At 39.0% G+C, this 72,089-nt stretch overlaps 1 non-coding gene across 1 annotated transcript; it reads left to right on the plus strand.

The window, feature by feature from the left end:
- Positions 1 to 29,005: 29,005 nt before the first annotated feature.
- LOC145521868 (small nucleolar RNA U2-30) lies at positions 29,006 to 29,075 on the plus strand. The gene has a single exon (XR_014065751.1). It is a non-coding gene; the product is annotated as a small nucleolar RNA U2-30 (small nucleolar RNA).
- The last annotated feature ends 43,014 nt before the right edge of the window (positions 29,076 to 72,089 follow it).

Here is a 72,089-nt window from a genome sequence, read left to right on the forward strand (position 1 = left end):
GATGAGGGTCTCCATATAAAATAGTTTTGATGTGTGCCATCTTTTCCAAAGTAGTGACACATATCAAACTTAATTTAGCACCATACTTTCCTTCTTTCTGAAACTTTGCTGCCAGTCTTAAGGAAAACGACACCTCTCATAAAATATAAAGACTCAGCAGTCCTATTTTCATTACTCTGAAACAGCATATTCCTTTACTTGAGTGAATAGGTGCTTTTATTCAAATGTATTGCAAATATCTGTGCTTCCTTTGGAATGGAGTGTCATGAAAGAAAACACATGTTGGCCAATTATAGAGCAAATATTAAGAACTGTCAGATGACTTGTCATAAAGTTTTTAAGCTTAGTGTCACATTATTTTTACAACTCAGGGTTTTGACAACTCAGAAGCTTTCTATGTATTCATTAGCCATAAATCTATAACTTAAAGGTACAAATTCTCCTGTTTAATAATCTAATACATAATTTCCATTAAGTATTTTCAAGTTCTTCCTGCTGTCAATACTCCAAATAGAGTCAAACTATTCCAAACTCTTATAGCACTTTTCACATATTAAAAAGTTTGCAGTTTTGCTGAATAAAACAAAATAAAATAAAATTCAGCACTGGACAGCACTCCCCAAAGCTGCTTGAATAAGGTGAAATGTATTCTGTTTCCACATTGGCCTGTAGCATGTATTTACGTAAATTTTCTGAAAATAAGGACTTGACAAAATTGTGTGATTTTTTTTTTAGGTCTTTACATTGGGGCTAGAGATATATCTCCTAATAATGATAAACATTACCAAAATAAATATGACTTACAAGAGTAGCAATCAACTAAAAAAAAAACCAAACTAGGACGTTGTCTTTAAATTTTTAGAGTGATTTTAAATTAGCATTTTCACCTAGAGTGCGTGAACATTTAAAATCAACATCTAAACTGATATTTATAAGTCAAAATATATATTTAAATAATTTTGCAGTTACCTCTGGATAGTTATAGTGTAGCCATTCTCCAGCTATGAAAATCCTTCACTTTTTACCAAATATATGATATTGAAAATCTTAAAACCTCAAAAAAAGTCCGTATTACAAGAAATACTTTTCAAAGGACACATAAGAAATATACCTCCAGCTACAGATGTTATATTGACTGTATCAGTGTTAAAGATATTGTTAGCTGAAGACAATCTTAAAATGAATACAAACTGTTGAAACATTACTGTATAAATAAAGCACACATAAACCTACTTCAGTCACTATAGACAAGTGGAAAAAATTTAATGGGCCACAATAAGATGAAACTGTTATTATTCAGTTCAGCTCAGTCGCTCACTCATGTCGGACTCTTTGCAACGCCATGGACTGCATCATGCACGGCTTCCTTGTCCTGTCCATCACCAGCTCCCAGAGCTTAGTCAAACTCATGTCCATCGAGTCGGTGATGCCATCCAACCTTCTCATCCTCTCTTGTCCCCTTCTCCTCCTGCCCTCAATCTTTCCCAGCATCAGGATCTTTTCCAATGAGTCATCTCTTCGCATCAGGTGGCCAAAGTATTGGAGTTTCAGCATCAGTCCTTCCAATGAATATTCAGGACTGATTTTCTTTAGGATGGGCTGGTTGGATCTCCTTGCTGTCCAAGGAACTCTCAAGAGTCTTCTCCAACACCACAGTTCAAAAGCATCAATTCTTTAGTGCTCAGCTTTCTCTATGGTTCAACTCTCACATCCATACATGACTACTGGAAAAACCATAGCCTTGACTAGATGGACCTTTGTTGGCAAAGTAATGTCTCTGCTTTTTAATATGCTGTCTAGGTTTGTCATAGCTTTTCTTCCAAGGTGCAAGAGTCTTTTAATTTCATGGCTGCAGTCACCATCTGCAGTGATTTTGGAGCTCAAGAAAAGAAAGTCTGTTACTATTTCCATTGTTTCCCCATCTATTTGCCATAAAGTGATGGGACCAAATGCCATGATCTTCATTTTTTGATGTTGATTTTTAAGCCAGCTTTTTCACTCTGCTCTTCCACTTTCATCAAGAGGCTCCAACTTGTCTTGGTTATATTAATGAATACAATGACATCTTCACCATTATTTCAAGCATTAGCTTTTAAGGTTCATCTTTATTTTTCTTAGTTTTTATAAATATATATAAAAATATATTTTTTAATTTTGTTGTTATAAAGACTGTATTCAAAGGTATTATTAGGAATGTGTATAGAGTAGTCATAGCCAAGATTAATTAGAAACTTTGAGCTGTTTTTGCTAAAGTTTATTATGATAGCTTTAAAGTGAAGCCTCCAGTACTCTTGCCTGGAAAATCCCATGGATGGAGGAGCCTGGTAGGCTACAGTCCATGGGGTCACTAAGAGTCGGATACTACTGAGCGACTTCACTTTCACTTTTCCCTTTCATGCACTGGAGAAGGAAATGGCAACCCACTCCGGTATTCTTGCCTGGAGAATCCCAGGGACGGCGGAGCCTGGTGGGCTGCCGTCGATGGGGTCGCACAGAGTTGGACACGACTGAAGCGACTTAGCAGCAGCAGCAGCAGCAGCAGTAAAGTGAAGCCAATTCAAGAGTGATTATTGCATAGGAAAAAAGGTAATAGTTATTTATATTATACTTTATGGTGTCTGGGCATAAGATTATTTCACAAATTTGATGTGTTGCATTGAGATAGCATGGAAAGACCAGTCACCACAGATACTTGACCTCAGTGGTAAATGTGTGCTGTTTTTGAGAGCTCCCACTCATTCTTGAAACAACCAGAAGATCTCAAAAATGATGTACAAAATTAAGACTTTTTGATTATAAATAAATTTTAAATACCTCAGGGAACAAATGAAAAAGAAAACTATATACAACATTTTTCGTAAGTATGGGTCTTTGACAACCAGAATACAAATGCAAATTTCTTTTTTTTTTTTTTTTGGCTAGATATAAATAAAGCCAAACATCCAATATATTTGATCAAAAATTCAACTATATGTCCTCTCTGCCAAATATTTGGAAACATTTGAAATTTGTATTCCTTTCTCAGATCTCATTAAAGTATTTGATTATCTTTTTTTATTCTCCCTCCAACTCCCACACAACTTAAAAGGTAACAGCATATACATTCCAATGATATAAAACTTCAGTTGATAATTTTTTAGCTAATAAAACTATATCAATCTTATACACTAAAATCCTTTCTTCCTCAGAATATATTTTGGTAATGACATAGCGAATAACCAACAAAATAAATATAATCCATTAGAAATTAGAGTTATTTCTAATAAAAAGAATTTCTACCTAAGCTTTTGTCAAATAGCTTTGTTCCAATCTTTCTCGCTTTCTAATGTGTCATTACATGCCATTATTTGTTAAATTAATAGAATTCTGCATACAGGCATATATGTGTTGAATGTGGAAATGAATATGAATTTGTCATCTTTAATGTATTTGAATTTGGCTGATGGGCCCATAAAAAAGCCTCCAGCATATTTGCATAATTAATCATAATATTATGATAAGCCATTTCAAGGGAAAAGTTGATCTTACCATCACAATATGTTTATTTTTTTAAACTTGTATATTCAGAATACATTTGTGAAAAAGAATTGGAGGTAGAAAAGACTGGCTATGTCTTCATGAAGAGAGGTGAACTTTATTTTAATTTAACCTGGTGTTATCTAAAAAGAGGATTTATGTATTAAACATTAAGTATGACTGGTACAATTTTGAGGGGTAAGAGTAGTCTTTCCTTTCTAGTTTTCATGTAAGAACAGATTTATAGAAAGCAGTATTAATTAGGTCTGTAGTATACTGTACATAGCCCACGTATTCTGTATGTGTGTATGGCTGTGTTATAAACATGCTTATTTCTATAACTCAACAAATTGTTTATAAATAAATAGTATTCAGTACATAGTCTTTGACTAACTCTTTCCATTAACTCTTTGACTCTTTCTAATTCTCTCTTTGAATTATATCACCGTAACATATGTGAAGATTAATAAGTAAATGGATCTTTTGAAAGAGGATATTTTAAAAGTTTTACAATATTTAAAAAGTAAACTTAGAAATGTATACATGCTAGGAATCATACATGTATAAAAGAATAATAAATAATAATAATAAATTAATATTAACTTTTTAGATTGATGGATAGAAAGAAAATTCTAAGAAAACAGAAAATAATTTAACCTATAGGGAAATGCATGCATTCAAGTTCTTCCCCAAGGCTATAAGTCCGTACTGTAGTTATTGGTGACATCGTGTGGTTGATGTTGGTATCGACAGCAAAGTCAGAGTTTCCTAAAAACAGGAATTCTTAATTAATTCTTAATTAATTCTTTAATTCTTAACAGGAATTAAATTACTCTCTTAGCAAATTTCAGTTATGCAATAGTGTTATCAACTATGGTCCTCATGTTATACATTAGATAATCATATCTTATTCATCCTATGACTGAAATTCATCTTTTACCAACATTTCCTTATTTCTCCCACACTCGGTCCCTGGCAAACACTTTTCTACTCTGGTTCTGTGCTTTAACTATTGTCACCAAAAAAAAGACCAACCCGATAAATATGTGAGGTGATGGATTAAATTAAGGGAATCTTTTCACATTGTATATCAAATCATCATGTTCTACACTTTAATCTTATAATTGTATTCATCAGTTAAATTTCAATAGACCTGGAAAATAAACACTCTTCGGCAAAATAGAAGACATTTAATATATCTGGTCTAAATTAGGGGCTTCCCTGGTGACTCTGTTGGTAAAGAATCTGCCTGCAATGCAAGAGATCCAGGTTTGATCCCTAGGTCATGACAAATAATTAGTCCCTCAGGTTATACACTTCCTTTAGAGTAATGTGGTGTGCAAATACTTGTGAGAATGGTGAGAATTGTGACTACCATGTGCAGAGTACATTGGGGCAGTATTTTTGCTACAGCATTTGCTCCTTTCCATTATAAAAAAAAACCCTGAATTTTTAATTACTAGAGTTGAAGAATAGTTGTTCTCCTCAAAAAGAAGGGTAGAATTCTCTGTTCACTATCTCAAAATTTTACTTGAAAAATTCCACTACTATTAAAAACAGAAAACCAAATTTTCTCTCTTTTTTTGCTAAAATTACCTATGACATTTTAATCAAATATTTCTGTAAGGAAGATCCCCTGGAGTAGGAAATGGCAACCCGCTGCAGTATTCCTGCCTGGAAAATTCCATAGACAGAGGAGCCTGGTAGGCTACAGTTCATGGTGTCGCAAAAGAGTTGGACGTGACTGAGCACAGTACACAGCTACACTACACAGAGCACATAACGTCACCCAAGGTTTAGAAATGTTTTGTCATAATTCCCTTTTCAGTTCATAATATAAAGTGATTTTTGTTTAAACCTTGAAATTGAAAATTCCCTAAATGAGAGTGCCGGTTACCAGCTTTCAGTGTCATGCTCCTGTAGTTCCGCAATGGAAGGTTGCAGACTGGAGTATTGCCCTCTGTTTTTTTCGAGGAAAGACAAGGCTGCACGTGTGGTAAGTGCTCACTGAACCAGCTTCCTCCAGCAGAGCTCAGAGGTGATGACTCCTTCGGTTGCCACTGGCAGCCATCCCCATCTCTACCTCTCCCTCCCTCCAGTGGCTCTTACCCGGTTCCCACCTCCCATTATGCTGCACAACGCAGATCTCTCTCAGGAGCCTTCTCGCCCTACTTGGGGAAGGATCTCGAAGTTCTACTGTACCTCCACCAGAGATATCAATTTGCGACTTTTGCTAGGGTTCAGTGAAAGCGAGTTCCCTGGAGGAATTCTCATTGTGCCATAGGATTGTAAGTGAAAAAAATCTCTCTCTCTCTTTAAAATTCAAGCGCTAAGTTCAACGGGATGGGGAAGCACAGAAAACATTTTATTTACAAAGGCGATTGTCACTGGTTTAAAAGGAAAATAGGAGTGATGGGCTTGGTATTAAAGAAAATACTGCCAGTTGTGTCTCAAGACCAGAGTCCCGGGAAACGCAATCTTTAGTTGACTAAGAAAGTGTCTTGAAGCAAGCACACGGATGGAGAGTCATTTTCCTGAGCCTGGATGACTGGGGAAATCTGGGATGTGCCAGGGACTGCAGTGCAAGCTATTTTTGGAGAGAGCTGAGACATCTTGCTGCTGTGCATTGAGAAAGATGCCCCACGGTGATAGCTGGTTATTGCACTGGTGGCATTGGCAATTGATGAGGCGATGGTATCATCCTCTAAGTGCAGGTCACAGGAGGAAAAAAGGGTGATCTTGAGGGCAACGAGATACAAAACCAGTGGAATCACACTGCCATTACCCAGAGCTAAATTAAAACCAGTAAGGAAAAACCCCTTGGAATATTTTCCCTTCTACACTTGGGGCTAGTCTTAGGACTAATTAGCTAAATTCAGCTGAAATCCTCTTTTTTTTCTCAGTAGGTTTCACTTAATTACCTCATATATTTTCTCATCCAGGTGTGACATAACAAGGTTAAATTCAAGCAAGTTCCAGAGCCACTTTCTAAACTACATTCTCAATTTTCCCCTCATGTATGTGACACACAGGACAAAAACTTCTAGAACGTGAGGAAATGGCTTATAAGTGACTATTTAAAAATTAGCAAATTGTAGCTGAATTTGAAGAAGTAATTTTCACCCTTCAGAATTTTTTGATTGTAGATTACCAAGATCTCACCTCTTTCATATTAAATTCTTTTGGTAATTCAGTCAGGAGCACCACCTTTCCCAATCTCTGAAACATATAAATTGAGATAAAAATAACGAAAGTTTCTTATGTACTTCGATTACTATAAAAATTGGCAAGTTTTTAAATGCGCTTTTTCCACATCTTAACTCTATTGGCCTGACTTTTTGTGAAGAGAGTTTGAGGTGCTATTTTGGACATTTAATTAGCTGGTACATCTTGTAAAGAATTCAAGTGTGATCTGTGTAACTGTTTTAAAGGGGACTACACATCCCACACTGATGAGGGGCCAATCATCCACTTGTGAGTGTCATTGGTACAAGTGGATTTTCCCATTCAATTTTGGTTCCACTCTAAATGATGACTTGGGTGCTTGAATGTATTCCGTCCATGGAAGGCCAGGAAAGCATTGTATTCCTAGAGCTTCATGCAACAACCTTCAAAGGTTGAGTTTTTTGTGAGAAAAACGGGGTCTAATGATTACAGCAAACAGGGTTGGGATTTTGTTGGTGTGCTTTATGTGAAGGTGACAGTGTTGACATCAAATCAAATTCAATTAGCATGGGCTTGCTAATGACCCACACTGCCTCAGACAGTAGCAAGGACAAAGCATTTGGCAAAAAATTTCCTGGTTACCATCTAGTTTCCAACTCCTTTGTGGCTTTCTAGCGCCACAGCAAACTGCCAGCTTGTCTCCATAGATGAACATCAGAGAACTTCACTAATGAAACCCCTGACACTATCTGTGTGTGATGAGAGGGAAGGGGTGAGGAAGGCAGGGGGACTTCTGTCCTCAGGTGCTCTCAATGCCATTTCGAATACCACTGTGGAATGCAGCGAAAGAAACAGCAGTTGCGTCCCTCGAGGATAACTTGGCTGGGCAGAGTATCAAAGCTGCAAGGGGAAATAAGGTCTGTGGTCAGGATAGGGTTTCAGTAAAGCTAGAGGCACCCTCTCAGAATGTGTGGGAGGCCAGGCCATTACCTGAGCAGCATTTTAAAGGAACAGAGGCTCCATTATGATACCTGCACCACCCCAGCAAGACGAAGACGATGTCCATTCTAGATAGCCATGGTTTTGATTGACTGCCCTCCCATTGTTTCTTCCGTCTGGCAAGCTCATTTCATACGGACCCTCCACCCCCAAGAGGGGGGAAGACAACACACACCTCCCATTTTGCTATCAGCAAACAGTCCCATCCCTGAGCCAGTTTCAGGAATCCTCTGTAAACACAATATTGAATAAATAAAATATGATCTTAATTTAGAGAATGAGTTTATGAGAGAAAAAGCCAATATCCTGGCATATTGTTATCTCACTTTAATACTTCCAGCTTGAATGTTTATACTCAAATTATCTTCTCCCTTTCATCTCATAGACATTTTCCCCTACTATCTTTTTTCTATTCATTTAAATATACTGTTAATAACGACTGCATAAAGTAGCATTAAAGAGCTCCGAAAAGGAAATAAAATAAAGCAGTTTCTGGTGAGAGCATCTGTATTTGTTTAGTCTTTCGGCATAAAACATTGTCCACATTATAGTGCAACCGGATTATTATTAAAAACAAAAAACCAAAGCCTTCCGAAGTCAGAATTGGGCAAAAGCATCAGCCGTCCTGGGTTACATGTCCTGATAGATTACTTTATCATGTGAAATTGGAACTTGGAAACACTACGCAAAAAAAGCCCCGAAGTAGCCGTACAGTTGAGAAACAAGGCCTATAGTGAGGTGATTTTGATATTATGAAGAAAGGAAGGAATCTCCCAATTCTAGTGACTTTTGAGGTTATGAACAAAGAGAAAAGATAGGAAGCAACGTTCCAGAAAGGAGTTTTCCAGTGCCAGTCACGCTTAGCACTAAACTCATCAGGGACTGAAGCCTGGCATTAGTTAGGGGCAAAGGAGTATTTGTGCAAGAGGAATACAAAGTAAAGAATGAAAACAAATTCAAATTCCTCTAAGTGTGTCGTGATCCCTGCAAAAGTTGATTGAGCCCTGTGGAAAATGGTCTGGAAACCTCAAATACCTGGACTGGAACAGAAAGGCCTCTGTCTTAATGACAATTGCAAGATGACCTTCATTATGCCTCTACTTGAAACAATCAGCTTGTTAACTCTTTAAAACTACTTTGTAAAATAGATATTATTCCTCTCATTTTACAAACAAGGATGCTGAGGCTCAGTGGCAGTTCTAGGATTTCTCAGTGGACACGTCCCCCTGGAAGAGGCAGCTGAAGGACCTGTCGGGCTGTGTTTCCTTAGTAGGCACACTGCTTTACCTTAGATTATTTATTCACATGGCACTTGCTTAGCACTGCTGCTCCACTGACCAGAGAAGGTGAGAAACTTTTTCAAAATCCATCAGGTAGTATCGGAAGTAGAACAAGGATGATTTGAATCTATCTGCCTGACATCAAAGTCTGCTCTAATAGAAGGCTTACAGAATGTGCCACCCATAATAACTTTATGCACTGTTGCAGGCTTCCAAAACTATGTACATGTCTGGACATTCATCCAGGAATAGGCTAACTGTTTCGAAAGGCTCAATTTTTAAAAGATCTGACTGCTCCAGCTGACAGGGCAGTTAACACAGGAAAAAAGTTACACAGTTTCCTCTCTACAAATTAGGGATTTGCCGCCTCAAGTTTTGCATACGTTAGAAGTCAGAAGGGGGAGGGATAAAGAGCAGTCTCCCTATGGAGTGGAATAGAGAATATTATATTCCACAGAGTAGGAAAGACAAATTGGACACAGACTTCTGTGAGAATCACATGAGATAATGTATGTGAATGCATTTTGTAAATGAAAAGGCACTGAGAAATGTAAGCTTGTGTTAGTAATAGCATTATGATTTCTCTGCCTCCATTCTTAATGAAATAATGGTCTCCTTCAACGTCCTTAGAAGCCAATCCAATGAGTGTGTTTCCAGAGAAACAAAATGTAAAGGTAATTGTGGTGTTCAATAAATATTAAAGAGCCTTGCTATTTGTGGGAAGCTTCAAGTACATGATTAAGTTGCAGGTGATGGTAAAGGAAACCAGCATGATCTTTAATTATAAAATACTTGTTAAGTTTGATTCCAGTAAAATGCAATTACCTTGAGGCTTTTGGTTATATCTCACTAGAGGTTATGTTCTGAAGATGAAAGCTTTTGTGGCTAGATGTTAGACTCCATTGTTTGGGAATATCTACACCAGTCTGGGCCCCTGTCTGCAGCAGCTATGCCAGCCATTCTGTGGCCCGCCTTGAAGTATGGAAACATCACAGAAGTGGGGATAAGGGCAACAGTGGCAGACCAGAACATTAGCTAGGATTAAGGAGAAAGGGACTTAAAGGGAATTCAAGATTTCATGGTGGACAAAAGAAAACTCAGTAGGAAGGAGAAAATGCAATTGTCCTTGTACATGTCACCATGATTATAATACAAACATATATATAAGACTAGCAAGGAAACCTCTGAATTTCAGTTTAGAAAACTATCCATTAGTTCGTATAGCTTCATTTTAAATTGAAAATTTTAATCAGTGCCTGTTTTTTTGACCTTGTCTGTGGAAGCAATTGATAGGCTAAGGAAATGCTATTTTGAAAGTCTTTTTTTTTTTTTTGGTTTCAGACTGGTAGGTTTCCAAAAACCTTTTATTAAGAACATTCTTATGTAGTAATGATAACTAACATTTAAGCAGTGCTAAATAAGTGTGTGTTTATTCGGTACTCATGGTGAACCCCTGGAGAAACTGAGACCCACTAAATCTGTGTGATTAGTCTCACTAATGTGACTGTCTCTGGTCACACAGCCTATAATGAGAGGAGTCAGTTTCCGTGACCAGGTGGTCTGGATACAGAGTCTGTGCTCTTATCAATGACACTCACCACCTCCCAGGTTAGTGCCATAGATGCGTCCAATGTATACAGGTTATAAGACACTTGTGTCTACATGATCTGTGTATCTTATGCACTGAAACAATTGAATTTTGCTGGCTTGTTTCTATGTTCATCAGTTTCATCCTGTACAACTGGATTTAGTTTCTTCTCTAATGTCAAAATTGTTCTGTAGAAGAGTCCCATCTCCTTTATAAGAATGTTGAGTTCAGTTCAGTTGTTCAGTCATGTCCGACTCTTTGAGACCCCGTGAATGGCAGCATGCCAGACTTCCCTGTCCATCACCAATTCCTGGAGCTTGCTCAAACCCATGTCCATTGAGTCAGTGATGCCACCCAACCATCTCATCCTCTGTTATCCCCTCTTCCTCCTGCCTTTAATCTTTCCCAGCATCAGGATCTTTTCCAATGAGTCAGTTCTTTGAATCAGGTGGCCAAAATGATGGAGCTTCAGCTTCAGCATCAGTCCTTTCAATGAATATTCAGGATTGATTTCCTTTGGGGCTGACTGGTTTGATCTCCTTGCAGTCCAAGGGATTCTCAAGATTCTCCAGCGCCTCTGTTCAAAAAAAGTACTTGGCATCTTTTCTTTTGCCTTCAAAATTATCTCTACCTTAAATTAGAATTGGAAGCTTAAATGCAGAGTGACCATCAATCTACTTTTAGGGATCCTCCTTTTTTTCACCTCATCCTACATTTGTCTTAGGGAGTAATGGGAGGCTTCAAAGTCAACGAATCTTAGAAATCCTAAAATATTATCTGGCCTGGCTACTACTGCTGCTGCTAAGTCAAGTCAGTCATGTCCGACTCTGTGCGACCCCATAGACGGCAGCCCACCAGGCTCCGCCATCCCTGGGATTCTCCAGGCAAGAACACTGGAGTGGGTTGCCATTTCCTTCTGCAATGCATGAAAGTGAAAAGCAAAAGTGAAGTCGCTCAGTCGTGTCTGACTCTTAGTGACCCCATGGACTGCAGCCTACCAGGCTTCTCCGTTTGGCCAGGCTAAAGAAGCTATTAATCCATACACACTCTCCCATTATACAGATAAGGAAATTAAGGACCTGGGAGGGTACATTGCTTTGTGCAAGATCATACAGCTAGCAAGTGATAAATATAAAATTGGAACCAAATATTTTGCCTCCTTCAGGGGCATTTTTTAAATTACAGTCGTTGCCTTTCTCCGTACTGAAAGTTATTAGGCCAGTAGGGGTCAGCCAAGAGCAATTCCCTTTCTAAATGTTTAGCCTTGATTCCAGGGACCACTAAGATCATAAGATAAAAATAGGGTTCTAGGAAGAATAGGGGCTTCCTAGGTGGCTCAGTGGTAAAGAATCTACCTGCCAAACAGAAGATGCAGGAGACACAGGTTTAGTCTCTAGGTAGGGAAGATCCCCTGGGAGAGGAAATGACAACTCACTCCAGTAATCTTGCCTGGAAAATTCCATGGACAGAAGAGCCTAAAGGGCTACAGTCCACACAGTTGCAAGAGTCGGATATGACTGAGCACGCAAGAGATGAGGAAGAACAGGAAAAGTTTAGATTATATTAGGCCATCAAATGTTCACATAAGAAAGAGAACGGTAGCAGTTTACAGAGAGCACGATTAAGACCCAAGCTGAATGTATTCTTTGGGGACAGTCCTTTCAGCATATTATGTGGTTTGGGCTTCCCAAGTGGTTCAGTGGTAAAGAATCCGCCTGCCAGTGCAGGTGCCATAGAAGACACGGGTTCTATCCCTGCATCAGGAAAATCCCCTGGAAAAGGAAATGGCAACTCACTCTAGTATTCTTGCTGGGATAATCCCATGGTCAGAGGAGCCTAGTGGTCTACAGTCCATGGGGTTGCAGAGTCAGACATGACTGAGCATGCATACATGAAGTGTGTTCAGGTCCAGGGCATGAAAGATGCTAGGAAGTAAGTAGGTTATGAGAGCCAGGTGATACAGGGGTCTCATGAATCAATTCTTAAAATTGTTTGTGCCATAAAGTACAGTAAAAAGATTTTATTTTGATGATTAAAAGTTTACTTAAAGTAAGAGACTCTTTTAAAGATACTTTCAGTTCAGTTCAGTTGCTCAGTCTTGTCTGACTCTGCAACCCCGTGGACTGCAGCACATCAAGCTTCTCTGTCCATCACCAACTCCCCGAATTTACTCAAACTCATGTCCACTGAGTCGGTGATGTCAGCCAACCATCTCATCCTCGGTCATCCCCTTTGCCTCCCACCTTCAATCTTTCCCAGCATCAGGGTCTTTTCAAATGAGTCAGCTCTTTGCATCAGGTAGCCAAAGTATTGGAGTTTCAGCTTCAGCATCAGTCCTTCCAATGAATATTCAGGACTGATTTCCTTGAGGATGGACTGGTTGGATCTCCTTGATGTCCAAGGGACTCTCAAGAGTCTTCTTTAACACCACAGTTCAAAAGCATCAATTCTTCGGTGCTCAGCTTTCTTTATAGTCCAACCCTCATATCCATACAGGACTACTGGAAAAACCACAGATTTGACTAGACAGACCTTTGTTGGCAAAGTAATGTCTCTGCTTTTTAATGAACTGTCTAGGTTGTTCATAGCTTTTCTTCCAAGGAGCAAGCATCTTTTAATTTCATGGTGGCAGTCACCATCTACAGTGATTTTGGAGCCCCCCAAAATAAAGTCTCTCATTGTTTCCCCGTCTATTTGCCATGAAGTGATGGGTCCAGATGCCATCATCTTAGTTTTCTGAATATTGAGCTTTAAGCCAACTTTTTCACTCTCCTCTTTTCATTTTCATCAAGAGGCTCTTCAGTTCTTCTTCACTTTCTGCCATAAGGGTGATATCATCTGCATATCTGAGGTTATTGATATTTCTCCCAGCAATCTTGATTCCAGCTTGTGCTTCATCCAGCCCAGCGTTTCTCATGATGTACTCTGCATATAAGTTAAATAAGCAGGGTGACAATATACAGCCTTGACATACCCCTTTCCCAATTTGGAATCAGTCTGTTGTTTCATGTCCAGTTCTAACTGTTGCTTCTTGACCTGCATAGAGATTTCTCAGGAGGCAGGTCAGATGGTCTGGTATTCCCATCTCTTGAAGAATTTTCCACAGGTTATTGTGATCCAGACAGTCAAAGGCTTTGAAAAAAGCAGAAGTAGATGTTTTCTGGAGGTCTCTTGCTTTTTTGATGATCCATTGGAGGTTGGCAATTTGATCTCTGGTTCCTCTGCCATTTCTAAATCCAGCTTTAACATCTGGAAGTTCACGGTTCACGTACTATTGAAGCCTGATTTGGAGAATTTTGAGCATTACTTTGCTAACGTGTGAGATGAGTGCAATTGTGCAGTAGTTTGAGCATTCTTTGGCATTGCCTTTCTTTGGGATTGGAATGAAAACTGACCTTTTCCAGTCCTGTGGCCACTGCTGAGTTTTCCAAATTTCCTGGCATATTGAGTACAGCACTTTCACAGCATCATCTTTCAGGATTTGAAATAGCTCAACTGGAATTCCATCACCTCCACTAGCTTTGTTCATAGTGATGCGTCCTAAGGCCCCCTTGACTTTGCATTCCAGGATGCCTGGCTCTAGGTGCCTGGCTCTAGGTGAGTGATCACACCATCATGGTTATCTGGGTCATGAAGATCTATTTTGTATAGTTTTTCTGTATATTCTTGCCACCTCTTCTTAATACCTTCTGCTTCTGTTAGGTCCATACCATTTCTGTCCTTTGTTGTGCTCATTTTTGCACAAAAAGTTCCCTTGGTATCTCTAATTTTCTTGAAGAGGTCTCTAGTCTTTCCCATTCTATTGTTTTCCTCTATTTCTTTGCACTGATTGCTGAGGAAGGCTTTCTTACCTCTCCTTGCTATTCTTTGGAACTCTGCATTCAAATGGGTATATCTTTCCTTTTCTCCTTTGCCTTTCACCTCTCTTCTTTTCATAGCTATTTGTAAGGCCTCCTCAGACAAGCATTTTGCCTTTTTGCATTTCTTTTTCTTGGGGATGGTCTTGATCACTGCCTCCTCTACAATGTCACGAACTTCCATGCATGGTTCTTCAGGCACTCTGATACCTTATTACAGCAATATACATCATTGACTTAGATGAAATGGGACAAGCCCTTAGTCTTTCTACTTTATTTCCTTGTGAAATCTGTTACAGGGCTTCCCAGTTGGCGCTAGTGGTGAAGACCTGCCTGCCTGCGCAGGAGACATAAAAACATGCAGGTTACATCCCTGGGTAGGGAAGATCCCTTGGAGGAGGGAATGGCAACCCATTCCCGTATTCTTGCCTGGAGAATCCCATGGACAGAGGAGCCTGGTGGTCTGCAGTCCATAGGATTACACAGAGTGGGACATGACTGAAGAGACTTAGCACGCATGCATGCACGAAGTCTGTTATGGTTAAAATCACCACTAGGGTTCTACCTTTCTTCTGAAGTCCACCTAACTCGTTTGCATAAGTCCCCATCACCAATTAAGTCCTCTATCAGTTGACGTTGTGTTTTAGCATGTCCTTCTCGTTTCCTTCTGCCTGTGCTGCCTGACTTCAGCTCAGTAGTCAGCGATCGTCTGCATGAGAAAAGAGAGCACTCCTTGACCTTGATTTTATATATATGAGTAGATGAAAACCTCTTCCCAACAAGCCAGTTTATAAACTATATTCATTTTCTATTAATATATATATATACATGCATAGAATATAAATATTTTTAGCTGATCAAGTTATGTTTTGTGATTTTTCTAAAACTTACTCCACTGTTTCCTCACATAGACTAACAAATAATAATTTACATTTAGTACATAATACTTTTGATTTTAACTTTTAGCAAATCTAGCATGGAACTTAAAACTAGACAGACGTAAATTGCTGAGCAATAGGAAAACTACTGTTTATTTACTGATACATTAATGATGATTTACACATTGCAAAGCATACTTTACCTTTTCCCTTTTTAAGTGTCTTTCTTTCTTGCGTTTGTCTGTTTTAGATTGCTGGCAGCATCTTTTAGCATTGTTAAAGGGCTGAATTCCCAAAGGCTTTCCTCTGTAATCATAGCATGGCTACCTGAACTCTGAGGTTTGGGCCTTTCTCTTCTTATTAAAAGCTATAAGGTGACCAAGCACAAGAGTTGAATTGAGACACCAATTAAAATGTTGATGGTAAATACTTTTCCATAGGAGATGGAAAAGTAGTTGTGTTTGCTTGAGAACATAAATTGCAATCATGAACTTGGAAAGTATTTTTCCTATCATGTCACATTCACTGCAGTGGAAGAGAGTATTTTATAAAACATCGACTCTTAAGAATTTGAAAATACTAGATTTTTATTTCAACTTGTGTTGGTCAGCCTTGGTTCACTTCTCTCAGTGGAGTCTGTGTTCCATTTGGGCAGACTTATTTGTCCAAGAACATTGGAAAGCATTTCAGAATCACCTAATAAGGCTTTTATTTAGAAAGTGAAACTTGGAAATGGCACAATTGTAGTAAGCCTCAATAAGAATGCAACCAAAAGGATAAGGAAATCATCAATTTGAGATAAACCTTCCTGTTACACCAAAGAGTCTCCAAAAAATGCATGAAATACATATGAATTTTTCTATGCTAATTCACTGAGCCAGTGTTACCTGTTGCCAAGATTTGCATGAGTACTCAAAAAAAAATGAAATTATTCTGGTATTTTGCCCCTTTGTTCTCCTAGTTTTGAGATATAAGTGACACATGTCATTGTGCAAGTTTAGTGTTCAGCTCAGTCGCTCAGTCATGTCCAACTCTTTGCAACCCCATGGACTGCAGCATGTCAGGCTTTCCTGTCCATCACCAACTCCCAGAGCTTAGTCAAACTCATGTTCATAGAGTCAGTGATGCCATTCAACCATCTCATCCTCTGTTGTCCCCTTCTCCTCCAGCCTTCAACCTTTCCCAGCATCAGGGTCTTTTCAAATGAGTCAGCTCTTTGCATCAGGTGGCCAAAGTATTGGAGTTTCAGCTTCAGCATCAGTCCTTCCAATGAATATTCAGGACTGATTTCCTTGAGGATGGACTGGTTGGATCTCCTTGATGTCCAAGGGACTCTCAAGAGTCTTCTCCAACACCACAGTTCAAAAGCATCAATTCTTTGGCACTCAGGTTTCTTTATAGTCCAACTCTCACATCCATACATGACTACTGGAAAAACCACAGCTTTGACTAGACGGACCTTTGTTGGCAAGGTAATGTCTCTGCTTTTTAGTATGCTGTCTATGTTGTTCATAGCTTTTCTTCCAAGGAGCAAGCATCTTTTAATTTCATGGTGGCAGTCACCATCTACAGTGATTTTGGAGCCCCCCAAAAAATAAAGTCTCTCACTGTTTCCACTGTTTCCCCGTCTATTTGCCATGACGTGATGGGTCCAGATGCCATGATCTTAGTATTCTGAATGTTGATCTTTAAGCCAACGTTTTCACTCTCCTGTTTCACTTTCATCAAGAGGCTCTTCAGTTCTTTGCTTTCTGCAGTAAGTGTGGTGTCATCTGCATATCTGAAGTTATTGATATTTCTCCTGGCAATCCTGATTTCAGCTTGTGCTTCACCCAGTCCAGGATTTCTCATGATGTACTCTGCATATAAGTTAAAAAAGCAGGGTGGCAATATACAGCCTTGACACACTCTTTTCCCAATTTGGAACCAGTCTTTTTTTCCATGTCCAGTTCTAACTGTTGCTTCTTGACCTGCATACAGATTTCTCAGGAGGCAGGTCAGGTGGCCAGGCATTCCTGTTTCTTTAAGAGTGTACAATGTGATGATTTATACACATATGCATTGCAAAATTATTACTATAATAAAGTTATTTAACATATTGCATAATTATTATTATTACATAGCAATTATTATTTACATAATAAATTATATAATTATTATTTTGTTGTTATGGTGAGAATGTTTAAGATCTACTCTGTTAGCAACTTTCAATTATACAATACAGTTTTACTAACTATCAGGCTAGGCATTAGATCCCCAGAACTTATTCATCTTATAACTGGAAGTCTATACCCTTTGAGAAACACCTTCTGCACATCTGTAACTCCCCAGCTCCTGCAGCCACCATTTCAGTCTGCTTCTATGAGCTTGGCTTTTTTAGATTCCATATATAAGTGAGATTATTTAGTATTTGTCTTTCTCTGACTTATTTCACAGATCTTTCCCCTTGATTGGTACCCAGAATCATCTTCCCAAAATTATTACCTAGAAAACAGTGTAAAACCAACACTGAAGTCCATTTAGTATACTAATTCCTTGTGGCTATGGGCTTCCCTAGTGGCTCAGACAGTAAAGAATCTGCCTTCAATGCAGAAGAATAGAGGATTCAACCCCTGGGTCAGGTAGATCCCCTGGAGAAGGGGATGGCTACCCACTCTAGCATTCCTGCCTGGAGAATTTCATGGACAGAGGAGCCTGATGGGCTACAGTCCACGGGGTGGCAATGAGTTGGACACACCTGAGCAACTTCTACTACTTTCACTATGGGAAAATTAAAATGAGAATGTTACTGTCTTCCTGTTACTGCTAATCCTCCAAAAGAATTCTATAATAACTTTTAAGGAATCTACTATTCTTCCAAGAAAGGAATTAAGACCACCAAAGTTTATTCATCAGGGATGGTAAATCAAGCAGCTGTTTGTATCCTCTTCTGGGGACTGGAGGAAACTCCTGCTCCTAAACATTTCTCAGAATCAGCTTAGGAAAGTAGCAAGAACACTCAAAATACCAGTGATTTACAAGGATATTACACTCCCTTGGGAAAGTCCCTGAAATAAATCATGCCTCAGTTACTTTGTGCAAAACGAATTTTTATAACAGCAAAAATAGAAGAGAGGAAAATTTCTCTAATAAGTCTGGAAATAAGTAAGGGAATGTTATGGCCTTTTTAGAATCAAATACTCCACTGAATCTCTAGAAGTGAATGAAGTTCTGTTCTATCCAGCTGTGGAAAAGGAGCCAGAAGTTCTGTTGTGCAAACAGCTTGACTCCTTCCCTCTACCCTAGAGACTCAAGTCTCTGACCTTGGTAGCACAGAATCCCAAAGAACCTGAATATCTCCTCTGGGTTCCTAAGTGGAAGTAAGGATGTAGTACTAGCTTCTATCTTGCCTTATGAAAATTAACCAGCATCTTAAGAACTTCAGCTCATTCCTTCCAAAAGATCTACACAGTAAAGTTTCATGCAGTCTCAGGCATTAAAATTTTACCACGCCTTATAAATCAACTATACTTCAATTTAAAAAAAATGATTGTTGTCAAAGGTGGGGGCAGTGAAATAGGATCCAGAAGGTCTACTCTTTCTTGAGCTGTAAACAAGCATTTTCTATGAGCTCCACTCCTACATCAGGTGATTAATAAAACTAAGACCAGTTTCAGAATAGAGATGGGAAGAGATCATTTACTAAGGAAACCAGATTTGTTTTTTTTAATCTCTTATCCCAGGAACTTAAGATCAAAGGAAGGCTATTAACAAGTGAGGTTTGCCAGCAATAAATTGATTGCCTTTACAACCACACCAGAATGACAAGAAATAGCTCCATGGGCTTGAGAGGGAAAAGTTTGCAGACCTCAACCCAAAATGCAAAAGAGCAAGAGGCGTTAACAATAAAACATGAGCCCACATGCTCCTCTTCAAATATTCCACTCTCCCTACAACTGTATCTGTGTCAGTCTATTCAAAGGCTCCAGTCTGTGTAACTCTCAGTGAAATTCTCTGTTAATGAAGTGATGCCCCTGAGAACCAAACATTATTTGATATTGAATTCATGACTACTGTTAGGCATTAGAACACAGGGCATCCCTCTGATGGATTATTTGATTGTATATTTTATGCCACTCTTTCTCTAGAGCTTTAGAAACTCAAAGACACCTGCGATACACTTTATGCATGTGTAGATTGTTATTTTACTTCTTAAAAATAGCATTGTTATTTTATTTCTTAAAGCCTGTACTCTGAAGCAAAATAAAAAATTCTCACCCATAGCAATCAGTTGAAAAAAATAAAATTCCTTGGATTTGTAGTGACAATATAAATATTCTATCATCTATTCAGTGTCTATTTATATCTCCTCTTGAACTTCCCAGCATGGATGAAATATTGCATTCTGTCAGAAGAAGTAACACCCAAAATAGGATTACATTTTAAGTAGAATGGGAAAAGTTTATGACTAGTTTGCTTAAGTTGTTAGGCTATGATATTAATATGACCAGGATTTCACGTTCAAAGTATGAACCTGTTAGCCATCTGGGTTAATTTACCTCCTACTTATTCTCTAAAATCAGTTTCCAGATGGCTTTTGTTATGTGTACAAAAAATAACTCGGCCAAGAGGGTAAATGGACCAATGGAAATCGTCACTGATATTAGAAAAATGGCTCAGAGCCCATGCCCTACTAATGGCAGGTAACGAATTCCAGTGCCACTTAAAAATGTGAGCAAATTATTAAATTGAAGAGAACCCTACAAAGGTTTCAAATTGGCAGACTGCCTGCCAAATACTCCCAACAATATTGTTTTGCCCCTATAGTGTTTTTAAAACACTCGAGTCAGTTACCAACGTTCAACAATTGGAAGATATCATGCAAAATCCTGGGTTGCTTCTATGTCTACAGTCCTACTTAGCAACTTCAGCTGGATCTGAGCAGCAGCTGCTCCTTTGGACAGAGTGTGTGCTTACTAGTTCAGCACAGTCCCCACCACACTCCACTCTCTTGTGCTTATCTCCCTTCTACTATATATGTTACCTCCCCAAGCCTCAGACAGTACTGATACTTGAGCTTGTGATCTCCTGAGTGTCTCCTGCGTGCATGTGTGCTAAGTTGCTTCAGTCGTGTCCAATTCTGTGAGACCCTATGGACTGCAGCCCACCAGGCTCCTTGTCCATGGGATTCTCCAGGCAAGAATACTGGAGTGGGTTGCCATGTCTTCCTCCAAGGGATCTTCCCGACCCAGGGATCAAACCTTCGTCTCTTATGTCTTCTGCATTGGACGGCGGGTTCTTTACCAATAGCACCACCTGGGAAGCCCGTGATCTCCTGAGGTTCTTATATATACAATATGAACAGTTGTAGGATCTGAGTCTGGAGGAGGGCATGGCAACCCACTCTGGTATTCTTACCTGGAGAATCCCCATGGATAGAGTAACCTGGCAGGCTAGAGTCCTTGGGGTTGCCAAGTTGGACAAGACTGAGTGACAAAGCACAGGATCTGAGTAGCTTATTTTTGAGGGGAAAAAATTCATTCATTTAGTTGATGTGAATATTTGCTTTGAAATTATAGAAAAGTGAGAGGTGCTGTATCTTCATGGAAAGACTCAAGAACTTGAACTACTGTGGCTCACTTGCTCATATCTCTGCCTGGGATTGTTTGTCCTAAGGTCTCTATGCTTGCATTAGTAGCTGTGTGTCACACAGCCCGTGTGCAAATGAATGGTGGAGAATGTACCTCTACCTCCCTCTACCCATCCTCTTTCCCTAAAAATCTACAAGGCTTACCACTTCCAGATCAGACGCAAACCTCCTTTCCAACCCATAGATGTTCATCTAGGGCTCAGGCCAGTGTTTCTGTATAGAAATTTGCTGTGGCCTCAGTAGATGGCTAATAAAGCAGCCTACAGACTAAAGATCCAGCTTGCACCACGCAGACAATTTCCAAAGCTGCACACGTCCCAACAATCTTCCCTGAACATCTTGACAGTCTCTGTGGACCTATTGATCTGTTTTCTGTACATAGTCCTGGAATTGTTTAAATTTCCAAATGCTCATTATTTTATTTGATTTACTAATTCTGCAGATAATCGCTTATCTGCCCCCAAAATTGTTTTGTCTAGTCAAGTAGACTTCCCAAATGTACCCCTAGGTTGATGATCTGTCAGTTACAGAAGACAAGCAGTTCAAACCACAAACCAGCTTTATCCTTCCTGAGGCATAGCATCTAAGGAGCAAATACTGTTTAGCTCTAAACCTCTCTACTTTTTGAGCCAGTGTTGGCTGGGTTGAAATATGCTATGTGTCAGTTCTGGTGGGCAAGTCTACAAGCTAAAGATGTCTCTTTCCTCTGTAAGGCAGAGTTCAGCATTTGCTCAGCTGGAAAACAAACTCATTAAGAAATAGGTTGAGAACTTTGATGGCATTGCTCTAGTTTGTGCAAACATTGTCTTTGTGTAGAGCAGATACAAGTTGAAACTTATCTGCCAGGAATCTTATGATGGTGAGGAAACCTTGCAGAGGACTTAGCTTGTGCTGTCCCTCTGTGTGCCAGTCTTTATTTATTTATTTTCAATGGAAGATAATTGCTTTACAGTATTGTGTTGGTTTCTGCCTTACATCAACATGAATCAGCCATGGGTACAAACATATTCCCTCCCTTTTAAACCTCCCTCCCACCTCCCACCCCATCCCATCTCTCTAGGTTATCACAGAGACCCAGTTTGAGTTCCCTGAATCATACAGCAAATTCCAACTGTGTATGCCAGTCTTGATGATCATAAACTCTCTGCAACCTTGAAACTATAGCTGGACAGGCTGAGAGTTAAAAGCCACTGATATCATTAAATGAGCTATTACTGGTAGACTCAGCATAGTGAATCATATAGAAATCTATTCCCATCTTCTGTGTAGTCTTACTATTTATATGAGCTTTGCCTTATTTTTTTTAAAAAAATTACTGCTGTGTCATTTCAGCAGCCCTGTAGACAGTATGATGGAGTGGTGGAGAGTTTCTTTGGAGCCAGTCTGTCTGGGGTTGTACTGGCTGCATGATCTTAGGCAAGATATTTATCTTCTCTATGCCTCAGTTTCCTCATGCAAAATGGGTATTGGGAAAACCACTTATACGGTTGCTGTGAGGATAAATCAGATGATAATGAAACAGTGACTAACTCAGTACAATGACTGGCATGTAAGTAAACATTCACTTAAATGTTGATTTCTTATTATTTCTCCGGGAAGCACAGTGTGCTAGGCTCTAAAGAGAGCTGTCTGCGACTTTCACGGTGCCATTCAAGGCATTGGAAAGGTTTTCTATTGATTCAGGAGTCTCCTGTTCTTCATGTCAGCTCAGTATCACAGAGGACAGCATTAAGAACACACTCAGCTAGACATTACTTTATTCCATTTAAAGTCATTGCTTATTGATAATGGAGACACATGCTCTGCAACAGTTTCAATTTACTCTTCAGTGACTATTGTCACAGACCTTCAAACTAATGGAGCTTTAAACAAAAGGGAAGCAGAAGTGGAACGAGCCTGGGGGTTGCCTTCAAAGTGAGATCGCTAGTTAAATGGCGAAAGCTTCTGGCACTGGAACTGGCTATCAGTAGATGTGAAGCTGGGTTGTTGCCTATGAAACAATCATACATAAAGTGTTTCATGTTGAATACAGGTATCTGTATGGCTGAGTCCCTTCACTGTTCACCTGAAACTACCACAACATTGTTACTCAGCTATACCCCAATAAGAATAAAAAGTTTTTTCAAAAAGCGCTTCATGCTGAAAATGACAATACTCCCAGGGCTCTGGTAGCGTAGGGTCTCATGCCCCTTTCAATCTCAGCATTAATGTCGTGGTCCAACCAGAGACCCTTGGGGTAATAATGGAAGAGTCACACAATCTATTTATGCACAAAGTGTTGCTTGAAGACTGAATAAATATTATCTCATACAGATACTGGGTTAGCCAAAAAAATGCTTTCAGGTTTTTCCATAAGGTCTTATGGAAAACTCAAGCAGACTTTGTGGCCAACCCAATACTTTATTTAGAGCATTATAACTGTGATTACTCCCAATCAACAGATTCTGAAAATACAGCTTAAGATGATCTGAAAACCTGCCTGACCTGTGTGTGTGTGTGTGTGTGTGTGTGTGTGTGTTCAATCGTGTCCGACTCAGGTGAACCTGTAGCCCACCAGGTTCCTCTGTCCATGGAATTTTCCAGGCAAGAATTCTGGAGTGGGTTGCTATTTCCTACTCCAATGTCTTTTTATTCCAAATTTTGGAAACCACTCTCCCTAGCCTAATTTTGAAAAATATCAGAGACGAAAAACGTAATATATGAAAAACAACAGTGAATGGCATTCTCCAAAGGTTGAATAACCACATTATATAGGCATAAGGCAGGAGGAAAAGGGGATGACAGAGGATGAGATGGTTGCATGGTATCTCCGACTCAATGAACATGAATTTGAGCAAGCTCTGGGAAATGGTGAAGGACAGGGAAGCCTGGCGTGCTGCAGTCCATGGGGTCACAGAAAGTCAGACATGACTTTGTGACTGAATGACAACAACATAAAGAAGAAAAGCAAGTATCTGCTCTTGGATTTTTCTTAAGCAAAATCATAAATTATTGGGGGTTATGAAATTGAATATCTCTTGCCGTTCAGTAATCTTGGTAAGCCTCTTCCTTTCTCTGAATTCTGTCTTAGACGGAGTGCAGTTGACAGCTATAGACAACCCTTTGCTTGTCCTAACCACTAGGCTATGAAGAATCACCTCATGGGTACTATCCTTTCAGTCACTTCTTCCACCCCAATCCTGTAAGAAGTTATTCACATTTGGCTTTCAACTAATACTTTTAGGTTTGTGCATATTATCACTCTATGTAAGTTTGTGAGCATTTGACTCTTTTAAAATATCTACACCTCACTCTTTTTAAAAAAATTATTTTTAGAACAATTTTAGGTTTATAGTAAAATTGAAGGGAAGGTACAGAGATTTTCCAAATGCCCTCTTCCCTACACGCATGCATAGCCTCCCTCATTACCAACATCACTCACCAGAATGGTACATACTTTACCAAGGATGAACCCACAGTAACACATCATAATCACCCAAAGTACATAGTTTACCATAGGGTTCACACTTGGTGTTGGTTTGAATAAATGTATAATGACATGTATCCATCACTATAATATCAAACAGAGTGTTTTCACTGCCTCCAAAATTCTCATCCCTCCTCACCCCTTACAGACACAGCACTCTTTTCCACAGAGGATATTAGCACCAAAGATATCCATAATTTATCAAAGTGTCAATGATCCACAGATCCCAATGGCATACAAAATTCTGGAACTAATAAAGTAACTTATATTGTAAAGAAATGTATTTCACTTATTTTTATTTGTATTATTGACTCTGGAAAAATAGAATTGTATGTGTATGTGTGTGTGCATGTTTTGCATGTGCATTTTCATAATATTTTATTTTAGGAATACTTATTTCTGCTTCTGTGTTATACCACTCCACATGGACAAAATTGAAATCTATCTGCATCTGGCAAATGGTTTTTATTTATGTTTTGCCATGTACTTTAAGTTTGAAGTAGAGATTGTGACAGAAACCCTAATAATATGTACTAACATCACTCAGGATATTGGTCAAATTAAACACAATTTTTAACTTTGGTTTAATCATAGAATTAACAACATACCCCTCTCTTACCTATGTCAGTGAAGATGCATTGTCCTGTTTCTTTATCCTCTGCTCCATATCAAAAGTCTTGTCTGACATCGACTCCTAACCGATGTGTCTGTTGTCTTAATACCAACATTAGCTGGTAATACCTTGATGAGCAGATTGTTTAACTTTGGGTTTTACTTTCCCCATCAATAAAATTAATAAAAGCATCATCTATCAGTGGTGTGATAAAAGATAGGAATACTTATAAATTAATAAAGGTAAAATTATTGAAGGAGGTTTTCGCCTCAGTTGACTCACAGTACTCTGAATGGACAGTTCCAGGATTTGGGTTTGCACTGGTCAGAGCTTCCCAAGTCAGATAAAACTCATATCAGCTCTCCTGACCAGTCCCAGTGGAAAAGACGAAATTCTATATTAAAAGTTACTATTATATGGGAACATCTGTCACTTTGGAAAATGAAATAATTTGATTGATTTTTATTTTTGGATGATTCAAGTATTGCCAGACTACTTGGATGAACTTGAAATGAGCCACTTGCCTATTTTATGTGTTATGTTGCTTTCTGTGTTTTTCAATCGTATATGATTTAACTCCATCATAATGGATCTCCAAGTATGTCAGTTAGCCTTACTGCCTAACAAACTACCCCAACAACTTTGTTATTGTTTAGTCACTCAATCGTGTCTGAATCTTTTGCAACCCCCCAGACAGTAGCCTTCCAGGCCCTCTGTCCATGGGATTTCCCAGGGAAGAATACTGGAGTGGGTGGCCATTTCCTTCCTCAGGGGATCTTCCTAACCCAGGGATCAAACCCTTGTCTCCTGCATTGGCAGGTGGGTTCTTTACCACTGATCCACCAGGAAAGCCCCCAAACTTAGGAGCTTTCCAAAACAAATATGTGTTATTAATTGTGATTCTGTGGATCAGCTGGGCAGTTCTTTTGTCTGAGCCAGTTTAGCTGATCTGCAAAGTCAGCTGAGAATTCAGCTGAGAAAGGATGGTCCTGGATGGTCTTACCTGTCTGGTGCTTGGAAAGTTGGGTGGTCAAGGGGACCTCAGCTGGCCTGACATCCTCCAGTAGGCTAGCCTACTAATCAGCAACAGAGGGCAAGTCCCAGCACATGTCAAGCCTCTGCTTCTGTCAAATTTGCTCTTATCCCATTGGCCAAAGCAAGTCACATGACCAAGGCTAGAGTCAGTGTGAAAGACACTCCCCAAATGTGTGTATATAGAGATATGAAACTTTGGTTGCCATTACTGCTAGCATTAGAAACCTGTTCAATCGTTGGGTCTTCTTTTTTGAAAAGCTATTCTAATATAATTCCAGATAAATTGTTACAAGATCCTGATCATTTCTCCCTTTTTACACAGGGCTCCTGAGCTACAGGATTCTATGTTGCTTGTAGGAATTTTATTTGTAATAAGGTTTCTTTGGATTTAGAAGACAACTTTCAAAATATCTAATGAAAGCAGGAGGATACAGTGGCAAAAATATGGCACTAGGCCTAAGCAGGCATGCTTTCTCACCAGCATGATGTGGGGTGAGTGAGATAATTAGGACAAGTCCCTCCCTTTCAGTGAGAATCCATTTGTTCACCTGGAAAATCAGGGACTGAGGTGAAGCCTCCACCTGACTTTGCTATTCTACAACTCTAAAAGGTCCAGATATGTGCAACAGTACAAAATTGATTCAGGGCCTCAATAAACATATGGATATATTGCTCTATAAGGAAAATATTGACCTTGGTAAACTCAGGTTAATAAATTCTGATATTTACCTCAAAAGAAATTGATATCCACTTTTTATCTTCACATAAAGTAATGAGCCAAAGCTAGTGATGGAAATGAATTTACCTCTAATCCTAATAAATGCATTATATATAATGTAATATTATTATAGATCATCATTCATTATGGCTGGACATTCTTTGATTTAGAACAAGGGTATTATACTCTTAATTCATCATTCAGTTAACTTTTCTTCTGAAGGAAAGATTAAAAAAAACATTTCTCATTCTTTTGGGACCATTAGTACATGAAATAGTATATTCATTACATAAGAACACTCAGAGCTTTTAAGCTATCAATGGAATCTTGTTTAGTCAGCTAAAGTACATGTATTACCTTGTTGTATGGGTACAAAGTGATTCAAAGCAAGATACCTTTTAATCCTCTGAGGAAAACAGCTGCATATTTCTCTGGCCTGCTTTCACTGTTAACGTTTCTTATTTCTTCTTGTTTTCTTTTGGATTTGGCACTGACCATTAGATGAGATTTCTTTTTTTCTAAACAAGGAACTCAGAAAGAAATGAAGGTTCTATGTGCCTGCTTGGCCAAGAATTATTCTAGCTATAATTTTTCTCTAAAATGAAACACAATATTAACATTCACAGAGTAGCACAGGTAGGACTCATTGAACATTCCATTCTAGAGATCTTGAAAACATCCCTTTAAAAAATTGCTAATATTTGAGGTCAGAATATCCCTTGGAATCATTTGTCCTCAGACTCAGTATATGGAATTATTAATTTTGTAAAATTGACAGAAAGGGCAAAAAGTGAAATTAAGGAAGTGGGGGACTTCGGTAGTAGATGAATGAATTGGTGAGCCTAATTTTAACTGGGTTTTTTGTGTCTCTTTACTGTTTCTTCCATTACTAGAACATAACTCCACAGGTCCTTTTTCAACATGACTTATATTTTTCTTCAAAACAGAGTCCCCACAGCTCAGTAATAAAGCCCAGATGAGGACTGGATTCAAAGCCTCATTTTGTTACCTATATACCCTAGGACTTTGGACAAGTCACTTTGAAAGCTCCAGACTTATTCATTCTTTAAATTGTGTCAAGATCTATCATACAGGACATTAGTTAGAATAAAAAATCATTTGTTGTACGGACTGCATCTAGCAAAATGCCTCAGTTCAGTTCAGTTCAGTCACTCAGTTGTGTCCGACTCTTTGCGGCTCCATGAATCGCAGCACGCCAGGCCTCCCTGTCCATCACCAACTCCCGGGGTTTACCTAAACTCATGTCCATCTAGTCGGTGATGCCATCCAGCCATCTCATCCTCTGTCGTCCCCTTCTCCTCTTGCCCCTCAATCCTTCCCAGCATCAGGGTCTTTTCCAATGAGTCAACTCTTCACATTAGTTGGCCAAAGTATCGGAGTTTCAGCTTCAACATCAGTCCTTCCAATGAACACCCAGGACTGATTTCCTTTAGAATGGACTAACTGGATTTCCTTGCAGTCCAAGGGACTCTCAAGAGTCTTCTCCAACACCACAGTTCAAAAGCATCAACTCTTCGGCACTCAGCTTTTTTCACAGTCCAACTCTCACATCCATACATGACCACTGGAAAAACCATAGCCTTGACTAGATGAACCTTTGTTGGCAAAGTAATGTCTCTGCTTTTTAATATGCTGTCTAGGTTGGTCATAACTTTCCTTCCAAGGAGTAAGCGTCTTTTAATTTCATGGCTGCAATCACCATCTGCAGTGATTTTGGAGCAAAATGCCTAGTACTCAGTAAATATTAGTCTTCTTTTCAATGCTTTCTTTCTGTATCTCCATGTCCATTAAACCAAAGTTTAAAGGAAAGAAAGAAACCATAGGACGGGGGCATCAGAGGGGCTTCTCACGTGCCTTCCTATCTATCCCACTCTCTCCTCTCTCAAGGATCTGCTGGGGGTGAGGGGTGGGGGTCTCTACAAGCATCATGTCTTCCTCAGAGAAGTATTTTCCAACCAGAGGCCAGGGTGAGTCTCCTACTATGCACTCCCTGTTCTTCTCTGCAGCTTGCACACTTGCTACTCATTCATTCATTACAATGATTGACTTTCTGTTATTGCTAAGAACATAGACTTCGGTGTCAGACTGCCTAGATCCAAATTCCACCTCCTCCACTTATTATCTATGTGACTTTGGGCAAGTTACTTACTCTTTCTGTGCCTCAGTTTCCTCATCTGTAACATGAATATTACCTACCTCAGTGGGCTGTGGGTGGGGTGTAAGAAAGGCTGATCAGTTCTGAGCAATGATGAAAAGGTTTTACTACTGACCTTTATAGCTATGAAGCTTTCTATACTTGATCTGAGCTCAGAATTTAAATTTTTTAAAAAACAAATATGCTTGTTGATAGACTGATTATTTTTGGATCAATCATGAGTCCTTCTAAACTGGAATATAAAATATTTTATCAGTTATATATAACAGTATTTGCTTCTAGTCTAATAACTGTGACACTTGAACCTCAGCTAGATCTAGGCTCAAGTCCTGATTCTACCACCTACATGTTATGTGACTCTGGGAAATTTTCTTAGCCTCCATAATCTCACCTGTAAATGCTAGTCATACAGATTTGCACACAATAAGCTCAGTCCATGGCTTGCTGTAATGTGAGTGAGACCTCTGGCTCATCCATCTCTGTATTCTGTCCCTCACTAGACACCAAAGGGTATTTTGGAGAGTACAGTATTGCTCTTCAGGAGTTAATTGTTATTTCACTTTAGAAAACTTCCTATTCTGCATGATTTGGGTATTTTAAAAGAAATCCCAGAGCCAACTGAATGGCAATGAAAGAAGGGAACAAGGAAGGCACCTTCCACCAAACACTAGAAAGCACCGAAATTTCTAGCTGTATTCAGCTCTTGTGAAATGAACTTTAATGTAGGCTAGACTTCTAAAATTCAACTATCCCAATAAGGCCTTTAAAAAATATTCCAATCTTCAATTGGGACCATGATACTCTAGGCATGTGAATGAATGGCTTTCCATTGTGTGTCAATGTCTATCAAACAGGCAAAACATCATGCTCTTCTCATTAATTCTCTTTTTAAGATAAGTCCCTTTGCTTTAAAGGATGTTTTGGGAGGACGCAAACCTTGTGCACACTCTAGGTACAAAAAAAAGGAAACTTTAGATTTATGGCAAAAACATAAAACCAAGCTGTAAGCATTCTAAATTTAATGTGGATAGCGGATACTATACTAAGTGGACTTAGATCATAAAGTCCTGATGACTAGTCTGATTATTCATCTTGCTTTCCAAAAATGTTATGGTTGAGATAAAAGAAAAAAAGGGTAAAGAGAGATGTTCTTATGGAATTTTAAATTGTTTTTCACATAAAGCATGTTTTTCTCAAAGCCGGATTTACCTAAATTCACTGACAGCTGGAAGTCAAATGTATTCACATTAAATTGTCTACATCACAAGATTCCAGTAGATAAAGTACATTTCATTTGTTAATATAGAAGAGACCCTAACTCCTGTATTTAACCAAATATGTTTCTCATCATTTCTAATGCTTAGAGAGGGGTGTGTGTGAGAGAGAGACAGAGAGAGAGATGATGGTCGGTTTTTTTTTCATTTGACAGTGTATCATTTTTTAGGTTTGCTTTCTGTTTGGTTTTGCCAAATAGGAAGAGGATGACTATCTACAATGGCCCAGATTTTGATAGTTCAGCAAGTGACCAAAACCATCTACATTCACTTTCTCTGGAGCCTTCCATCTCCTGCTTCAGTGTTCATACATTCCTGGAAAATAAAATTAAAAAAAAAAAACAAAACTTTAGGAATAGTAATACAAGGGTTCCTTTTATTGCTAGAGAGAGCATAGTACCTAGAGTAGAAAAATTTATTCAAGATTCTCAAGCCCCACCCCAGACCTACTGAACCTGGAATCAGTATTTTAAAAAGTGATTTGTGTGAACATTAGAGCTTAGAAAGCAGTGTCCTAGGAGGTCGCTCACACCAGGGCCACCTCCAGCCCCAAGGTCTTTGGAGAATCCCTGTGACATTACAGCAGAATTTGTAGAACTGGAGAGTAAGAAACAGCCAAGGGTGTCAAGAAAACATTCATAGTTCACTACTCATTGGACAAATTCTCTAGGAATAGGTGACTTAAGGGCTGTGAAAGTGGAGGATTTCAAGGAGGAACGCAGATACTACCTGTTTGTAATTGGAGAAACCAGACCAGAGGTGTATAGCGATAGTCAGGACCATGTCTCAAAACCTATAAAGGACGACAGGAGGCACTGGCAAGCCTGTTCCAAAATCCACAATTCAGGGGTGAAGAGAGAGAGGAAGCTGGGGGATGCTATAATGACAAGTCTGTGAGGAGCTTGCCAAAACTTAGGAAACTTTTGTGTGTGTCTACAGACTGATTCTTGAACTGACGATAGTCACACCAGTTTTCTACCCTTTCAGAGGTCTGACCAGCTTCTTACAGTGACCAAGTATAGCCCTTCATTCATCCATAACTCAACTATTTGGCGATGTCATTTCCCCTGATATGCATCAGAAATTTGGCTTAATTCAATTCAATATGTATTTATTGATTGAATATATTAGGCACCATAACTATGACTCAGTTTTTTAATTAAAAAAAAGAACCTCCAAATAGTCAAAATTGGTGACCAAGTTCATCAGTAAAGCTCATAATTCTTCCATGTAGAATCAGGGTAGGCCTACTTCTGAACCAAGTTTTATTTATCTATTTTATTCTACTGTACATACAATTGTGTACACACATGAATTTGAGCAAACTCTGGAAGATAGTAGAGGACAGAAGAGCATGATATGCTGCAGTCCATGGGGTCGCAAAGAGTTGGATATGACTTCGTGAACAACAACAACACACAATTCTAGCAAGCTTGGTTATCTGGTTTCCAAGTCCTCCATGGAAAGCGTAAAGGGACAGGGTAGTCAATGCTATTGCCACAGGAAATTGCACTGATCCAGCCAGAAGAGCAATAGGTTGTCCATAAATGGAGAACCAGAGATCTATAAATAGAAGACACAAGAGCTCAAAAAACTTCTCTCTCTGGAGTCTTTTTTTTTTTGTTGGTAGCTATAACATTTCCATGTACCTCACAAGACCTGGGCCTTGAAATGTTACACCAGTGCAACTGATCCTTAAAAGAGAGTCAGTCTTCACAGAAAGTTACATCATATTCCCAATACAATTTGAAAAAAAAAAATGAAAGCAATTCCCTGGCTGTCCAGTGGTTAGGACTCAGACTTCACACTTTCATTGCTGGGGGTGCAAGGTTCAATCCCTAGTCAGGAAATTAAGGTACTGCAAGCCACGTGACACAGCCAGAAAAAGAAGAATAAAAATTATGTAACATATTGTAGGAAGCTCTTCATGCAGAGAGGCTCTGGTAGAAAAATCATGGTGCTTGAAAGAGCAGCCCAGCATTTTAGAGGAATTTGCAAAGGCTCAAGCTATAAAATTCTGGCTATGGGCAGCTTTAATATATTTTCAAAAGGATCAAACTTACCTGGGATAATATTAATAAATTGAAATAAGGAACACTGCCTCTGATGGACTCTAATTTCCACTATCTACCTTTTATATGAATGAGACATTTGTACAAGCTGTACATTCGTGAATATCACACAGCATTTCCCATCGCATCTGAGGACACAGAGCTGTCAGCACACTCCTCATATTTCAACCCCTGTTTCTAGGTTCTTGAGCATCATTTCAATTAAGCCTCCAATAAGCTGCAAACAGAAGAACTATGGCCCTTATTTGTTTGCTCCTTAAGAATATTCAGAAATAGTGTTATCTGGGGGAAAAAAGCTGCTTTAGCTAAACAAAATATGCAACAATTAATTCTCACCAAAATATTGGAGTATCTGTTTGTAAAGTATCATGGAAATTATAAATACAATCAACATATAGTATATTGATTTGGTGTATTTAGTACAAATATGTGTATTATACCATGTTATTGCACCCATATACTAGAGAGAGAAAGGGAGAGAAACAGAGAACTGGGACTATGTCAGGAAAAATTCTTAAAAAATACACTATATATTTAACAGTGTTTTTTCTCCTCTGGGAAATAGAATTACTTGCATATTTACTTTCTTCTTTATGTCTCTGCTTTCTATGAAGTTTTTGCAAAGAACACAAGCATGTGTATGCACACACACACACACACACACACACACAATACCAATACTTCCATTTGGAAGGAAAGGAAGAAAAGATGAGAAAGAGGGAGAGAGAGAAGAAGGAAAGAAGAAAGGAAGAGTGGGAGGGGGAGAGAGAGGATCTGGTGAGGAAAACTGGCCCACTGATCCCTTAAGTGCCACTTAGCCTTGCAGGTTCCCTCATCCTTCTCAACACCAGAGTACCCTGCCCCTTTTTATTGATGACACTTCCCTGTCGCTGTCACTGATTATTCCACACACCCAGTCCCTGAGACTGTCCCTTTTGGGTAGCTGATAAAACCAAAGCACTAAGAATAAAAACAGGGAAAGCCACACAGCTGGCTGTGATACAGCCAGAGTCTGCGGACACCCACCAGGTGGATCACTGTCCCAGCAACTCAAGGTTCTCTGTGACTCTCTTCTGTTCCATATGTGGTCAGGTTGTTTTCCAGTTTGGAAACACACCTGTGAGCCAAAAACCAATCCTTAGCTCATACTGAACGTCAATCCGTCATGAGTTGGGGCAAATTAGGACAGGCTGGAGAAAGAGAAGACTTGGGTGCAGGCAGCCTCTCATTTGAAAAAGCTATCCTGAAGCTCATTCATTGCTCAAAATAAGCAGGGCATTCGTCATCTAAATAGGTAGTTTTATTTTCTCTCTTCTAACCATGGCCTTTCTTTATATGCTGTTTAAGACTAAACAGTATAAAATAGGATTGACATTATGTAATTACTTGCCTTTTACACTGTGCTAACTTAATTTACTTTTCATTCTCAGGTATTTAAGAGACCATTATTTTCCCATCAGACTTTACTGTCTGCCAATTAAAGGGTTAGATGGATGAGGTAGAAAGAGAATATTGTTCAGGAAGTTTTCAGGTAGACATGTTGAAACAACAGCTTTATACCACTTTCCTTTCATTAAAGTCAGAATTTTTTTTGACCAGTTTACCAGTTTATGTGTATAATGTGTTGTTTTTTGGTTTCACTTACAGATGAAAATGGCATGGTCATCATATACCTTCTAGCATTTGCAGCTACATACAAAGTCTCCCTTTCTGTGGAAAGAGTAAGCAGTTGGGGATCATGTTTAGCACATGGAGTTGTTTTAAGGTCACACTTACTCTTCTGGTGCACCAAAATTGGGACTAGGAAATGGCAACCCACTCCATTATTCCTGCCTGGAGAATCCCAGGGACAGAAGCGCTTGGTGGGCTGTCGTCTATGGGGTCACACAGAGTTGGACACGACTGAAGTGACTTAGCAGCAGCAGCACCACCAAAATTACAAAGCGTGTTTGGATAGCACCCAGTGGTCTCATGGAGCTGTGCTGTCCCTTTGTTTTGCCAGGAAAATTTCAGCAGGAGCCACATCCCACCTCCACAGATCACTCTTCAGTCGCGTGATCAAAGATGCTTCACGTCCCAGGAAACATTGGGTTTGAGTTGGTTTAAGTAAGGTATAAGGTGTAATGACCCAAACAAAAAATAGAAGTCATTTTTCTTCTTATCCTCTCTCATTTTATGTAATAAGGGTCGTGACACTAAGGTTTTTTTCACCTTGTATCTTGAAACCCAGTCATTTCCTTTTTCTCTGTGTCATTATGGAAAACATCTGTATTTTCAAAGTCAAGGAAATCATAGTAATTTGCTCAAGAACTGTGGAGAGAGAAAGGGTCCAGGACAAAAGTAGAGACATTTGTCAGTTCCAGAAACCATTTTCCAAAGAAAGAGAATTAGCAAACCAAAAAGGTCACCATAAGCACAGCCAGATAACCTCCACCATTAAAAAAAATTAATTGACTGTAGGTAATAACTCAGGAGGCAAAGCCCTTGCAATTATTAATTGAAAAATATGATTATTTTGTGTCATGACCTCCTTGTCAGAATTCATGGTTCTACTTCTGACCTGGAAGAGCAAGTCCTGGGTCATGAGTTGCAGTAGGCTATAGGTTGTTTCAATTACCCTAATCCTGGGCTTAGAGCACAGAGCAGTTCAGTGAATCCATCTCCTCTCTGTTCTGAGAGAGCAGGTGTGGAGAAGACAAGATTGTCACCTATCAGATTCTACCTCCACCTTAACCCTGAGCTCATTCTGGATTTGGGCAACAGTCCCTTCAGTTACTGAGCTCCATGCTTATATGTAAGAGAGATGTGTGAGAGAACTACATGTGGCTGTATGAATTTAAATGCAAGGTAATGAAAATTGAATAGAATTTAAAACTTATTTTCTTATTTGCTTTAGTCACATTTCAAGCCTATATTGTTCAGTACGAGCGTGGGTTTTCAGTCACTCAGTTGCATCTGATTCTCTGCCACCCCATGGACTGTAGCCCGCCAAGCTCCTCTGTCCAAGGGATTCTCCAGGCAAGAATACTGGAGTGGGTTTCCACTTCCTCCTTCAGGGCATCTTCCTAACCCAGGGATTGAACCTGCATCTTCTGCGGCTGATGCATTGGCAGGTGGATTCTTTATCAGTAAGCCATCATAGAAGCCCATTGTTCAGTACAGATATAGAATATTTCTATCATCACAGAAAATTCTGCTGGACAGAGCTGTAAAGTTAGAAATGCTTGCTCTCTTAGCATCCCCCCCCTCCACCTCAAGGAAGAGCTGAGGAAAATAGGACTCCTTTACACCCTGTAGCTCATCTTTGCATGAAATGTTTCCTTGGTACCTCTAATTTTCTTGAAGAGATTGCTAATCCTTCCTATTCTATTGTTTTCCTCTAGTTTTTTGCACTTATCACTGAGGAAGGCTTTCTTATCTCTCCTTGCTACTCTTTGGAATTCTGCATTCAAATACGTATATCTTTCCTCTTCTCCTTTGCTTTTCATTTCTCTTCTTTTCAGAGCTAGTTGTAAAGCCTCCTAAGACAGTTGTTTTGCTTTTTTGCATTTCTTTTTCTAGGGGATGCTCTTGCTCCCTGTCTCCTGTACAATGTCACAAACCTCCGTCCATATTTCATCAGGCCCTCTGCCTATCAGATCTAGTGCCTTAAATCCATTTACAGTCTCACTGTATAATCATAAGGGATTTGGTCTACTTCATACCTGAATGGTCTAGTGATTTTCCCTACTTCCTTCAATTTAAGTCTGAATTTGGCAATAAAGAGTTCATGATCTGAGCCACAGTCAGCTCCCAGTCTTGTTTTTGCTGACTGTATAGAGCTTCTCCATCTTTGGCTGCAAAGAATATCATCAGTCTGATTTCGGTGTTGGCCATCTGGTGATGTCTGTGTGTAGAGTCTTCTCTTGTGTTGTTGGAAGAGGGTGTTTGCTATGACCAGTGCGTTCTCTTGGCAAAACTCTATTACCCTTTGCCCTGCTTCATTCTGTACTCCAAGGCCAAATTTCCCAGATGTTTCTTGACTTCCTACTTTTGCATTCCAGTCCCTATAATGAAAAGGATCTCTTTTTTGGGTGTTAGTTCTAAAAAGTCTTGTAGGTCTTCATAGAACCATTCAACTTTAACTTCTTCAGCGTTACTGGTCAGGACATAGACTTGGATTATTATGATATTGAATGGTTTGCCTTGGAAATGAACAGAGATCACTCTGTCATTTTTGAGATTGCATCCAAGTAATGCATTTCAGACTCTTTTGTTGACTATGATGGCTACTCCATTTCTTCTAAGGGATTCTTGCCCACAGTAGTAGATATAATGGTCATCTGAGTTAAATTCACCTATTCCAGTCCATTTTAGTTCACTGATTCCTAAAATGTCAACATTCACTCTTGCCATCTCCTGTTTGACCGCTTCCAATTTGCCTTGATTTATGGACCTAACATTCTAGTTTCCTATGCAATATTGCTCTTCACAGCATCAGACCTTGCTTCTATTACCAGAAGCAGAAGATATTAAGAAGAGGTAGCAAGAATACACAGAGGAACTGTACAAAAAAGATCTTCATGACCCAGATAACCACGACGGTGTGATCACTCACCTAGAGCCAGACATCCTGGAATGTGAAGTCAAGTGGGCCTTAGGAAATATCACTGCAAACAAAGGTAGTGGAGGTGGTGGAATTCCAGTTGAGCTATTTCAAATCCTAAAAGATGATGCTGTGAAAGTGCTGAACACAATATGCCACCAAATTTGGAAAACTCGGCAGTGGCCATAGGACTGGAAAAGGTCAGTTTTCATCCCAATCCCAAAGAAAGGCAATGCCAAAGAAGGTTCAAACGACCTCACAATTGCACTCATCTCACACGCTAGTAAAGTAGTGCTTAAAATTCTCCAAGCCAGGCTTCAGCAATATGTGAACGGTGAACTTCCAGATGTTCAGGCTGGTTTTAGAAAAGGCAGAGGAACCAGAGATCAAATTGCCAACATCCACTGGATCATCAAAAAAGCAAGAGAGATCCAGAAAAACATCTATTTCTGCTTTATTGACTATTCCAAAACCTTTGACTGTGTGGATCACAATAAACTGTGGAAAATTCTGAAAGAGATGGGAATACCAGGCCACCTGATCTGCCTCTTGATACACCTGTATGCAGGTCAGGAAGCAACAGTTAGAACTGGTCATGGAACAACAGACTGGCTCCAAATAGGAAAAGGAGTACGTCAAGGCTGTATATTGTCACCCTGCTTATTTAACTTATATGCAGAGTACATCATGAGAAACGCTGGGCTGGAGGAAGCACAAGCTGGAATCAAGATTGCCGGGAGAAATATCAATAACTTCAGATACGCAGATGACACCACCCTTATGGCAGAAAATGAAGAAGAACTAAGAGCCTCTTGAGGAAAGTGAAAGAGGAGAGTGAAAAAGTTGGCTTAAAGCTCAACATTCAGAAAACTAAGATCATGGCATCTGGTCCCATCACTTCATGGCAAATAGATGGGGAAACAGTGGAAACAGTGGCTGACTTTATTTTTTCGACCTCCAAAATCACTGCAGATGGTGATTGCAGCCATGAAATTAAAAGACGCTTAATCCTTGGAAGGAAAGTTATGACCAACCTAGACAGCATATTAAAAAGCAGAGACATTACTTTGCCAACAAAGGTCCATCTAGTCAAGGCTATGGTTTTTCCAGTAGTCATATATGGATGTGAAAGTTGGACTATAAAGAAAGCTGAGCAGCGAAGAATTGATGCTTTTGAAGTGTGTTGTTGGAGAAGACTCTTGAGAGTCCCTTGGACTGCAAGGAGATCCAACCAGTCCATCCTAAAGGAGATCAGCCCTGGGTGTTCACTGGAAGGACTGATGTTGAAGCTGAGGCTCCAATACTTTGACCACCTGATGGGGAGAGCTGACTCATTTGAAAAGACCCTGATGCTGGGAAAGGTTGAACATGGGAGAAGAAGGGGCATACAGAGGATGAGATGGTTGGATGGTATCACCAACTCAATAGACATGAGTTTGGTAAACTCTGGGAGTTGGTGATGGACAGGGAGGCCTGGCGTGCTGCAGTCCAAGGGGTCGCATAGAGTCGGACACGACTGAGTGACTGAACTAACTGAACTGAACTGAGACCGTATAGCATTAGTCTCAAACTTCAGCATGCCTCAGAATCATTTGGAGAGCTTGTTAAAACACAGATTTCTGGGCCTCACCCCTAGGGTCTCTGACTGAGCAGATCTATGAAGAGCCCCTCAGATTTGCATTTCTAACAAATTCCCAGGTGAGGACAGATGCTCCAGTCATGGGGTCCACACTTTGAGAAATACTGTTATGTGAGAAGTAGGAATAATACCTGGAGTGTAACTGGCATGCAAAATGCACTTGACTAATAAATTAGGATACTCAAATTTGTCTCAGTTCAGTCAGTACACATTTACTGAGTACCTCCTGTATGCCAGGCACCAGGTTAATTACAGGGCTACAAATATCAGGCCTTGATTCTATAACTGAAAAGGAGAATTACCTAGAACTGCACTGTCTAGTACAATAGCCACTGCATGTGGCTGCTGAGCACTAGAATTAGGCACTTAAGAAAAAGAATATTTAATTTTTATTCATTATAACTTAAGTTGAAATATTAAAGCGGTATATAATATTTGTCCATTAATCATAGCTATATAGTTTTGACAGGACTATATTTTATTTGAACTGTTGAAAATTTGACATCCAAACTGGTATTTAAGGGTAAAATGCACATCGGATTTCAAAGATTTAGTGTGGATAAAAAAAAGTTAAATATCTCATTATGTTGATTACACATGATAATATTGGGACCTATCTAGGTTAAATAAAACATGTACTGAAGTCATTTTCACCTGTTAATTGTTACATTTTCAATGCGACTGTTAAGAAAAAAACATTAAATCACATGGTTTGCATTATATTTTTATTGGGCTGTGCTGATCAGGAATCTCACTTCAGTCTCTTAGACTATTAATTGCCCATCAATCAATTGGAATCCTGGAGTAGAGGGGAGGAGTAGTAGATTAGTGATCTCTGAAAGCCCTGTAGGCTCTGAAATCTGTGATTCCTGCAAGACAAAGTGCCAGGAGATAATCTTTCCTTTCTGCTTTTCCTCCAGCATTGGGCAAACCTGCCAAATATCTCCCTTTGAATGCCATGACAGCCCACTCTCCATCTGCAGTTCAGAGAAAAAGATGAAGATTGAATCTCCTTAAGCCGCAGAGGACTACATCTTAGGCTCACATACCAATACCATACATTTTCTAACTGGGCTAAACTTCTTCCACATATCTCTATAAAACCAAGTGAGAACAGGCTTGTTTTTGTTGTATATAGCAAAATGCTGGCCTCCCTTCCAACTTTAAGCATCCCTCCTATAGCAAAAAAATGTCATTAATTGAAATGCCAACTGTTTATTAAATGGCCTCCAAGTTCAAAAAAGATGAAATTTGCTTTTGCCATGTATAAATGAAATTTTTAAAAATGAAAACAATATACCCATGTTTGTAGCAGCATTATTCACAATCACCAAAATGTGGAAGCAATGCAAGTGTTCATCAAATGGATGAATGGATAAATAAAGTGTGATGTGTACATACAGTGGAATATTACTTAAATTTAAAAAAAAAAAAAGGAAATTCTGACACATGCTGAAACATGGATGAATTTTGAAAACGTTATGCTAAGCGGAATAAGCCAGTCACAGACCAACAAATGGTGTATGATTTTACTTATATAACATTGTTGAATTTATGGACACAGAGAGAATGGTGGTTTTGAGACACTAGAGGGAGGAGGAATGGGGAGTTAGTGTTTAATGGGTACAGAGTTTCAATGTGAGAAAATCAAAAAGTTCTAGGGATCAGTGGTAGTGATGGTTCCAGAACAAGGTAAATGTAGTTAATGCCACAGAATTTTATATTTAAAATTGTATGTTCTGTATAAGTCACCACAATTAACAGAAAAAAAAAATGAAAACAATCCATTATCTAACATTATGAACCTGTCTTCCATCTCTTTCACTCTACTATCCCTGAAGCTTACAAAATCCTAGAGAATTGTTAATAACGCAACTAACACTAATACTCACTCTGTGTTTTTAGAGCATTTTAGCATTTATAATACACTTAAAATATGATTTCACTTGAAGTAACAGTTCACTGCCAATTGTGTTATAGAAACCTGTAACTAACTACACTGAGGATTAAGATTCAATGATATGCCCAAGGTCATTAAGGCTGAGTTGTAGCAGGGCCAAGATTCTGTCCGCATGTTCTGACTCTGCATCATAGCAGATCTTTATTTTGGGTTCTGAGCCAGACCATGGGGTAAACTTCAAACACTCCAGAAACCCAAGCTGTTTTAGAAACAGCTAGCTATAGAACTATCTTGAACCAATCAAGGAAAAAGACCAGCCCCAGACAAATTGTGGTGGGGTTGAAAATTTTCTTTAGCAAATTTCTAACTTCCCCTCTTATCCTGCCATCTCCTGCCTGGTCTTATGTCATCTCCTAAGACAGCCAGCACTTTGCCACTACTTCAAAAAGACTGCTTTCCAGTAATGGCTCTCAGGACAGCTCTAGACATACCCCTGCCCCCTTCTCCACTAAAACTTACCCAACCCATGTCTCTGTCACTTTTTATAGCTTTGCTAAACTCTTGACTGATGAACAATTAAGTCACATTCAGAAGAGCAGTGCCCCTCTGTGCTCAGTCGCTCAGTTGTGTCTGACTCTTTGTAACCCTAGTGGTGCCCCCCTAGTGGTGCTCCCCTAGCGGTGGTTTTATTCTTGAAAGTAATTCCTTAGAGATGTGCATGCGTGCTAAGGCACTTCATTCATGTCTGACTCTTTGTGACCCTATGGACTGTAGCTTACCAGGCTCTGTCCGTGGGGATTCTCCAGACAAGAACACTGGAGGGGGTTGCCATGTGCTCCTCTAGAGGATCTTCCCGACCCAGGGATTGAACCCATGTCTCTTGCATCTCCTGCATTGGCAGGCAGGTTCCTAGTACCACATAGGAAGCCCTTCTTAGAGATAGCAGTGTCTTAAAGGAATAAACAATCAAAGGGGAAATTTGGGCAGATCAGAAATGAGGTCATTTCAGACTTGGTGTCTTTAGTCAAATTATGAGAACAACTGTCTGTTCATTTATAGGTGAAGGTCCTATTCAAAGTGAATAAAGGGAAATCTTAATTCACCACTAAGATGCTTTGGCCACAGTCCTGAAAGTTAGGATGTAGAAATCTACACAAAGTCCTAAAGAGCCACGTGGGTGTCATCTGTAGTCACCATTTTCGGTCATCCTCTGAGGCACTGCTTGTCTCAGATCTGTCATTTGGTGCACTGTGAATGGAACCACATTGAGGGCCTCATGATGGCTTGGTACAGTTTGCTTACTGAAATAGACTCATGTTATCAAGAGAATAAAAGATTTCAAAGATGAATTACAAACTAGAAACATTAATAAACTGAAATCTTACAGTATCTTCTGCATTGACCACAACTTCATCTTCCATCTAGTATAGAACTAAAATAGTACAGATTTTACCAAAATCATGGAAACCCTAAAGACTACTTCTACCTAGGGTTGATCAGATTTCTCTTCCAAATTATAATTTCCTCAGAGTAATGCTTTTGGTGAGGAGGACACAGCCACCCACTCCAGGCTGTAGTCCACGGGGTAGCAAAGTGCAGCACAATGCGTTTGGTAATTTTCCTTTTGCAGATACAAAACAAATACGGGCTAAAAATTCATGTTAAGTAGCAAGCAGAAGCCAATGTGAAGTAAGTATGTTTTCGTATTATAACATTGAGGTATCACAAGGCCATTTTTTACTTAGCTTTTGCTATTTTGAAAAAAATAACAGTCAGTGTCAGAAAGAGATAAGCATTCTCATAGCCTGCTCAGTGTTGCCAAGAACCTTTAAAATAACTAGACTTTTTTTCTTAGCTATATCTTTTGTCAGAATCTAAGAGAAGTAAACAGAGTTGTGCATTTCATAATAGAGAAGAGTCTTAGAAACAACTTAAAATATCCACCTATGATGAAATTGAATAAATTAAGGCAAGCCACATGAGGAAATATTACATATCCACTAAAAGTAATGTTTCTTTGAGAGTATTTTAACAATTTTTATTTTAAATTTAATTTTGCATAGAGAATATTTGAATAATACATATATAATATTTAATGGTTCAAAAAGTATTCAATCAAATGTCCTTACCTCTAATCATTCCCTTGGAGATAAAAAGTATTACCAATTTCTTATTTATCATGCCAGAGATATTTTATACAGATTCTAATTATGTGAGTAAAATGTTTGTTTTCCCTCTAGGGCATTCATATTGAATTTTTAGCTTTTAAAAGAGAGCAGTACTCAACTCCAAGAATCTCAGTTCTTAGAATAGTTTCCTATGAGATTTCCAAAATTTTCATTGTAGAAGAAGAAGTGTCATTGCTAGAAATCCTATTTGCCCACCTGTCTATAGAAACATTCAAATTAAGAGCAAAACAAATAAGGAATTATAGTTATGCAGGCACTTTCCCTCCAAACTCCTAATAGTTTGATGGGTGAATGGGAATAAAGAGTTTTCCCCTCTCTCAGCCTAGCCTACAGCCCCTAGAAGACTATACTTCTGGCATAAATGTGCACAACAAGCAAAGAACCCCCCAGTCTTGGCACGGTGACAAGGAAGAACCACATTCTCACCTTAAAAGCAAGACTAGACCTAAAGCTTAGCTTAGTTCATGGTCAGCAGAACAGTCTGCTGCCCACTCCAGCACCAACTATTCCCGCTTCCATCACGCTGAGGCCAGGGGTCCAGCTAGCCCATCACAGTGCACTTAACTCCCGTTCTGGCCCTCCATCAGCACCTCCACCTCCTGGTTCTTGGAGGAAGCTTCACAAACCCTGGAGAGCAACCCTCACCCACTGTTTACCCCAACAGAATAAAATGTCTTCCACTGTGGCTTTTTTGTTGCGATTTTGTCCTTTTTTCCCCAGATAAAAACCCTAAAATGTGAATCTTGTTATATAAGCTATTTATTGACTTTCTGGATCCAGCATATAATTAGCACTCAATAATTTTTCAGAGAGCTGCCTTAATGAATGAATTTTGCATTGTTTCAAAGACTGTTTTTTTAAAAGATGTATGCATGATGCCTTTTGGCATTGCATGTTATAGTAAATAAAAGCAGCACAGGTGGAAGTTCTTGTGGCAAGAAGAGAAGTTGTGGAGTGGTGCTTGAGAAAGGTTTGATGCAGCATTTGGTTCTCAAAGCACTAATGATGGCAGGATTCCTGGCATGCCAAGCTGTGGTCTATCCATTGCAGCTGACCTTACTAACAGATGGTTATGTCCCTAAGCTGTTTTGTCTGAACTGAACCAGACATGCAGAGTGAAAATAATAATAATAACAATAATGACACTTGAATTATATAGCATCTTTTTCCCCTGAAGAGCCCCAGTGTTTGGCCAGCAATTCCTTTCCTTGTATCTGGTTATTTAATACCTTTCCTTCTGTTTTATTAAGAAATTCTTCATTATGTAAATTGGTTTCATTTATAAATGGTAAACATTTTCAAATTTGTAACTGTGCATGGTAACGTACATTAAAATGTGCCATACAAAGTACTGTTATTTATGATAACTATTATTGCCGTTATAATTAGTATAAAAATGACAACATTTATAATGCTCTCCCGAAATAACAGGCAACGTGTGAGCTAGATAACTGTGAGTATAAAGGAACACTGGCCCAGGCAGTTAGTGTGCATTTGGTAAGAATTTATTACTGAATTAATTGGTAGGTGTAATTTTACCTGTCACAGAATTACACGGAGTAAGAACCAGCTTGGGAGATGAGGTCCCATGTGCAAGAAGGCATGCTCTGTGGGACAGCCCTTCTTGACATATGACGTGACAAGTCATAAGAGTTCCAATACTGAGCCCCGAAACAGAGATGTGGGTCTCTGGGAGGACTCTCAGCCTCTAGAAATGAGGACAATGCACATACCCAGCATGCTTGGGTTTGTGGCTGTTTTCTGGCCTAGGGGGTGGCAGCCTTAGCCATGGGGTAGGCAGTTTTCATGCTTAATAATGACCACGATTTGTGGACTGACTTTCTATCTGCCAACCATGTGCTAATTACCTTACAACAAAATTTCATTTTAGTCTTTTCAGCAGCCCTTTGAGGAACCATCACACTAATTTAATAGATGGGGAAATTTTGATGCAGACAGGTGGATCGTCTTGACCAAGTATGCATCTCTTAAGTGGACTAGAGCATGAGTATAGGTCGAAAGCCCATGCCACAAACCAGTGGCTCTCCAAGTGTGATCCTCAGTCCACTGGGAGGGCCTTGAATTCCTCCAGACCAGTTTTAAGGTAAATATGACAAGCCGTTCTTTATAGTTCTTATTATAAGCAAATGACAATCCCACAGTTTCATTTTTATGTAAAACTAAGGACAAATGCCGGAGAAGGCAATGGCACCCCACTCCAGTACTCTGGCCTGGAAAAATTCCATGGATGGAGGAGCCTGGTAGACTATAGTCCATGGGGTCGCTGGGAGTCGGACACAACTGAGCGACTTCACTTTCACTTTTCACTTTCATGCACTGGAGAAGGAAATGGCTACCCTCTCCAGTGTTCTTGCCTGGAGAATCCCAGGGACGGGGGAGCCTGGTGGGCTGCCGTCTATGGGGTCGCACAGAGTCGGACACGACTGAAGCGACTTAGCAGAGCAGCAGCAAGGACAAATGTGGGCTTCCCCTTTGGCTCAGTGGTAAAGAATTTGCCTGCAATACAAGAGCCACAGGAGACGCAGGTTCAATCCCTGAGTCAGGAAGATCCCCTGGAGGAGGGCATGGCAACCCACTCCAGTATTCTTGCTTGGAGAATCCCATGGACAGAGGAGCCTGGTGGTCTACAAGTCTATAGGGTCACAGAGAGTCGGACACGACTGAAGCAACTTAGCAGGCAGGCACACAAGGACAAATCTACTAGTAACTTAATTGGTGGGATACAGGGAGTTATTAAAGTGTTGATACTCAAAAACTAAAATTGTCATGGTATTATATAGTTTATAGATAACTCTAACATTATTCTATATTATTATAAGATTTCAGACTAAGATCACATTATAAATTTGTTACTTTATGTATATTAGTCAGGCTTCCCTGGTAGCTCAGTCAGGATTCTCCAGAGAAACAGGACCAGCTGGTTATATAGAGAGGAGATTTATTATAGAAATTGGTTCACACTGTCGTGAAGACCAAGAAGTCCCACAGCATATCATCTGCAAGCTGGAGAATCAGGTAAGCTTATGGTATCATACAGTCCAAGGCCAAAGGCCTGAGAACCAGGGCAGCCAATGGTATAACTCCCATTCTGAGGCTGAAGGCCTAAGATCTGTAGGGCCAGTGATGTAAGCCTAGAATCCAAAGCCTAAGAACCAACAGTTTAGGTGTCAGAGTACAGGGGAAGATGAATGTCCCAGCTCAAGACGAGAAACGGAATTCGCCCTTTCTTGCCTTTTGTTCTACTCAAGTTCCCTATGAGTCAGCTAATTCCTGCTCACATTGGTGAGGGCAGATCTTATTTACTTAGTCTACTTTACTTATTTACTTAGTCTACTAAATTGAATGCTAATCTTCCAGAAACACCTGAAAAACACACTCAGACACAATGTTTTACCAGCTGTCTGGGCATCTCTTAGCCCATTCAAGTTGACACATAAAAATCAACCATCACAATATGTAATCATACAGATAATTGGAAATCCGCTAGAAGGTGGAAACAGGTCAAATGGGAGAATAGTGCGAGGTCTTTGCCTTGCTTTAGTGTGTTACAATAAAAACCATTGAGTACCACTGCCCCAGGGCTTCCTTGGTGGCTCAGATGGTTAAGAATCTGCCTGCAATGTGGGAGACCTGAGTTTGATCCCTGGGTAGGGAAGATCCCCTGGAGGAGGGCATGGCAACCCACTGCAGTATTCTTGTCTGGAGAATCCCCATGGACAGAGGAGTCTGGCGGGCTACAGTCCACGGGGTCACACAGAGTCAGACATGACTGAGCAACTAAGCACAGCACCACTGTCCCAACTATTTTGCTAAACTGGAAGGGGAGAAGGGTTTGTCTTAGTCCATTCACTCTACTAGAACAAAATACCATACCCTGAGTGGTCTAAAAACAACTGGAGTTTATTTCTCACATTTCTGGAAGCTGGGAGTTTGAGGTCAAGGCACCAGCAGAGTTGGGTCTGGGTGCTCTTCAGGGCTGCAGACTGCCAGCTTCTCACTGTATCCTCACAGGGTAGAAAAAAAAGAGCTAGCCAGCCCTCTTGTAAGGGTACTAATCACATTCAAGAGGATTCCACTATCTGGACCTAATTACCTCCTGAAGTCCCCACCTCCTAATACTATCACATCAGGGGCTAGGATTTCAACAAATGAATTCTGGGGACACCCAAACAGTGAGTCCACGCAGAGTTTATTCCTCTACCTGTGAACTGAACAGACCATGCTGGTGTTATTTTCCTATACATGAAGAGAAATCTAAAGAACAAAATGTTATTTTGTTTTTCTCATATTCCTATAATTTACATACGATTCTTTTTAAAATGTTCTATTGTTATTTTCTGAACTAACGATCTAGAATCTCAAATAAGACAGGACACACCCAATGCTGATGCTTAGCTCTGTTTTCATTTCTACATTGATTCAGTTTTTGAGTAAATATTATTTGTATCCTTTCCTGTTTTAATGTATCCCAATGATTCTGTCTTTTTCATACCATAAGCAATATTAGCTTCTCACTGAGGTCATTTAGTCTCTCTTCAGAAAATCAGAATAAGCACTTTTCTGAAACATACCTAAGGGAGCTGCTACTCCAACACATCACCCGTCAACTGCCTTTAGCAAACAAAAGATAATTTTTAGATTCTGAGCATTAACTTTTCTTGGGCCCATTAGCTGCAGGGGCATGGGTAAATTGGGTTATTCAGTCTCTGAGCATTTCTGTCACAGAGTCAAAGATGTATATTATTGCCCTTTATTTATTGAAATGTTCTCTCAGCATTCATGCCCTACTCATCTGAAAACTTCCTCAGCCCCTGGGATATAGTTCTTACTTTTCAACCATAAGATAATAATTCAATGTCTTTTCCTCAAGATCATCCAATTGTTATTTGTTAGTAAGTATGGTGGTGCTAAATAGCTATTATTTCTACTTGGCAATTTTATCTCAGTCCAAGAAAAAAAAAACTTTTTCAAATAGGGTAAGAAAAGAAGTCTTTCAAGTCTTTGACATGACATTTATCACTGAAAATTCCCCAGGCTTTGTTGACCTCCAAAGCCACAGTATTTTGATAATGCTCTTTAAACAGTTTGAAAATAACTTTAATTTACCACTTAATAGTGCTTAAGACTGCGACTTGAACACCTAATAAGTATCAAGGATAAAAAAGCAAAATATAAATAAAATGGAAGGGCAGATGGGACAGTATTCACTAAATTGTATTCACATTCAGTATTTTACCCTTTGTTCTGACAAAATAGGGTAAGCCTCCAAGTTTTATACAGTAACCCTTTAATCCTGGGAAGCAAAGGGAGCGATCACCATAAACATGTTTTTTTGTTGTTGTTCCTTTTTTCTTTCTTCAGAGAGACTGGAGTCTAAATCTTTCATTCAGTCCTGAAGTAACAGTCAGCATGAAGCACAACAAAGGTACTAATGATACTGAGTAAAAATAGTAATGATGAAATGCCAACCCAGACTAATGTCATGATGAAAAGGCAGAAAGAGAAAATAAGTGACAATTCTTTTCTCAATCAGACACACAGATTTATGACAGGTGATCAAATTTCATGAGGGTTAAGAGGATTGTAGATAGATTTTAGAACCTAAATATCATGGTGGTAGAGGTCAGTGACCTCCCGTGGACCAGCAGTGTCCCTGGGGAAAAAAAAAAAAAAAAATTCTATGGAAATTTAACCCCAAGAACTGTGACCTGCTATATTTTCTACAGTACAGGCAGTCAGTCTACAAGATTGCCCCCAGCAAAGAGATAACCCAATGTCTGTCTGTTCCTTAGAACTAGAGAGGGAAAAGCTTGTGTAACATGCAGTTCTTCTTGGTTTGCAGGGATCATGTGCTTAAATTACTGGGTCTAGAAACATGGGCTTTCAGGACTTCATCAAATAGACGAAACATGCAAAATTTAATAAACAGTTAAAAAGTATGGCTTTCTTGAAGTACTCCCAGATAGCACTTATCTTGTGAACAAGCTACATACTAAGTATGTCATTTAGAGGTTGGGCTTAAAGGCCAAAACAGACATGGATCCACCATTATTAATTGAGTGATCTAAACCATTGTTCTCAGGCTTTATTATTCATTAGAATCAGCTAGAGCGTGCATGCATGCTCAGTTGCTAAGTCGTGTCCAACTCTCTGCACCCTCGTGGACTGTATCCTGCCAGGCTCCTCCGTCCATGGGATTTTTCAGGCCAGAATACTGGAGTGGGTTGCCATCTCCTCCAGGGGATCTTCCTGACCCAGGGATCAAACCCACATCTCCTGCACCGGCAGGCAGATTCTTTACCGCTAAGCCACCTGGGAAGTCCAGAATCAGATAGAGGGCTGCTTAAGACACAGATTGCTATAGTGTTCACTCATAGAGTTTCTGGACCACATCTCAGTAGATCTGAGGTGGGCCAGCGAATTTGGGTATCTAAGAAGGACAGGGGAGTGGGAAGTGATGTTGATGCTGCTCATCCGTGGACCACATACTGACACCACCACTGTAAGTTCCCATCCCTCATCCCTGCTGGGCCTCAGTTTCTTCACCAGTTACTCGAGAATATTAACACCTACCTCCCCGAGTTGTTGTGATAACCAGATCAAGTAATGTGTTGAACCCTCTTAATGCAGTGCCTGGCACATATGAAGTTCTCAATCTGTGCTAGCTGTTATAACTGTTTAATTCTATGGACCCTGGAGGATTCCAAAAATGAAAACAATGAATGGTTATTTATAACTGTTTTGATTTTCTGGATTTTCTGTTTTTAACTTTAGATCAGAGTAAACTCCTGTTTTCAATTTTGAGTTAGGAATGAAAGATTTTGTTCTTCAAGGATGCTAAATTCACATTCAGTTTGGCAACATGATCTGTTTATGTGGTTTTACATTCTTGATTTGTTTCTCACTCTGTTCAGTAAAATACTCATGATTTCGGTTGGCTCTAAGATACCGTAAAATGTCCCAGGATGAGTGAAGGAAAAGAACTGTGCATGGTTCTACCTTGTAAGATACAGCAGGGACAAATTTCTTTCTACTAATGCACATCTGGACTGCAGACAGAGATAATGGTAGCATTTCTGGACTTCCACATTTTTAAGTAAATTTACCATCTCTAGTAGTTAAGTTCGGAGAAGGCGATGGCACCCCACTCCAGTACTCTTGCCTGGAAAATCCCACGGATGGAGGAGCCTGGTGGGCTGCAGTCCATGGGGTCGCTAAGAGTCAGACACGACTGAGCGACTTCACTTTCACTTTTCACTTTCATGCACTGGAGAAGGAAATGGCAACCCACTCCAGTGTTCTTGCCTGGAGAACCCCAGGGATGGGGGAGCCTTGTGGGCTGCCGTCTATGGGGTCGCACAGAGTCGGACACAACTGAAGCGACTTAGCAGCAGCAGCAGCAGCAGTAGTTAAGTTGTCTCTCGGTAAAAATGTTCCTTAGAAGATACAAGATGAGAAACTCAACTCCTTTGCCGATTTGGAAGCAAAACTGAGTTGGATAGCATTAATGACTGTCTGTTCATTCTTTCTGACAGAATTACCTGGTTCTTTTATACATAAAGGTATGTTGTTGGTGCCTGTATACAGAAAAGAAAAAAAAAAAGAGTAGAATGTAAGCAATAGCAATGAACGACAGAACCTAGAGATCAAGGGTTAAAAACCACTGTTGGTTATGAAAGAAGAAATTATTCTTTTTACTTGATGAACATAATGGGGGAAAACAAGACTCTTGAGTGGTGGAAATGGTTTTGCTAGAAGATTCTGAGCTAGTATGGATGAAGCTCATGCAAGAGTATAGAATAATATGGGTCTCTGGTGCAGCAACTTATAGCCTTGTGTCCTGGATTAAAACAATCAAAGCTCATCATGTGATGCTGCATATTCAGCACTACCATGGAAAATTACTGCTGTCTCCCTTGGCACCAGGTAATAGTAGTCTTCATCATATACAGACTTATAAAGAAACTTATCGGAAGTCAACTTCCAAGTTAAGGTACCTTGGGAAACATTCTTATGGCATCAATTTCTTTGCATATTTTTTAAGGCTGGTTTCTCCACCACTCAGGAGAATGACTTTCAGATTAGAAGGTAGAAAAAGAGTCATCAAGGCAGAACTGAAGTTCTCCACTGAATGGGGGGTACGAGGTGAAGTTTGCCACTTTAAAGAAGTGCTGAAATCTCTAGATGAATGCTATGTCAGGGATTACAGATGTGTTTCTCCTATGATGGCTATATTTGAGATTTCCAGTGAGTTGAAAAGCTTCCAGAAGATTAGAAATAAGTAAAATATTCCACATTGAAAAGCAAGCAGAGAAATATAAATTATATATAGACAAGTATTTATACTAGATAAATAAATACACATATACACCTATATATATGTATAAATATATATGCATATACACATATATGCTCTATTGATATTCAACAGCAAGACCTTAGAACAAATTATAGACTAGAGTCGTAAGACTAGGGAGGTAAGGTGGTGTTACTGGCAGTCCATCTTATATACACAAGATAATAAACAATGACAAACTAACCTGATAGCACTTTTTGGTAGTGTTTAATACACTGAAAACTCCAGTGGAACAATGCAGACATCATATTTTTATTTCAGCAAGGCTGTGGGCATACTATAGATAGGAGAAAATCATAATTGATTGTTCAGGAGGAGAATGCAATAGTGAAATCAATTGTCTTGCAAAGTGCTGAACCTTCCATCATTGAATGTAACCAAACAGATGCTAAATGAAAACCAGGGAAATCTCTTACTCTTCCTGCATAATAGGCTTACATACTGTAAGTTCCATAAGGGAAGGCATTTAACTCAGTTACTAGAATATTTTATGCACTCAACAAACATGATTTTTTTTTTTTTTTTGCTGAATAAATGAATGTCAAGATTCAAGAAGGAATTGGATTTCAGTCTTTCCTAATGTTCAGACCTCAAGTCTTAAACGGCTTTGATTTCTACTGAATTAGGTATTGTTTGCTCAATGTAAGAAATATTAAAGGTGAGATAATGGAGATAACAAAAAGATTGGTTGTTGCTGGGAGAAGTGGGAGCAGGGGAGATGAATAGAGCACAGAGGATTTTTAGGGCCGTGCAAATATTCTGTATGAGGTTACAATGATTGAGTAAATGTCATTATACACTTGCCCAAACCTATAGAATGTGCAACACCAAGAGTAAACTCTAATGTAAACTACAAACTTTGGGTGATTGTGATGTGTCAGCATAGGTTTATCTTTGTTAAAAAAAAAATGTATCATTCTGGTGAGTAATATCGATAATGGAGGGGGCTACACATGTGTGTGAGCAGGAGATATGGGGAAAATATCTATCTTCCTCTCTATTTTGTTGTAAACTTTAAACTTCTCCAAAAACATAAAGTCTTTTTTAAAAAAAACTCAGCATTTTTAAATGAAAATAATTACTTGTTCCCCCAAATCTACCTTATATATTTTATCAACCTAATAACACTTATAATGAAAGGAATCTAATTTTACTTGATACTGGGAAGTTTTTGTTGTTAACTTTCTTAAAGTTTGAAACTTTATATGTTGGAAGGAAGCTTAGGAATGTGTCAGTGAATGAGCAACAAGAGTTCAAGATTTCTGCCACTTGAATTTTGGATTCTACTATTAATACTAATATCATCCAATGAGAGTATTGAAAATCTCAAGATGATATTGTCTGTATAACCTTCCCTTGAATGGAAAATAAGTAACAGCACTGAGGGGAAAATGCTTAGAGATATAAATGGATATTATAATATGGGTTTGAACCAAAGTTAAAACATTTGCAAGCTCAGTTGCCAGAATAATTTAGCTACTGGTTAAGACACTAATCACTACTCTACTCTACACCAAAATTAAATGTCTAAATGTTCTTAAATGGATTATACAAGGTAAGTATCTCCCAGGAGATATTTGAAAATCTGAAAACCTTTTTGTTTGTCACAACTGGGGGGGTGATGGTGGCATCTAGTGGATAGAGACCAAGGATGTTTACAATTTTGCTGTAGATTAATGGCATACATGATGCATTTACAAAATCATCAGCAGATTAACCCATTCCTGCAGCCTTCTGGAGAATGTATAGTTTTACTAAATTAAAGTATATATTTGATTTAACTAAATACCCTTCAGAAAGCTGAAGCAAATGCATTTTTGACAGAACAAAATGTTAACGTGACAGGAGAAACCCTTTTCACCACTCGTCAATTTAGATCAAATGATGTCATTCACATCCGTGATGATAGGGATTATGCCTACCTTGCTACTATGCTACTGTGTTCTCATCAACTATGATTTTAAGGGAATTAAATGTTTATTAAGTGCCTTCTGTATACGAAGATATTGGCTTATATGCTTTCCCATATATTATCTAAGTTTTATAACAAATGCATGAAATAGAAATGATTTTCCCTACTTTATAATTGAGGAAACAATGGTTCTGAAGGATTGAGCCACTCCCTAAGAGTGCATCACTAAAAAAGGGTGGAAATAGAACCTTGTTCCAATGATTCTGACACACTCTTGCTCTTCCATCTCCACACCAGATGTAGACTCTAAAAGGTATATATGAGTATTTAGTCTTTCTGATTCATTATTCAGAGGATAAACTGTTGAACGGATACACAAATTCTGTGTAAAGACTTCAGGAGTTTTCTCAGTGGTTTGGAATCCAGATAAGACTATGTATATTCATGATAGCTGACATGAGCTCTATTCAGGCTGCTATACCAAAGCACCACAGACTGATAGAATAGGTGGATGATAAACAATAGAAATTTGTCTCTCACGGTTCTTAAGGCTGGAAGTCCAATATCAGGGTGCTGGCATGATTGAGTTCTGGTGAGAACCCTCTGCGTTTGAGACTGCCAACTTCTCACAGTATCCTCCTGTAGTGAAAACAGAGGGAGAGAGCTCCCTGGGATTTTTGTTGTTGTTGTGTCGGACACTTTGGCAACCCCACACACTGTAGCCCGCCAGGCTCCTCTGTCCATGAGATTTCTCAATACCGGACTGAGTTGCCATTTCCTTCTCCAGGGATCTTCCCGACTTAAGGATCAAGCCTGTGTCTCCTGCATTGCAGGCAGATTCTTTACCTGAGCCATAGGGAATTTTTTTTTCATAAGGGCATTAATCCCTTTGATGGGGGCTCCACCCTTGTAACTTAATCAACCCCAAAGGCCCCACCTATTAATACCATCTTATTAGGAGGAGTTAGAATCTCAACATATGAACTTGGGGAGACATGAACATTCAGTCCATGGCACTTGCTGTGCTTAAAATACTGTTCTCAGTGCTTTCTAGGCACTTTCTCTTTTATCCGTCAAATCGCATAACAGAACTCACTCATGAGGTGAGTACTATTATTACCTCCACAGGAGTGTAGACAGAGGCACAGAGGGGTTAAGTACCTTGCTCTAATATAGCTGTCAAACAGTAAAGCCTAGATATGTATCCAGATATTGAAACTCCAAAAACAACCACAGTTGTTAACTGGGGGCCATTTTTTCCCCAGGAGATATTTGGCAATGTTTAGAAATCTTTTTGGGTTGTCACAACCATAGGAGGATACTGGCTTCTAGTGGATAGAGGCCAAGGATGTTTACAGGGCACAGAACGGCTCCCAGAGAAAAGAATTATCCAGTCCCAAATGGCAGTCATGGCGAGTTGGGAACTCTGCTCTAGAACCTACATTTCAGCATTTCTCTGTGCTTTTCTGCCATTGAGTTGGGGCAAAATCATGGAAATAATGAATGTGACATCTGACATTACTGATGATTAATTCTCACCTATATTTAATCTTACACCACTTCTCAAGGAAATATTTTTTTTAATATATAACAGCAGTATATTATACCATACATCAAAATTATCTTGGCATCTTGTGTAAAATAAAAATGTCTGGTCTCACATCTGAAAATTTTTACTGAATTGGTCTGCAGTAAGTCTCCTATAAATCACATGTATTTTTTTTTTTAAGTTTCTCATGTGGTTTTTAATGTGCAACCAAGTTGTGGGAAACTTAAAGAAAAAGACTGGAGATTTTTAAAGTATGAAATGCTTTCTATTCTCCATAAAGTAAGATAATAATGGCCCACAGTCATTGAGTGCTCATCTTGTGCCTATGACAGAGGGGAATACTTTACAGGAATTATCATCTTTTGACTCACTGGAAAAGACCCTGATCCTGGGAGAGACTGAAGGCAAAAGGAGAAGGGGGCATCAGAGGATGAGATGGTTAGATAGCATCACCAACTCAATGGACATGAATTTGAGCAAACTCTGGGAGATGGAGGACATCTGGGGGATGTCACAGTGGAGGACAGGAGAGCCTGGCATGCCGCAGTCCATTGAGTCACAAAGAGTTGATCACAACTTAGCAACTGGAAAACAACAAAAAAATTCTTCAACACTTCTATCAGGTACATGCTGCTACTGCTAAGTCGCTTCAGTCGTGTCCGACTCTGTGCGACCCCATAGACGGCAGCCCACCAGGCTCCCCCGTCCCTGGGATTCTCCAGGCAAGAACACTGGAGTGGGTTGCCATTTCCTTCTCCAGTGCATGAAAGGGAAAAGTGAAAGTGAAGTCGCTCAGTCGTGTCGGACTCTTAACGACCCCATGGACTGCAGCCCACCAGGCTCCTCCGTCCATGGGCTTTTCCAGGCCAGAGTACTGGAGTGGGGTGCCATTGCCTTCTTCATCAGGTACATGATCTTATGGCTATTTTTACAGGTAATGACACTGAAGCATCAGAAGATTAAATAACTTATTCAGAGCACACAACCAGGATGTGACAGAGCTGCCAGTTAACTCTGGATCCTTCTTCTTGGAAAACCCATGCTGTAAACAGTGACTCTGAGAAAGGAGCATAACCAGGGCCACCTGGAGGGTTGTGAGGACCCAGATGGTTGCCCCCTACACACACACACTCACATCAGAGGTTCTAAGTCAATAGCTCTTGGAAGGGGCCTGAGAATTTGCATGAATTGTTTCAATTTCTCACAAGTTCCCAGGTGATGCCACTGATCCTGCTGCCCTGGGGAACTATAATTTGAGAACCACAGTACCAAAGAGGAACAGTTTTTTGTTTATATTTATTTATTTGGCTTCTTTGGGTCTTCCTGGCAGCATGCATGATCTTTTGTATGTGGCATATGGAATCTTTAGTTGCAGTGTGCGAACTCTTAGTTACAGCATATGGGATCTAGTTCCCTAACCAAGATTGAACCTGGGGCCCCTGCATTGAAAGTGCAGAGTCTTAGCCACTGGACCACCAGGGAAGTACTAAAGAGGAACAGTTTTGCCTTTTTTCTCTAATAAAATCAAGCTCCCTCTCTTTTATGACACATCTTTCATTTAAAAAGCTTCTCCTATTTAATCCCTGAATATTAGATTTTTTTTTAAAGGAACTTTTTTATCCCACTAGCTTAATGTCTTGTAACAACAGGGACAGTCTAAGTACCACATAAGTATGACAAGTGTACAATAGCTGCTACCAGGCAATGCCAAAGAATGCTCAAACTACCACACAATTGCACTCATCTCACACACTAGTAAAGCAATGCTCAAAATTTTCCAAGCCAGGCTTCAGCAATACATGAACGGTGAACATCCAGATGTTCAAGCTGGTTTTAGAAAAGGCAGAGAAACCAGAGATCAAATTGCCAACATCTGCTGGATCATCGAGAAAGTAAGAGAGTTCCAGAAAAACATCTATTTCTGCTTTATTGACTATGCCAAAGCCTTTGCCTGTGTGGATCACAATAAACTGTGGAAAATTCTGAAAGAGATGGGAATAACAGACCACCTGACCTGCCTCTTGAGAAACCTGTATGCACGTCAGGAAGCAACAGTTAGAACTGGACATGGAACAACAGACTGGTTCCAAATAGGAAAAGGAGTACGTCAAGGCTGTATATTGTCACCCTGCTTATTTAACTTATATGCAGAGTACATCATGAGAAACGCTGGGCTGGAGGAAGCACAAGCTGGAATCAAGATTGCCGGGAGAAATATCAATAACCTCAGATATGCAGATGACACCACCCTTATGGCAGAAAGTGAAGAGAATCTAAAAAGCCTCTTGATGAAAGTGAAAGAGGAGAGTGAAAAAGTTGGCTTATGTGAAACAGAGCACCATTCCATGTTCGATGCATGTGACAAGGGCTCAGGGCCGGGGCAATGGGATGATCCAGAAGGATGGGATGGGGAGGGAGGTGGGTGGGGGGTCCGGGAAGGGGAACACATGTAAACCCATGGCTGATTCATGTCAATGTATGGCAAAAACTATTACAATATTGTAAAGTAATTAGCCCCCAACTAAAATAAATAAATTTATAAAAAAAAAAAAAAAGAAAAAAAAAAAAAAAAAAAAAAAAAAGTTGGCTTAAAGCTCAACATTCAGAAAACTAAGATCATGGCATCTGGTCCCATCACTTCATGGCAAATAGATGGGGAAACAGTGTCAGACTTTATTTTTGGGGGCTCCAAAATCACTGCAGTTGGTGCTTGCAGCCATGAAATTAAAAGACGCTTACTCCTTGGAAGGAAAGATGTGACCAACCTAAACAGCGTATTGAAAAGCAGAGACATTACTTTACCAACAAAGGTCCGTCTAGTCAAGGCTATGGTTTTTCCAGTAATCATGTATGGATGTGAGAGTTGGATGGTGAAGAAAGCTGAGTGCTAAAGAATTGATGCTTTTGAACTGTGGTGTTGGAGAAGACTCTTGAGAGTCCCTTGGACTGCAAGAAGATCCAACCAGTCCATCCTAAAGGAGATCAGTCCTGGGTGTTCATTGGAAGGACTGATGTTGAAGCTGAAGCTCCAATACTTTGGCCACCTGATGCGAAGAGCTGACTCATTTGAAAAGACCCTGATGCTGGGAAAGATTGAGGGCAGGAGGAGAAGGGGCCTACACCGGATGAGGTGGTTGGATGGCATCACCGGCTCAATGGACATGGGTTTGGGTGGACTCCGGGAGTTGGTGATGGACAGGGAGGCCTGGCGTGCTGTGGTTCATGGGGTCACAAAGAGTAGGACATGACTGAGCAACTGAACTGAACTGAACCAACGGTGGAGTGGGGTCAAGAAAGAGCCATCAAGGGGGAGGGGGGAAAGATCAACTCCTTCTTGCCTCCAATGTTATTACTTCTAACCAGAGAAAAAGAAATCCAAACAGGACAAAGCAAAGACCTAACACAACAGGACATCTCCAAAGTGGCAATTAAATGCCTGACAAAGGGGATGAGGGGGAAGGTAGCAGATTAGAAGAAAACAGGAAATCAAGAGAAGTTTTTTGGTCCAACTTCCTTGTTCCTAAGAACCAATTATGATTCAATAAAAAGCAAGAAGAGGGAAGAGATTTTTTTTCCTTAATCTTCTCTCATCTCCACTGAGTAGCAGCAAGTAAATAAGCCAATAAGCCCCAAAGATGAGAACTCAAGGTGAAACACAGGTTACAGGAAATGGTGGGAGTAGATGGTGAGACATACATGGCCCCCTAGTGCTACAGTCAGTCAGCAGGAATACACTCACCCACTGATGGACTCTATATGTTTTATTGAACCTCTATGCTAGATGTTGAGGTACACACAAAGAGAGGGCTTAATCCCTAAGGAGCTTACAGTCAAGGTGAAAGGTAAGCATATAAACAGGATTAATGTAGAACACCGGGACCAAATAAGTGGCAGAGACATAGGATCCCAGGGTAATCACTGTGGGTGGAGCAGTCAGGGCATGCTTTGCAGAGATGATGGGAGTTGAGCTGGGTCTTCAAGAATAGGTCACATGTGTGTAGCTAGAGCACAGTAGAGAGAGGCCCTCAGCAGGATTGAAGAAGAAAGAGAAGTGTCATGGAAAAGGCAGAAAAATGACGAATTTGGGGCAGACATTGAGGTTAGATGGATGACTCTGGCCATGATCACAGAGTAAGTACCTGAAGACAGGGCTGCCCCAAGCTGTGAAAATCCAGACCAAACAGGAGATTGGGTTTGTCTTGTGGAGAGCTGGAAAGTTTTTGATCAGGAAAGCGGTGTGATAATGCTATAACTCTAGAGAAATCCCAATCATTTCATTCTTTCTTTTCTGATCTTTTGCCCCTTATTCAGGCTGAATTTACTCTTTATGCATGTGCTTTTATCTCCAATCCTGCCCTTTGTTTGTGGGGAACATGCATGCTGTGTGCGTCAAGGTGCCATTGAGTCTGTTTTGATGTTCTTTCGTACCAATTTCCTGGCTCACCAGAGCAGGAGCTGGATTTATTTTCAAGGCTCAGGAGGCATGAGGAGTATAAACTTCTAACCCAAGATTTGGCTCCCAGCATCCTATGAATGGTGCCTATATTTTTTGTTCTACACAAGGTAGTATTGACTAACCTTTGAGTAGTTCACAGAGAATTCAGCCTCTGCATTTAAATGGTAACACACAAAACATTTGGTATCCCCCAAATCTGTTTGCTTTCTGACTTAAAAAGTGGTTTTAAATAGCTTTCTTACCTACCCTTATTACCAACAAGTCTTCTAAAATATTATTTCTACTACTATATATAAAATGACAGTTACAATGGAAGAATTTAAATAGGATTAAATCCATAGGTTATTTTGTTTGTTTGATTTTTGGCCACGCATGTGGGATCTTAGTTCCCCACAAGGCATTGAACTTGTGCCCCCTGCATTGAAAGAGTGGAGTCTTAACCACTGGACTGCCAGGAAAGTCGCTAAATCCATAGGTTTTAAATACACATGACAATGTGAACGCCATCATATTTGTTTCCCAGAGCCTTGTACAAATAATATTGATAATGAATTAATATGTATTGACTGAACAAATAATAACTAGAGTCAATAGTCAAAATGCATGTCTTGGAGGTAAGCAAAGGCAAGCCGATTCATTTTTAAATATAGTTACTCAATGTCCAATATGTACCAGACACTGTGCTAAGGCCTTTCACATTTCCTCCTCATACAATTCAAATGGGCAGGTGTTCTGATCCTATGTTGGAGATATGTAACCTGATATACGGAAAAAGTTATTAAGTTACCCAGAAATTTAAGACCAGATATTCTGATTCAAAAATGTTTTAGTAACTTACTAAAAGTTTAGTAACTTACCCAAGAATTCAAGACCAGATATTCTGATTCAAAATCCAAGATTCTTTCCTCAAATTTTCCCCCAATTTATCTAATTATAGTAAATTGTTGTTGTTAATCAATTGCTAAGTTGTGTCTCTTTGTGACCCCATGGACTGTAGCCCACCATGAAATTTTCCAGGCAAGAGTTCTGGAGTGGGTTGTCATTTCCTTCTCCAGGGGATCTTCCTGCCCCACAGATTGAACTCACATCTTCTGCATTGCTGGCAGATTCTTTACCGCTGAGCCACCAGGGAAGCCCAATCCTAGGGGCTTATTATTCTAGCTTCCAGGTTCTTCCTCAGAAGACTCTCACTCAGTAGTTGGTGAGGATCAGGAATCTATACAGTTAACAAATGGCTCTTTCAATTCTGAGGGACATTTCAGGGGCCTCTAGTCCTGGCTGCCCATTAGAATCACTGTGGAAGTGTTTAAAACTACAGATGCCTTGGCCCCACCTCAATGAATCAATTGGTTTATCAATGGTAAATAAGAAAGAAATCCCAGGGTATCAATATTTTTTTAATTCTCCAGATTATTCCAATGGGCATCCAAAGCTGAGAACCACTGGGCTCAGCTCTACTGTGCTGACGATAATATTTAATGGGTTTACCCACCCTCCTCTAAGCACTTCTCCACCTCTTGCTTTTCTTCCCATACAATGTGGGCCAGGAAACAAAGCAGAAATATTTCGATGAAGAAAGGAACAGAAAGGAAGGAGATCAAGAGACCATTTGTGACAAGTGATTAGGGAAAAGAACATGAGAACTGTTGAAGGTGGTAGGGGGAAGTGAGGGGTGAAGGGAAAGATTTGAGACTCATCATGGAAACAATTTAGTAACTCTAAGCAAAAGTCAAGCAAAGCTGGCACTCATGTGAGCATATTACTCTCAAATAAAGATCATGCTCTTTTCTATGGGAGTCAGAGCAAGTTTTACAGTCTCATATATTTATCCTTCCTCGTGACAAGGCTTGAGAATCAGAAATTCTGTGTCTTTATTGTTCTTATTTTACAAGCGGGAGTACCGAGACATGCTTGGCGAATGAAGTCCCCAACTGGTTCCCAGGCTTTGTTGCTACCTCTGCTGTATGGTGTGCGTTTTTCTCTGCCTGTAAAATACTCATGGCACAGGCAATTACAATCCAATATTTGGGAAAACAGGAATATTGACTACCTTTATGCAGTGCTCCCTCCCTGGACTTCACTCAGTAGAGGATCCAAAATAATTGGAGCAAATTAATCTGATGGAAACTTATATTATACTTTGATAATCAGAAATAACTTCCGTTACGTGGCATCTGCCTATTGGATCTATTTCCAAGGGGATGAAAGCAAAGGAGAATTTTGAAATGCAAAAATTGTAGGCAGCTATACACTTCTGGCGGGAGAAAATGATGTTCTTAAACTGCTGATTGTGATCTAGCAAGTGCTGCATCCTTTTGTCTCAAAAAAGAAAAACCAGTGTTCCCCCTCCTGCTTTCCTTGCCTGGGCAGCCCTTCACCCTCTCTTAATGAAACGGAACAGTTGATGCCTCTAACTCCTCTTTCATTTAATCTCATTAATGCAGTCTGTTGGGATTCTCGTTGTGGGGTAACATAGGGACAGTTGTTAGACCTCTAGTGAAAAGTGCAATATTTTCCTGTTAGACTTTTAATTGCAACGTCAAAATGTGTGAGAACGAGCTCAAAATCAAAGCTGACGCCACTGGTGAGTTTTGCATTTTCTTCTTTCTTCTGATGCTTAGCTGTACGAACTATCCTTCAGCCAAGACAGTAAGCATGTATAAGCTCTCAGCAAAATAAAGTGATGGCTAAGTGTGGGAACAGTAAAATATTTTGACTTGAGCATGCATATGAAAAACAAGTGACTCAAGCTTTATTTTACACTGTAGAACATCTTTGTATATAAATATTATCATATCCTAGAGCAAATAACCGAATGCATAAGTTTTGAGATTGAATTCATGTGGCCCATTACACTAACATGAGGTTAACGGTGTGAACATCCATGTCACAATTTTGTCCCTTTGCCATTCCTGTTGTTAAGTTCAATTTACTTTTCTAATTAAAAAAAAATCAGTTTATCAATATATTATAGCAGGCACTTTCTCAAATGTAAGAAATCTGTTTTCAAAACAATTCTATTTGGTTGAATGTTTATTAGCAGTCAGGTGAATTATGTTTGAGTTTTATGTCTTCTAAATTTTTCATAAGTTAATACATAGTTCCCTAAGCACATATCATCTCATAACATAGATTATGTACATTTATTTTTAAAATATTTCAGGGAAATATGATGCATGATTTGTTGCCATTTTTTTGCTAGTACTAAAACAACAGTTGGAAATATTAACATTTAAATTTATATAATCATTTGTTTCAAATAATATAACTTAACAACTGTTCAAAAGAAGTTACTAAGCAAATTAAAACTAAAATATTATATTAACTCAGAAGTACATTTTTTCAAAATACTAGAGCTTCCTAGTGTCTGTATTTTTAGAAAAGAATAGATATTGTTTCAAGACAATTATTTACTTATGTCAAAATATATATTTAAGGACTTTATTCATGACATAAGCCATTACAAGCAGATTGTAGTTATGACATCATTGGAGTCTTTAGACAAATATTTATCCATCCTACTGACAGATTTACTCAGGATATTGTTGCTATTGTTGTTTAGAAATTAATAACACTGGACGTATTAATATCTATGTACTTAATCCTCTTTGGGTCTGAGTTACAATTAGCAGAAGCTAACAGGTAAACATAAATGTCCCTTTCTCCCTTGATTTGGTGTTTTAAAACAACATGAATTTGTCCTCTATTGTAAAATTACATCGAACACAGAATTTAATTTTTGGAGCTTATACGTATATGGGCACTCATACACACATACACAACACTTCATTTTTTAAATGAACTATATGAAAAAAATGTGCCTTACATTTTGCAAAGAGAACCAGATATTTTAATTTCCTCTTAAATTTTAGTGGAATTAAAAGGAATATTCCAGATTAAACCTGCAAGGTGTTTTGGTTTTTTTCCAGTTACTACAGTAGAAAATTTTGGTGCTGTGCTTAGCAACTGGTTTTCACCAGTCTTTTTCTTCTATTATTTCCCCCCAAAATAAATATCTCTGCCTTGACTAATTCAAGCCTCTAAAGAAAAACTCCACTTTTTCCTACCAATTTTGACTACCTGGTAGTATCAAAATGCCTTTGATAGAAATTAATGTATAAGAAATACAGCTAACAAATGGAGCAGCCATAAACATCTCCATTAAAATGCTGTTAGAAGCTATCAAGTAATGATTATGAATTTACTGCCTGTAGAAAAACAGTTCAAAAGAAACTTGTGAAAATGGAATGTGAAAATCACCGTATCTGTTCTTAGTACTTGGTTATCGTTGTTCATAGAACTCCTTCACCAGCTTACGTAAACACTGAATAAAGCTGTTAGGGATTACGTGCAGCATGCTGGATCTGATGAGCTCAAAAATAAGATAGCTTGGGTCCTATAATATTTAGGATTATGCTGGTAATCTCTTTAGGGAAAGTGTGCGGTATCAGCAGAAATGCACTTCAGTCTTCGAGGGAATGGGCACTAATAATTCTACATTTTTGGGGTAGCTAAACCTTTGCCTACTTTGATGTAGGGGCTTTGTGACATTTGTAATAGGATGAAATCATAAGGGAGAGCTTCTGTAGTAACATCTTAAATTATCATTTTACCTCTAAAATAATTCTTGGTGCTACATGCAAATGAGAATACATTCCTTTACATTCTAAGTGTCTCCCTTTTTGAAACAGGCTGCCTATGTAAAGATGAACTAAACCCAAAGATTTATTTCTCCAAAAACCTCTGAACTTGTTCTCATCTCTAGAGATGAAATAAAAATTAAGGTTGTCTTTTCAATTCTATAATTTTTTTTCAAGATTTAATTCAGAAACAATGCAGGCTGAATTGCAAGTTTGCTAGAACATAAATGATGTTTATGTAATCTCAATGCAGAAACTTATAATATATTTTTCTTTTGTAGCATTGTCTATGTTAAAAACAAAATCTTTTGCAGTTAATCCAAAAAATGAGTTCCTAAAATGTTACCTCTTATAGGATTAATGATCACTGATGTCCAAGTGTCCTCCCTTAAGTGAAAGATCCCTCATGACATGTTGGACTGTCCATTCATACAAATTTTCCCCTACATCAATTCTGTGATGGCAAAGGAAGTCTTTGGGGCTCCTGGTAGTAACTGTTCTTCATCCTCTTCTCCCCCACGCCAACACACACAAAACTGGTGTAAATATCTCATCTATGGTCTAAACTTTGTTTATGTAATTATTTGCTGTATCTATAGCTAAAGGTATGTTTGAAAAACAGAGTGTGTGTGTGTGTGTTTAGTTGCTCAGGTGCGCCTGAATCTTTGTGACCTATGGACTGTAGCCCACCAGACTCCTCTGTTCACAGGATTTCTCAAGCAAGAATACTGGAATGGGTTGCCATTTCTTCCTCCAGAGGATCTTCCCAACCCAAGGATCAAGCCCTCTAGTCTCCTGCATTGCAGGCAGATTCTTTACCCACTGAGCCATCTAAAAAACAGAAGTGTTTGTAAATATGAAAGAGGGATAAATTATACTACTGTTCAGTTTTTGACTATCCAAGCAAATTGTAGGACTTTATGTGCCAATTAAATCAAGCTTTTATTACATTAATAAAAAGAATGTTACTATAATGCCAACATTCTGATCTTTTGTGGACATCACCCTCATGTATGACAATAATCCACCCAAGTATCTCATGAGAGACGAGATGAGATGCCACATTTATTTCAAAGTTTTCTCTTTTCAAGAACAAAGGCATTGAATTGGATTTTGATCACTGTATTTTAAACTTTGTCTTCATCTTTTCCTCTGTAGTCCTGCCTTGTCTTTTTTTTTTAACACACTTTAAGGGATTTGGTCTTTACCACTATGCAGAAAGAAACATGTTTTTCTTATTTTCAAATTCTCTGAAAAAGTTCTGAGAACTTCAGTAATGATCTTCAACGTTTCTATCAATGGAAACAGTGAGAAACTAATATCATGTTCTTTCCACCCCATTGTGTACTTTCAGTTGCTTGGGGTTTTTTGGGTGTGAGTGAATGTCTGTATCTGTGTGTGTGTGTTTAATTAGTGTTGTTTTTTCAAAATTTGAATTCCTTACCTTCAAATATATATGCGTATTTTTTTATTTGTACTTATTTATTTTATTTTTGGCTGTGTCATAAAGCACGTGGGATCTTAGTTCCCCGACTAGGGGTCGATCCTGCATCCCCTGCATGGGAAGTTCAGAGCCTTAACCACTGGACTGCCAGGAAAATCCTACCTTCAAATATATAATTTAGTGGCTTTATTTTTATATTTCTCTAATATATCTCTTGTAATTGGCCTTTTCAAATATTCTTGAAAAGAACGTAGTGTAGGAACCACATCTCAGAGCACACTGAACAGTGAAACGGGGTTGAATCACACGGAACTGGCAGTGTTGCCTATCTCCTTGCACAAAAGGGTGGCAAATCTGTATGGCTCAACCTGACATATGTGACTACAGATAAAAGCATAATTATTTGATAATCCTAAAAGATTTCTGCAACTATTTATTTTTCATTTAACTCCATTAACTACCCTGCTCTCTTTCTAAGACCTGGCTCAAAAGCCACCTCATCTGCCAAATCTTGCCAGTTTTCTCTGGTTGAAACCAATGTATTTCTTCTTCCAGGTTTATTTAAGCATTCACCTCAGTCTGCCCTGTGTTGAGGTTATGTAGACCTGTGTGCGGCTGTACAATCATTGTACTCACTTAGAAGATAGAAACTTGGTTTGCGTATATCTGTGATCTAAAACAAATGTTTGCTGAATTGCCTTTGCTGGGCTGTCTCAGACAATTCTCACTACCTCCATTAAAAGAAGCACTTTTCAGTAATTCAATTATTTTTAATATTTACTAGAATTTTTAGTGCAGTTTTAGATTTACAGAATAATTGAGCGGAAGCCAACCCATCCTCTCATATACAATTTCCTCCATTATTAATAGCTTGCATTAGTGTGATATATTAATGAACCAATTAATTAGTCAACCAATACTGACTTGTTATTAACTATGTCCATAGTTTACATTAAGGTTCATTCTTAGTGTTGTACTGTTCTGTGGGTTTCTATGAGTTTCAACAAATGCATAGACATGTATCCATCATTACAGTATCACATAGAACAGTTTCACTACCCTAACAATTCTCTGTGTTTCACCTATTTATCTTCCAAAGCTGGGATAACCGCTGCTGTTTTTTGTTTGTTTGTTTGTTTTTACTGTCTCTAGAGTTTTGCCTTTTCCAGACTGTCATATAGTAAGTAACCTATTCAGTCTTTCTTTCACTTAGCAATATGCATATAAGGTTTCTCCGTATCTTTTCATGGCTTGATAGCCCATTTCTTTTTAGCACTGAATAATATCTCATTGTCTGGATGTACCATAGTGGGTTTATCCACTCACTTATTGAAGGATATCTTGTTCGTTTCCAGTTTGGGGTAATTATGAATAAAGTTGCCATAAACATCCATTTGCAGGTTTTTGTGTAGACGTAAGTTTTCAACTCACTTGTAAATACCTAGCAGAGGAATTGCCGAGTCATATGGTAACATCATGTGGCTGTGTAAGAAACTGCCAAACTGTCTTCCAAAGTGGCTGTACCATTTTGCTCTCCCACCAGCAATAAGTTCCCTTTGTTCTGCATCCTTGCTGGCATTTGGTATTGTCATTTATTTTTAGATTTCAGTCATCCTAACAACTATGTAGTGGCATCTCACTGTTATTTTAATTTGTAATTCCCTAATAACATATGATGGGTTTCCCTGGTGGCTCAGATGGTAAAGAATCTGCCTGCAATGCAGGAGACCCAGATTCAATCCCTGGGTCAGGAAGATCCCCAGGAGTAGGAAAGAGGCAACTCACTCCAGTATTCTTGCCTGGAGAATTTCACAAATAGAGGAGCCTAGCAGGCTAGAGTCCATGAGGTCGCCAAGAGTAGAAAAGTGGCAAGCCACCTCAGTATTCTTACCTGGAGAATTCCATAGAGGAGCCTAGCAGGCTAGAGTCCATGAGGTTGCAAAGAGTAGAACACAGCTGAGTGACTAATACACAATAACATACAATATTGAGCATCTTTCTTTGGTAAGATGTCAGTTTTGATCTTTTGCCAGCTTTTGAGGTTTAAGAGCTCTTTGAATATTTTGCATACAAGTCTTTTATCACATATGTATTCTACAGTATTTTGTCTCAGTCTGTGACTTCTCTTCATTCTCTTAATGCAATTAGATTTTTAACATAGAAAAGTTGTATTTTTTCATCTTTTGAAAGGAGAATTTTTTGCTCTTTTTTGAATTTTTCTCCAGGGAGAGAACTCTGCCTGGTCACTTTGAATCATCCATGTGACCTGGTGTGTGGAATTTCTCCATCTTGCCATCCCTCAGTGAAGGTGGTTCTACATAAACCTGGACTTGCTATTGAAGTTTTCAGTTAAACAGGGACTAGAGAAAAGGGCTCAGAAAAAATTAAGGAACTGAAGAGAGACAAGTCTTTTCAGTGAAGCAAAATGCTGTTTTCTTCTTTTTATAAATGGAAAACAGCTATCAAAACAGATAACATGCCTTTTTTTTCTTATATAAAGTTCTCTTCACAGAAAATTGGAGCTTAGAAGACAGACACCCTGAGAGTTAAAATGTAGAATGTCTTTCCTTTCCCTCTTTCAGAATTTCTCAAACTGTACTGTGCATATGCATCACAGTAATACTTTTACAGTGCAGATTCTGATTATATTTGTCTAGAGTAGGACCTAAGTGCCTGCATTTCTATCAAGCACTCAGGCAATACCACATCACTGTTCATCAGGGACCACACTTTGAATAGCAGGTCTCAAGACAGTGTTAGGATAGAGGAGAGGAATGTGATGGGTATCCATCATGACTGTTGAACTCTGTGTTAACTAATCTGCCTCCATGAGATGGGGCAACTTTTCAAATGTTTTTTTCTCAGAATTACCATGGGTAGCTAAAATGAGTTCATTTCGGTTTCAAACGTAGCTTGACCCCCTTACCTTTAACAAAAGAAGCAAACTTGGTGTGATTCAATTTTAAAAATAGAAGAACTGTTGTTTAATCTTCTTAGGTGAGACATTTTTGAACTGAGTATCTGGAGAGGGAGCTAGCAGGCAGAACAACTAAGAGCAAGTCCACAGGAGAGGGAGAACACACTACCATGCAGTGATACAACATGCAGAAGATGTAGGCACAGCTGACAATCATTAAATCTGCAAAAGAACCTGAAAATGAACACTGGGTATTCATTACAGTAATGCAGGATGTTTCTGGGAATACACACACACTGGCTTTTCTTTCTTCTGCCTTGTCAATTAATGACCGGTATTTTTTGTAACTAATCCTTCAATTGTCCTACTGCCTTTTGAACAAAAGAGAGATGCCTAAAAGACAATAGCAGAATCTGCTTTCCCAGACTCCTGTGTAGTTTTAAATTTCCCATAATGTCAGAGAAATTAAAAATTCTTTCAGTTCACATAGTAGCTACAACTGTAGTTACCTGGACATCATAGAACATTTGTTCTCAAATTTGAATGCTGTTCTGGAAGCTTGTTACAAAGCAAATTCTGTTGCAATTGGCCTGGGCAAGTCTTGATAGTCTGCATTTCTAACATGCTCCAGGTCCTTCCACTGGTCTACAGACCCCACTGTGAGTGGGCATGGGACACTTTAGCTGTATATTTACAGAGGGACACAATTAGCTGCTTGCAATCTGAATGATGTCAGGTCCTACACACATATTAGCTTGTTATAATTAAAACTTTGACAGGACAAGATGTACTTAATGGAAATTAATTGAAACCACTATGACTTATAAAAGTGATTTGCTTTGCTTCCAAGGGGATATTTAACATGTTACCAATAATGCTACTAATAATAATACTAATTTCTTTCTTCATTCTTTGTTGGTCTCATTCTCTCTTGTTTCACTTTTCTGGGGAGTCTGAGGGCAAGTAGCTCTTCAAGGATAAGTGCTCAAATGCAAAAGATAAATCAACTTCCTTTATGATAATCCTACAAATTATGCCTTTGAAAAAAATCACTTTTTGCCATTATCATATGATAGTAAGGTTTTTTTTAACTGTAGCTTCAGTGATATACCGTCTAGAGAAATACAGTGATATAAAAATAAATGTTATCTTTAGATCATTCAAAAGCTGTCTGTCAACTGAATGGAACTGAGGGCTCACAGAGACCACCACCCAGAATATGCAGAGAAGAGCTTGAGAAGAAAGAGGGACCCCAAATGCTGACAGATGTGAGGGCATTCCAGTAGGAACTAAAGTGCACTGAATTTCATGCACTATATTTAGTATTTTAGCAGGATGCTGGGATTAAGATGCTGTGTGCCCTGATGAGATAAATGAGAGCACAAACCTGATCTAATATCAGGAATCTCTTCAAATCACCACATAGCATGATGCAAAGACAAAAGCTCAAAGGCTTTTTTACTCTTTTCCTGAGAGTCTCATTTTTCTACACTTTCATCGCATCCCAACCTTCGGACTGTTTTCTGATAAATCAAAGTTACAGTGGAACCAGATTTTAGGAATACCAGCTTCATCTTTGGTAATTGTTGCTATTTGATAGCAGAAAGTTTTGTACCTATTAGAGGTAAATACTTAATCTGCCAGTGAGAGAGAAGAAGAGTACAAACAGGGATTTTAATTCAGATTGGCCACAAATGACAGATGAGATACAATTTGAGTGGAGATACAACTTGGGCTACTGAGACCATCTGCAAAAAAGAATTTTAACCAAAATGGTCATCTTTATTGGAAATTTTTACATATGCAAATTGGGCTTCACTCAGGCATTAAGAGTTCTTCCTGCACTGTCCAATTTTAGTATAATTGTAAAATTCTGGGAACCAGGATCTGACAGGCAAACCTAGTGTCCAGGAATGCAACTTATCATAGCCTGAGTAGATGATTCTTATTTCCTTAGTATTTTCAGATTCTGACCTTATCCCAAGATTTTACTTCCTTTGCAGATGGTTTATGTGCTACAAAGAATACCTTGTTAATAATTTGATTCATTTAATTCTCAATGGGAGTCTTTTATCATATCAGAATCACCCGGGGGCCTTTTTCAAAATACATACCCACTCCAATCTTGAGAGATTTTTATTTCTTCTCCTCATCCCAAATATAGAAAATCAGTATTACTTAAAGCCTCTTTCATAAAAGGGAGTGTCAAGTCTGTTGGTTGTATTGAAAGAAAAAAATTAGGACTGTTTTAAAGAGTAATGAAAATTCTCTTTCAGGGTCCACAGAAAATATTTAAAAAGAAGTATGACCTGGACTCTGTCCTCAATGGATTTTAAATGCCCAGAATATAAAGATGGCTGTGTTGAGGTATAAGAGTTGGCATGGTAGAAAGGAAATGCCACAGGAGCACACACCGTAAAAAATGTTGCCTCCAAACAGAGTACCTAAAAGGCCCATTATCACCATGATTCCTTATGGATGCTTTTAACAGTTAAGGTATTTTGATGGATGAAAGTGATTCATTTTTCTAGTTAATTCATTAGCCTGGATTAGTTTATTTAACCTTAATACCTGGTATTACAGCAGGGGCTTCTGAAGGAGAAGAACTAAAGATATATACATTTTGAGAAGCAGGAAGAATGAAAAGCATGGTGACTTTGAGTGATGTTGTGGTAAGGGTCCCTAGGAAGGACCCTCAGGAGTATGCCAGGGTGAGCACTGCCATCTTCAAAAAGGGAGACAAATTTGGATTACTGCTCAATTGTTGAATAGGGTTTGCCTGCCAACTCAGGAGATATTAAGTTAGTTGTACATCGTAAATTATTCTAATATGAAGTAAAATATAAAATTATTTAACATCTCCCCTGACATTCTTTTGTACTATAAGAATATCATTTCCAAAGAAAAGATATAGGATCACTTTTACAAACAAAAAAGTTTAATTGGTAAATAAAAATTAACTCTAGTCTCCGCAAAGCTTTACCAATAGAAAAATATAAGTGAAAGGACAATATAATAAATTGAAAACCTGATAAATGAGCATGTCTCAAGCCATCTCTCAGGGCATTTCAACTCCTCTCAATTTGTCTCTCAGAAGCTACTGTTGAATTAATCCGCAAATCCAGCAAAAGTATGGAAGTGAACTTCCTCCTCAGTCTCTGTCTATCACCTTCATTGTCACAGCTGGTGAGGTCCAGGCCACCAAATCCTCCCTAGATATCCACTTTGAAACCATGATAAATAGTTTATCATTAGATCTGCAGCCACTGCAAGACAGTCACACAGGAAATGATGGCAAGTATAACAGCAAGACGTTTAGAAATGGCAAACACTGAAGCAATGAATGATCTGATGTGTTGCCCTAGTGTCTGAAATACCCCGCCGTGGAGATGTGCTTTATAAAATACGTAGTGTGAACCATGAAGCTGTAGCTCCAAAGCAGTGTATTTTAAACGGGAGAAAAGGAAAAGGATTCATGCTTTAAATTATTGAAATTCACCTTCACCTATAAAAACCTCAGACCATCTATTCTACCATAGTAGATAAAAATGGTCATAGGTTTTCCAAACTGGTAACTCCCTTTCCACCTACAGCCTTACACAAATACATTTTTCAGTGACTTCTTTCTCTTTAAAAATACCGTCGAAATGTTTATGGTTCTTCAGGATTACATGTTGAGCTAGAATTATAAATATGTATAAATATGCAGATGCTCTATCGAATCATTCCTTATCCCATTTGTATTTCTGAAGTTGTGTAAGATAACCTTTGTGGCTTTCCAAAACATCTTCTCTCACCCCAGGGGGCAAATTACCTCTATTTTCATTTCCTTTAGAGTTAGATCATTTTATAATTAAGAACTTATTGAAGCAGATTCTCCCCACGTGGAAGTTACTCCCTGGGGAGTAATTTATGCAAAGAGTGCCTCTGACTTAATATCATATAAGCCTAACAACTGTACAATGGATACCTGGCATTTTTAGTCAGTTTTGCAATCACTGAAAAAAATCCACGGTTGGAAATGTTACTCAAATAAAAAAAAAAGGACAAATAACTTATACTGCTATTCATTTTGGTCTTTTTAATGGTAAGATTTGTAATAAAGGAATGTATCTTATATTTTTTGTTCAAAAACATCAGAAATACCAGCTAATGATGATGTTTTTGATTGTGATCATGAAGACTGACATTTTGTAGCTCTTTATTATTTACAAG

Source organism: Giraffa tippelskirchi, chromosome 1, assembly GCF_054371585.1.
Source record: "Giraffa tippelskirchi isolate mGirTip1 chromosome 1, T2T-mGirTip1v1.2.pri, whole genome shotgun sequence".
NCBI classification, from domain to species: Eukaryota; Metazoa; Chordata; class Mammalia; order Artiodactyla; family Giraffidae; genus Giraffa; species Giraffa tippelskirchi.